Here is a 72,089-nt window from a genome sequence, read left to right as displayed (position 1 = left end):
GGTTGAGGCCATATTAGGGATTGATTTTCTCGGCCGGTACCAAGCCACCTTGGACCTGCAACGTGGATTTGCCACCATAAAAATTGGTGACGAAGAAGTGAGGATGGAATTCGATGACGCTATAAAAGTAGACGCGCATATAGTCGAGTCTCTTAGACTGTCAGTGGACACAGGACATTTGGGCCAAGGCAATGCGAGGATCAAACTAGAAGCACAGCAGAGCAAAGAATCAGATGCGATAGATTTGGAGTCTGTAATGAACGAGAAAGTGGATCACATTAAAGATGATGGGATCCGTAACAACGTGAAAGGGATTTTGCATAGGAACGGCCGTGTGTTTTTGGGACACACGGGCACTATAAGAGGTTTTACCTACAAGTTTGGGGTTAAACCCCATAAACCATTTTTCGTACGACCGTGTGTCGTGCCGCTTGCATACAGAGAGAAAGTGTCACGTGAGATAGAGTCAATGTTACAACAAGGAGTTACAGAACCGGCTGTTAGTTTGTATAACAGCCCGATTTTATGCATCCCCAAGAAGAATGGCTCAGTAAGGCTAGTCCTTGATTCACGCCAAATAAATACTATCATCGACACTGAAACGGATAGGCCTGAGACACTAGATGAGCTGTTGCAGAAGTTTCATGGCGTATCCGTTCTCAGCTCTCTTGACATGAAGTCGAGTTACTGGCAAGTGGAATTGGACGAATCCTGTAGAAAATATACGGCATTCTTATGGTGTGGGCGATGTTATGTTTACCGGAAACTCCCATTCGGACTCAATGTGTCTTCCGCCGCATTTATCTGGGCGTTAGGTACAGTGTTTCCCAAGTCGTTGCGGCGTAGGATTACACTTCACGTGGACGACATACTCATAGCGGAGAAGACGTTGTACGACCGTAATGACGTCCTGAATCCTTTTGGACGATGTGGGGTGACAATAAATTTACAGAAATCTGAATTAGGACGACGAGAGATCAAATTTCTTGGGCACATAGTAACCACTGACGGGATTCACCCAGGCCCGGAAAAACTCCGGGCAATCAAAGAGTATCCAGTCCCTAAGAGTAAGAGACAGTTGCGGGCGTATCTTGGGATCATTAATTTCTATAAAAGATTCATCAAAATTAAAGGAATCTCGACACCTTGTTTGTGTGCCCTGACGGGAAAAAACACTGTATCGAAGTGGAGTGATGCTGCGCAACGGGAATTTGAAAGTTTAAAAGATGCGTTGATGTCATCTCCTCTGCTTGTACATCTGAATTTGTCCAAACCCTTTTGTATGGCCACGGATAGCTCCCGGGCGGGCTTAGGTGTTTTTCTATTCCAGGAGTGGGAAGAGAACGATGGTGTGGTGCCAAAGCCCGTTGCCTTCGCGAGCCGTGTGCTCAATAAGGCGGAGCCAAACTACGCCGTGACTGAACTAGAGGCGTTAGCGATGGTCAGGGGGTTTCACAAATTCAGGTATTACTTGTTTGGCCGTGTCACAAAGGTATATACAGACCATAAGGCTCTACAAATCTGATGACAGCAAAACTTACTCGCCAGCGATTGATTAGGTGGGCTCTATTTCTGCAGGAATTTAAATTTGAGGTCCACTACGTGCCTGGCACACAGAACATAGTGGCAGATGCATTATCTCGAGGTCCGATTGGACTCACAGTACAGAGGGACACTGATCCTAACGAAAATGTACACTACCTGTTTTACATGAAAGGTGTGCCGTTTGAAAGGTACGTAGGCGATGCTTTGTCTAGAATAGGTAGGGAACAAGACAAAGACGAGAATTGGCGGGTGATCAAGGCGAAGTTGAGTGACCTGGCCGAAGATCGGCTTCGACGTTTTTACCTGGTAAGAGGCGGCGTCGTGTTCTATCGAAAGAATCCGAACCAGCATCAGTGGTTAGCGTGCATACCGGATGAGCTGGTCAACAAGTTAATTTGGTATTGCCAGTTGAGTTATGGGCATTTTGGAGCGCGCAAGTGCAGTGGGAAGTTGGGAGAGTCGGTATACTTTATTAGTATTGAGCGGTGGGTAACGAGGGTGCTCCGTACTTGTAAAGTATGTCAGCGGGCCAAATCCTCTACTGTATCCTGTCGTGCCCCACTATTCCCCGTAGTTCCCGTGCGCCTCCGAGAATTCGCAGCGACAGACCTGTTCGGGCCGTTGCCTCGCACTATGAACGGATTTCAATATGTGTTCGTTGCTGTGGAGCTGGTTTCGAAGTATGTAAGATTCGTTCCATTGAAAAAGGCCACAGCGAGAACCGTAACGGCGGCGTACATAAACGGTTTTGTGCGAGACGCTGGAGTGGTCGAGGAAGTCATCGCAGATAACGGGCCGCAGCATAGGTCGAAGTTGTGGCAGGACACCATGAGAAGATACGGGATTAAGACCGTCTTTATATCAAAGTACCACCCAGCGTCGAATCCTGGGGCGAGGGTTATAAAAGGATTAGGCAAGCTTTGTAGCATTTACTGTAGCCGATGGCACAGGACATGGGATATGTTTCTAGGCGATTTCCTAGATGTTATCAACGAGATTCCTCATGGGAGCACGGGGATGTATCCACTGCTGGTCTTGAAGAATAGAGCACCTCCGGATAGAAAAGAAAGCTGGGAAATTTTCCACCCACTGGTATGGAGAGGCATCGAGCGATTGTCAACGCTGCGCTCAGAATGATTCAAAGGGAAGCGCTGAGCCGCCAAAGGAGGCAGAAAGGGAAAGTACGCCGTCTGACGTTGAAACCTGGTGACAAGGTTCTTGTAAAAGGACATCGATTGTCCAAGAAACACAAGTTTCTAGCTAGCAAATTCTTTAATGTTTATGTTGGACCATACCGCGTTAAGAGGAAGGTTCATGAGAACAGCTATGAGATAGAGACTCTGAGATCTAGGAAGAGACGCAGATTACACCATATATCTAATTTAAAACTTTTCCGTGAATAAATATCCTGGTGGAAGTAGCCCCTTGTTTTTCATGGATGACGTATTGAATATGTTTATGTTAAGAATTTTCATGTAGACTGTTTTTGTAGCTGTTGACGGTAGGGATTGATCCTTTAGATGTGCGGGGACGAGACAAGTTCATACGCGAAGGTTTCTGGTTAATATGTACAGGAATGAAGTTTAAGTTTCGTGTAGGATTTACGTCTAATAATTTTATGTGTTTCAGGAGATAAGGATGTGGCGCCAGAAAGAGCGCTGATTTGTGGGCCTTGGGGGCCTGCGGTTTAATTCTTGAAGTTTCCAGAGTGAGAGAGAGTGAGTATCAGAGGTAGTACCCGCAAGGACTAGGAGAAGCCATGAATGCAAATGGATGCGTGACTCAGTCGATGAAAAGCAGTGAGGAGGCTGCAGAGATTTGTGCGTCATTCCAAGATGAACAGGGAGTACTTAAGACGATGTTACCTGTAATGTTTTAGTAATATAGATGCTTTGGTGTGTCCTGAAATTTGAAACCATGTGGTGCACATGTTGATGTAAGTGAATTTCTTTTGTTAGCAGGTTCTCATGTCATTTTGTAGGTGGTACCAATTTAGTACAAGTAAAGAGAGATTAAAGAATGACAACCAGGCAATGTTTGGTAAGGTGGAAGGAAGTCGTGTTTGCAGATCGAATGGCAAGAAGCAGTGAAAGAATTATCTAGATGCAGTTCAAAAAAAAAAAAAAAAAAAAAAGAAGGGGGGGGGGGGGCAAGAAGAAGTATTTAATGACTGACAGTTGTGTTGCCAGTAGCAATGGATGTAATGTTGTACTATTTTGGTGTGTTGTGTTCTGAGGGGTTAGAACAGATTTCTCATGTTTTGTAATTTGATTTCATTGGTAGAGGGTTACTCTTCTTGTAGATTTTGGTGGACTGGAAGTAGTTAATGGAATTTAACCAAGCAGCCTAATTTCTTTCATGATTGTAAACAAAGTTGTGGAAACGGTATCAATGTAGTGATTTGCGGTTGCGGTGTAGGATGAGGGACAACCACAAACCCATTCCATTCCTATGAAACTTCAATACCTTCATCGGTTGATGAGTCAGTCTTCAACCCTGAACAGGCGAACGTGGGCTCAGAAAATAGGCCTAAATGGCACCTCAATTTAATTGTAAAAGTTGTGAGGTAAATTGGTGTACGTCAAATTGTTGTAAATAGGTTTAGATTTAATATCTGTTTAAGCTCTAACTGGTACCTCAATTTTATTGTAAACTTATGAGGTGGCCCACAGTACTGCAATTTTAGTTCGTAACAGTTAGATTTTTTTTATCTAGATATTATTGTTTTTGTCACCTCCAATTCTATAAAATCAGGGTCGATATAATTTTTGTAATAGGAATACTTTTAATTTTACTGTAAATAAAACCCTGTGGATAAGTTGTGATGAACAATGAGAAAGTTGTACTTTGTAAAATCTTATTTACAAAAATGTGTTTGTCTGTGTGCAAGTCGCTCCGAGTGGTGAAGTGGACGGAGAGTGGCTGGGGCTGCATGGAGAGGGAGAGACATAACGGCCACCTACCTGGAGCTGGCGTGTGTCTCGCTCCCTCCTGGCCCTGTCTCTGTCGCACTCTCCCACCACCTGGCGCGACGGAGACGGCGAAGCGATCAGCTGAGGGCAGCTACGAGCCCTCCTCGCGTGAAAGGCAAAGTTGCAGGTGGGAGCCTTTGCTGATGTCACTCACCCCAGCTGAGCCTACGGCCAGTCTCAGGGGCCACGCCGTGCTAGCCGACAGCTCGTCATCAGACATGCCTCACAGCAGGCATCATAGTGGTAGCCGCTGCTGACGTCACTCGCCCCAGATGAGCGGGCTGGCCACCTCCGTAGCCACGGCGCGCCATTCAACAGCTGTGTCATCTGACACACCCTCACGGCAAGCATCGGCGGACACCGCTCGCCTTAAGTTGGGTAACCCCTGAGGTGAAGCAGCGGACTACGGCGCTTACAAACAATTATTTACTCTGTGGATCGTTAAGTAGGCATAAAGTAATGAAGGACTGAGACAGGCGCCATTGTGAATGGTTCGACAAATGAAGAAATAAACTCTCAGTCAATACTATTGTGATGACCAAGTGAAAAAGTAGAGCATGATGAACTCGCATAGTTTATCGGTGGTCTATAGCTCAGGTCATAGTAATATTGAAAGTTTACTGACAAAGGTTAACTGACGAGTATTGTTCAGAGATAATCTGGTTGGTGATAGGCACAGGTGGCGGAGCTGATGAACAGATGTAAGAGGAGTGGCCCCATGCTGTTATGTCGTGTTTCGCGAGGTACATGATCACATAAACAGACGGCATACGGAGTCACCGGCACTTGGATGTGAAGTTAGGTTGTCCTCCAACTATCTTTGGAAGAATGCCCTCCCCCATCGCCCCTAGCCTGTGGTACATTGTCGATTGGCGTGTGACGATATGAAAGTAGGCAAAGTGCATTTTGTGTTTGTTTATTTTCAGGTCCATCGATTTTTGTAACAATTTTTCCTCTGTTCTAATGTTTGCCACTATTTTGTACGTTTGTTTTAGTGCTATGTGGCACAGTGTTGTGTTTGGATAATTTATCTTTATGATAGTTCACTTGAAGTTTTATGTTGACGATTTTTATCATGTTCATTTGGAATCTGTCAACAGGTTAGGTTAGTGGTTCTTTAATTTTATTATGTAGCTGAAGTATGTGTCTTTTGTTGTTGTTTCTGTACTATGCACAGTGTTTTTACCATTGCAGATAACTTTAGTGTTATTTTCTTTGTGTATCTAGGTTATGAACTTAGTTGTGACGTGCACAATGTGGGCGTTGTCCCATATAGTTTAGAGGCTTTTGTCTTTGTTTGTGTAATAAGGTAAGATTTAATTTTAGTATCAAATAACTTGGGTTCTTATAATTGTCATCGTTTCTTGATGTTGCTTTATGTGAATTAGAATAGTTCTATTGTAATCTGTTGATGTGTGCTTGCACACGTCCATGTTGGTCAGGATTTAATGAACGTAACTTTATTGAAAGGTGTTCTTCTTTTTCGTGATGTTTGTGATATTACCTGGAAAAAAACTTTTGTCTCCATTATAGAAGTACAATTTTCACGAATAACATGATATTTCAAATGAATTTTTTAGTTTTGCACTTACATCATAGCTAGATAAGTAAAATTAGTTGTCTTTAAGGTGTGTTTGAGAAATCCTTTGATAATTGATTGCTAAGACACGGACGTCTTCATGTGGTATAGTATTGTGTCGTTCCATAACAATATTTTGTCTTGTTTTGCCCTTAGTGTAAAACGGGCGCCCACTGAATTTTATGCTTAATTTATTTGTTAATTTTGCACCTTTCACTCAGATTTTTAAGTGTATGTCAGCATCATTTGATTTTACAAATGACATTTCTTTGTCTCATCTTAACGTAAATTCTCTCATTAATTATTTTAGCATTATTGGATTTGTTTGTTGATTTTGCACTTTTCACTTAGAATTTTACATGTGCTTGGCAGCACCATCTGATTTTACAAATGACATTTCTGTGGTTCATTTTAACTTAAATTTTCATCACGAAATTAATGATTTTGAATGGTCATCACTTGTGTGCCTAGGAGGTTAATTTAGACATTTCCTATGTTATTCACTTGCTATGTCGTTTAAATGCCATCGCCTTATGCCAAGTGGCCGCATATTTGATCCGCTCATAGCGGGATTATTCATTCATGTCAGAGAGCAGCAAGTTGCAATTTTTTAAATCCTTTTCCATTGCACAAACTACTGTTTGCAATGGCTTCCATTTTTCTGTTACGTAAGCATAAAACACAACATTGGTAAAAGAAATGAACCAGAATTGTCCTCCCATGAGAAGAACATTCCGTATCATTTCTTTCCATCCGCGCATGGGGTGATGAAACGGTACAGTAGTTTCCGCTCCATGAGCAGCAGGCTTCGCTGCTCGCTCTCACCGGGAAATAGAAACAGAGTCGGCTCTACAGCCAATTTTATTACACGACGCGGCCGGCCGCTGGTGCAACAGAACCCATGTGGACGGGTGGAAAGAAATGTGTCAGGCTTCATAATACGTATTTATATGTGTCGTGTATTATGCATTTCTTGTACGTGAAGGTGAATCTCCACATGAACATTGCTAATCCCCCTCACACCTTTCCGTAAAGCGTGGCCAAATCTTTGTTGGGAAGTAGTTCTGTAGTACAGCAGTGCCAACCTTACTCCTGGGTAGGGTATCAGAGAGACAGCACAGGCAGGTAAAAGTCAAAGACTTTCCAGTGTCACAAAATTTGGGGTGGAGAGGTTGGTCACGGCCAAGTGGTTCGACCGCCCCCTCCACCGGGGCCCAGGAAGACCTCTGGGTGCCCGCCATACGCGAGGCGAGTGTTACAGAAGACGGGTAAGTGAGCAGACGTGCCTCCAGTGCGTCTGTGTCAATGTTCACGCATGGATGAGAGGTATTTGAATATTTGTACTAATTCTTTTGTTTCCAGCTTCGGATTGTCTAAGGAAATGAATGATCTCGTTAATTTAGGAAATTTGACCGCCTGTGTTAATGTATCTGGTATCCAGTTTGCCCGTTATCCTCCACACATAGTGGATGTCGTATGCAAAATATTGGGAGACTTTGGTGGTATACATTTTGCCAACGCAATTCCGTCTTGCCCGTAGAAATGTTCGTACAGATTAGTATATACTATACCCCATCTATAAGTTGTAAAATTGTAATATCAGTAAACTGGAACAATTGCTGCAATCGCTGTAAAATCGAGTGATAATATTTAAAATAAATACGTAATCAATTGTCATCAATCTTTAACATACCTTAAAAATCACAAAGAAGTCAAGTTAAAGGCATTCATTTAAAATAAAAGATATAGACTGCAGGGACCTACACATCAGCGTGTGAGCCCTCCAGCCCCTTGCCTGGTATCGTACAGAGAGGGCACGCTGTCTAGGTAGCGCTCTCAAGCTCGCCCCCCCCCCCCCCCCCCCCAGTTATCCGTCACGCAATTTTTATTCCGGGCTTGACTACATCATCTTTCATCTGGCGTCCCTAAGCAAGAAGGTATGACGGTAAGCTTTCACTATGTCGGATTATAATACCGATTTCGTTGCCTCACTATTACTATCGGTGCGGCTCTCGATACACTGTTTCAGTTCAGTACGAAGCTCTTCTTACTGTTTCTGATTTTTCGAATTTATGTTTTCAATCTGTGTGTCGAATCTCTTTAATGCAGCTAGTGTGACACGTTTTCTGACACTGAGCTGTTTCATTATTTCTTGCGCCTTACCAGACGTCTTAGATGCTAACTTATTCACTTTTTGATTAACGTTAGACACTGCATGCTACACCTGGTCAAAGTTACACCGCATCTTTTTCTGGTCAACCATTAACGATAGTAAGCTCGGGCGAGTCTCTCGCCTCTCTCCGGATTTCAGTAAACTGTTCGTTGACTTCTGTTCGTAGTTTTTGTTGATCTTCACAGACTTATTCGAACGCAGCATAGGTTACAAATTGGAGACCATTCAAGGCAGTATTTGTCTCTGTTTCTAACTTCGCCGTTTCGGTTTTCAGATTTGTCGTTTCGGTTTTTAAATCTGTTAACCCTGCGTTTGTTTCTGTTTTTTGAGTTAGCTGTTTCGGTATTTAAGTGAGCTAACTTTGCATTTGTCGTTTCACTCGTTTGCTTTACGATAACAGTGAGTTGCTTCAACATTGGAAACACGCTCTCTGACTCTTCGCCATCTTCACCTGTCACAATTTGAGGTAAATTTGTCCGTTCACGTCTTTCACGTGGCGTCTCACCGACTTCCGTACATAGTGCGCATGCACTTACACACATTCTTTCCTTAGAAACTGTCCTGTATGATTTAGAATCACAATATTCGGTTCAAAGTACTGAAGTTGTTCGTCCTCTGATTCCACTTCTGACCCACTAGCTCCGCCATTTTTTGTTTTTGTGAATTCTCAGGCTGTACTACAAATCGCGAAATTACCACCATTCGCTCTGCATCATCACTGAGTTTCGTTCCTTGACTCACACTTGATACTTTTTGTTGTACATCAATCTCTATCTTGTTAAGATCTTCAGTTTGCCCTATCTGCGATAATCTTCGTTCTCCCGCCATCTCCAACCGTCAAAATAACCTCTGTCTCTCTGGAACTGCGCGATCGTCAACACCTAGTTATGTGATCTTTGACGTTTCCAAAATATCATAGAAAGTTTCCTAGACTATGTATACATCACTATCAACGCCGTTAACTGTTTGTAGAATTTTAGCCCAACTCAACAACGCCGTGAATAACTTCGGGCACCAGCACAATCATGCACAAGCTACTTTTACACCAAAATATACCTTATATCATTTATTAATGCAACTTTTATACACTTTGGAGCACACATTTACTGTATTCTGACCACTATACCTTTACACACATTGGGTAACTTCGACACAAAACAATGCAACAAAAGAAAAACATTTTTTTTAATTTCCCTTTCTGGTTTGACTAATTGCCATCCAGGCAGACCAATTGCTATCCTGGCAGGGTCACCATTTGTAAGGTTATGGTTAGGTGGTTTCTTATTCTATGACTGAATAATACTTTTTAAGCTACAATGACATTGCTTAATATTGCAATTTTGTCACATAAATACACACATTTACACAGTTTACAATGTGACAATGTTAAGACGGTCGTCAAAATGACACATCTCTACCTCTGAAAGTGCACTAATCCTAAACACAACAATATTCAATTTTAACTAGAACTTTCTTTACAAAACTATTCTTACAATTACATTATGATGTTGGCCAGTACTATGATAAATCATCAGATTCTGGTTCAAAGTGCCAGCCGATGTGGCCAAGCGGTTCTAGGCGCTTCAGTCTGGAACCACGTGACCACTACAGTCGCAGCTTCGAATCCTGCCTCGGGCATAGATGTGTGTGGGGTCCTTAGGTTAGTTAGGTTTAAGTAGTTCTAAGTTATAGGGGACTGATGACCTCAGATGTTAAATCCCATATTGCTCAGAGACATTTGAACCAGTTCAAAGATCGGTACTATTTCTAGGACGAGAATCAAGTCTAAGGAGGTTGGTTAGTTTTGTGCCAAGTGAACAAAAGGTTACCCAGGTCGCTCGAGTTTACAGTGGACACAAGCTGGTGAACCAACAAGTTTACGCCTCAGCACACGGCATTTACCTTAGCTGAGATGAGCTGTCATCCGTCTGGCTGCTCTCGCCCTCTGAAATTCCTATAAAAGTAATTATACCTTTGCTGAATTTTCCAGCAGAAACTCTCCCTCTGTTTCTCGATATGCGAGAAAACTAGTCTCAGACTATGGAGCAGCGTGCATATTATAATGGCTTCTCACTTCTTGCAAGAATAATTAACTAACTGGCTGGTTCCTTTCTCCACAGTTGGAACTCAACAACGCTACAGCTAATTTCTAGCCGGAGTTCAGCTGCTGTGAATGCAGTGTTCACACAAATTTCTCCTATGCATCGTACAGAGCGTTATGCGCTCCATTCTGCACTTGACGCCAATTCAGAGAAAAGTCCCAGAAAGTTTCGCTCTCGTCTTTCTCACAGCCGAGGTCTCTCCCCACCTGGGTTCTTTCGTTCTCCACGTCATGGCTTTTTTCGACCAATTGGAGCATTCCTCTTATTTTTTGGATACTCTCTACCAATCACAAGGATCCTACCATTAAACTGAGTCGAAATCTCGGCACTTTAGGTGTGGCCGAGCGGTTCTAGGCCCTTCAGTCTGGAAACGCGCGACCACTACGGTCGCAGGTTCGAATCCTGCCTCGGGCATGCATGTGTGTGGTGTCCTTAATTAGTTAGGTTTAAGTAGTTCTAAGTTCTAGGGGACTGATGACCTCAGATGTTAAGTCCCATAGTGCATTTCACTCCTTCCAGTGCGATTCCGCCAGTCGGATGTTTTGTGCCCTTTCCAGAAGCCAAAAAAGTTACTTGTGTCTGTCACGTGTGTGCCACTTGTGGTTGACGTGATCGAATGCGTCACTGGTTTTGTTCGTGTCCCTTTGGCATTCTGAAACACAGTTTTCTAAAGCTCCTTTCTGTCCTACTTCTGGTTGCCCGGCTTTCTCCCTGCTCCCGCGTAAGAGCTTTCTGTAGTGCCTCCCGGGATGTGACATCTGCCTCTGCCTGCACTGGCTTCCACACAGAACGTTTACTCTTGCTGCTTGTTTTATCTTCTGCTCATTGGCACACATTATATAGGAGTGGTGTGTTAATACCGCCGATAATGGCAGCGTACCAGGCGCCCGTTCTATAAACTGCACGTCAACAGACTCCAGGGCATAATACGGAATAAAATTCAAACATTCAGAAACGAACAATGGGGACAGAAACTCGCTGGGCTGGATACCACACGTCCTGGCGTGTGGCAGCTGGCCAGACACTTCACCAGGGAGAAACATTACATTCCCACGTTACAAGGACCAGACGGCCCAGCCTACTCCGCGACGGAGAAGGCAGAGCTTATGGCCACAACACTTGCAGCGTCTTTCATGCCGAATCTGGTTCCTTCAGACCCAGCATTCACACTTGAAACGGACCAGGAGGTTACACGACTTGTAGCCCAGCCCTCGCGCAACGAAATAAGACGTACTAGCACAAATTTAGTCACATAGGCTATCAAGCACACCAACGCTAGAAAATCCCCTGGGCCTGATGGCATTCAAAACCGTGTCCTCCAGGAGTTCACGGATAAAGCCGTAGAATACCTCACACACTTAACGAATGCCATCCTCACACACCAACACTTCCCTGACTTTTGGAAGGCGGCCAAGGTCCTGATGTTCAGGAAGCCAGGGAAAGACCACTCCCTCCCACAAAATTACCGACCTATCAGTCTGCTGCGCTCGCTCAGCAAGATTGTTGAGAAGGTAATACTAAAACGTATCACTAGGCATTGCATCGCCAACGACACCCTAAGACCGGAGCAATTCGGCTTTAGGAATCACCACTCGACAACACAACAACTCCTCCGCGTAGTCGAACATATATAACACACGGCTACAACACGAACAAAGCCACAGGGGCCGTGTTCCTAGACATCGAAAAGGCTTTCGATCGTCTCTGGCACAACGTACTCATACGCAAACTAAGCGATGCTGGTTTCCCGGACGGACTCGTACGTCTCATACACTCATATCTCACGAACAGATGTTTCAACACTAACGTGCAAGATAAACAATCAACACAACACGGTATCCAAGCTGGAGTACCCCAAGGAAGCATCCTAGGGCCCATCTTGTTTAACCTGTACATTAATGACTTCCCAGCGACACGAAACATGACGTTAGCCGTCTACGCGGATGACACAGCCATCCTCGCGCAAGACTGGAAACCGTCGAACATCAACTCACGAATACAGACAGCACTCAGAACTGCTGAGCCTTGGCTGGAGCGATGGCGTATTAAAGTAAACGTCGACAAGTACGAAGCAGTTCTGTTCACACGCAGACCGAAACTACTGCGCAAACACCAACACTGTAGACCGATAACACTACATACACGCCCAATACGTTTCCGAGAGAAAGTCAGATACCTTGGTGTCTGACTGGACCGGAAACTTACATGGGGGGACCACATCGAATACGTTGCCAACCGAGCGCACGCGAGGCTCAAACAGCTCTACCCAATGCTCAACAGGGAAATCACACTGAATAGGAGGGTGTCGAGGTCCTTATACATGACACTGATTAGACCTCTGATGACGTTCGCAGCTCCCGTCTGGGGATACGCAGCTCCCACACGACTGCGCCGCCTGCAGATCATACAGAACAAGGTGCTACGAATCATCAGCAATGCTCCACGCTACACACGCACCGTGGATCTTCACCATGAATACCGCCTTGATACCCTCAAGGAAGTATTCAAGAAACACGCCACACGACTATACAGGAACTCGAGACACTCGAACAATCCTTTCATCCTCACTCTGGGAAACTACGATCACAACCACAGGTGGAAACACAAGCGGCCAAAGACACTGCTAGCTAGGGCATAACCACTTATGGTAAACTAACATACGCAAACAGCGACAAACGGCGTTAAGCCCCAGCATATCAGCAACACCGACTGGTAACTACCAGCTGCTATTAGAGCCGACCAACAGGCCACAGCAGGGACACCGACGAGCTCGCCCACAGACGCACGAACAATCTGCCAACACTCCCGCACACTGTGCCTCCGGCATATGACCTAGCGGACACAAGACCGATAACAAACCTAACTGTTGCAGGTTGCAGGACGCTGAACGAGGACTCTGTACCAGCACCCAGCGCCAGCCGCCGAGCAGCACAAACGCACAACGTCAAGGTATCGACATGCATGATACCCACTACTAACAAAACCTATCCTTGCACAACCTATCGCAGGCAGCAAGACAACCGCTACTGCTCTTTCCGCCCGACCTAACTTTCGCAGAGGTTTTTTTCCCTTGGCTCTTGCTTTGGCACTTTTTTTCCTCTGCCCTTCAAACCGCTACCCTTCGTCACATTTCGACCAATCTATCTCCAGATGAGCGCGTATTAATGGTTAATCCTAACCAGACGTACGCAAACATCGCAGTACCCACATCCTGCGACACCTCACTTTAGTGAATACTAACCCCTATGCAGAGATGTCAGTAGACCTTTTGTGTTGGCCATCATGCCGGTGTGGGCGTGGAGGGGCTCCACTTCTAAAAAAAAAAATACCGCCGATTGAGTGTCATCCCTTTTGCATTACATATTTATAGGCAAATCTGCTCATTAGTGCCAAAGTAAGTTAGGTGTCATGTTCATCTTCCCATTACGATGTACAAACTCCTATGTAAGGTGCGAAATTGACCTTCATTTATTAAATACTGTCATTCAAACCTTGTGGAAGGCGAGACAAACGTCAGCAATGATGTTGTCCTTTCCCTTACTATAAACAATCTCAGACGAGTAATTCTGCAACGACAAAGCACAGGGTGATAATGTGGGATGAACTAACTTTCAGGTCAATAAAAATGTCACGGCTTGGTGATAAGTATAGATTTTCGTGTGTTTGCTGTATACATAATAATTAAACTTTTTAAAGCCCAAACAGTTGAAAGAGTTTCTATTTAGCTGTTGAACATGTTAGTTCAATTTCTCTTAAGGTTCGGCTTGCATATCCAGTTGTCCTTGACTGTTCCATGTGGTTATGGATGGAGAACAGGAATAGGCAAGATCCTAAGCCACTGCATGAAGCTTCACTTGTCATACAAAAATCTAGACTAAAATCTGGAAAGGTTTAAAATGTTTTAATTCACTAATGCATGTTTTATGTTTAGAAATTCTTGCTGGCACTGCTCTTTGCAGATAGACACATGATTTTTCTTAAGCAAAGCTGGAAGGTGTTTATTGTTTAATAGTTGTGGCAGGAAACGTTGGAAGAAAGAGTAGAGTCCTAGAAACGACTTAAATTGCGTTTTAGGACGTAAACTTGGAAAACTTTTAATAGCATCTAACTTATGAGGACCAGGCCGTATATCTTGTGCATTAATAATGTGCCCTTGACACCTTATCTCACTACACACGAATTTAGATCTCTTACGGTTTGCTATTACACCAAATAATGCAGATATGTACACGAGTTTTTCAAAAATTTTTAGATTTACTGTCCACGTCTTTATGGCGATCAAAACGTCATCTATGTAATGTGTCACTCTTTCTTCTAATTCGCCTCCTAGCGCTATGCCAAAGCAGTTATGAATACACGAGAACTGACGTTCAGTCCGAAAGGTAGAACGCAAAATAGATATGTTTGCCCTCTGAATGTAAAAGCACTATGTTTCGTGGAATGAGGTATGCTAGCCTTTTGCCAAAACGAGTTTGTCATGTCAATGAAGGAAAAGTACTTAGCATTTAAAAATTTTTGCAATTTTTCCTCCAAGTTCTCAGGCTTTGTGCGCACTGGTAACAGAACTTCATTTATACCTCAGGCATCTAACACCAATCCAGTTAACGCAATTTCAAACCGGAAACTCTGCCGTTACACCACAGCTAGCCAACCGCCACAGGGACCGTCTTCCTGTACATCGAAAAAGCGTTCGACCGTTTCTGGTACAACGGGCTTACACGCAAACTAAGCGATGCTGGTTTCTCCGATTGACTCGTGCGTCTCATACACTCATATCTCACGAACAAAAAAAATGGCTCTGAGCACTATGGGACTTAAGTTCTGAGGTCATCAGTCCCCTAGAACTTAGAACTACTTAAACCTAACTAACCTAAGGACATCAAACACATCCGTGTCGGAGGCAGGGTTAGAAACTGCGACCGTAGCAGCAGCGCGGTTCCAGACTGTAGCGCCTAGAACCGCTCTGCCGCTCCGGCCGGCTATCTCACGAACAGAAAGGAAATGAAAATCTGTGGTAAGTTCCTATGCGACCAAACTGAGGTCATCGGACACTAGGCTTCCACGCTACTTAATCTAACGTAGACTAACTGAACCGGAGGTGAGCCCCTCGACACCCACACCGGCATGATGGCCAGTACAAACGGACTTCTTCCATCTCTGCATATTAGATAGTTTTCAGTAATGGATGTCTCGCAGGATGTGGGTACTGCGATGTTTGCTTACGTCTGGTTGGGATAAACCATTAATACAATTTCATCTGGAGACAAATCGGTCGAAAAATTGAACGAAGCTTAGCGGTTTCAAGGGCAGAGGGAGAAGAGCGTCAAGGCATGAGCCAACGGAAAAAATCCTCTGCGATAGCAGAGTGGGGTAGTAAGAGCAGTAGCGGATTTTTTGTTGCCTGCGACAGGTCGTGCAAGGGTACCTTATGTCAGTAGTGGATATCATGCATCGAAATCATTTCGGAGCCGTACGTCGTTATAGTGAAAGAAGTCCAGTGCAGCAGCCCAATGTGCCACATTGAGGCCTCTGCTGTCGTCGGTGACTTGGCGCTACATCGTCAGACTGATGTCAAACAGCGGCACCTCGCTGTGGGACAGTGTCTCGTGTTTACTGCGTGGCGCAGTTGTTCCACAGCTGCTCCTCGGGCATCTCTACTTGATTGGCGAACTGCGCTGCTCATCCGTCAGAGATCTGCAGGACGTTCGTTCGCGCTTAACCGATGTATGCTGCCTTCTTATCTTCTTCTGGATTCATGCTAGTCACCCCCGTGGCTTTCAGCGTCGGTGACATTACCGTTGAGGAGAGTGATGTCTTCTTGTCGCCCTTCTCCTGTGGCGCTGCTGGGGCAGGTACCCTAACGCTCTTCTGCGTGGGTGCAGGAGCGTTAGCCGGAGTTTGCACCCCTTCTGCTGATTGTAGGCCTTGGGCAAGGACTGCACGCATTTGCCTTAAGCTTTGTCCTTCTCTGCAGCCATGGTAGATGAGAAGGCGGCGTTCTCTACCATCAAGACGGCTTTGAGGATGGCTGTGGCTTCCTCTATTGCGGCGCGGTTGTCAACGCCGTTGTTCTTCTTAGGGGAACGAATTACATCCCGTTCGTCCGCCACTTGGCGGTCATCCCTGCTGTTGGCGGGTCCTCATCTGTCCCTCATCTGCGACTGGCTGGTCTGCGTGCGTCGTCGTCGCCGTCGTCTTCTTTCCCGCTGCGTCGGTACGGCCGCGGCCACCTCTCCCCTTAGGCACGGCTGTGGTTTGAAAAGGTCGGGCAGCCGCACCAGGCGGCGATGTGCGGTCCACCACACCGGACGCACATCGGCAGCACTTTTCTGCCGCGATCGCAGGCGCGGCTGTCGTGCTCACCGTTGCACTTGCACCGCACCGCATTGCGGCAATACTTGGCGACGTAGCGCTCGCCCTAGTACTTGAAGCACTGGCGATGGGGATCTATGACGTACGGGAGACCTTCTTCCGTAACAAGAGAGCCCAGCACTTTCCGCAACGCGAAGATGTCACCCCCGCCGTCGGCCATTTGCACGGTCACGGCATAGAGCGGCGGTCTCTTCTTGTTTGTCAGGTTATGCAACTTTGCGGCCGGGTTACCGAAACCGGCTCACAGCAGCCCTTTCGCCGACCGCTGCCTCGTCGCAGCACCTAGGCAGCGCCGGCCGGTGTTATCGAGCGGTTCTAGGCGCTTCAGGCTACAGTCGCAGATTCGAATCCTACCTCGGGCATGGATGTGCGTGATGTCCTTAGATTTGTTGGGTTTATGTAATTCTAAGTTCTAGGGGACTGGGACTAACGACTTCAGATATTGAGTCCCATAGTGCTCAGAGCCTTCTGAACCATTTTGAAGCTAGACAGCACCCTTGGGAGTGCCTTGGTCCTCTTCATTCATCTAGAGGAAGACGTCTCCTCACCCGCCGGAGGCGCGTCGACATTGTGCATGCCCACAGCGCTCTTGATCGCCCTGTGGTCGGCCATGTTCGCTGCCAGAAGGTAGCAGCGAGTCTGAATCGACAGACCCGTAGCCACCACGTTATTGATGCAGCTCGTCATTAAGTCGAACAGCGCTGTCCTCCAGCCTCTGCATATGACGTAGAAAGGGGGACCGGCTGCGACTCGTGTTGTCGTTTATTCTTTGCCTGGTCAGCACACTCAGTGACTCGCACAACCGTTGGCCCCCTCAGAGCAGCACTTTTCTTCTACGCAGTCTTCTTTTCCATGCTCTGGCGCGCAGAACACTAAAATCTGCTTGCGCCGCTGCCACAGCACGGAACTTCTACCAGAGTTCTCTTCGGCCAAGTATGCTTAGCGCGCAGCGGCAGCGATGCACACGCCTCCCTGGCTGAGGCCGACGTCTTGAACATTATAACATACTTGCTGATTAGTAGGCGAAAGTCCTGTTTTGGTTCTGCATTGCTTGTGTCGGCACTTGCCACAGACATTGTTGTTGTTGTTGTTGTATTGTGGTAGTGGACCAGTGTTTTGATTACAATTATTATTTCGGCTCCTCTTGTTTGAAACACCGCCTGCTGTGCTACGTAACCGAACGCAGCTGGCCCGCTAGCATTACGTTGGCTAACCTACGTGCCCTGTATACCACTCATTGTGGTTGCTATTTTACCGCCCGTACGGTTGATCTTCATACTGCAAATCAGCTGAATCCAAAACTGTAAAAATATATTCCGCATCGTTGTCGGGTATGCGCAGTAGTTTCTCTTTGATATAGAACGGCAGTCTAGCCTTTAGTGCGCGGGTTGTTGCACTGTAGCGACAGGTTCGTCTGGAAACTGCGTCATGTTTAAGTATTTCTTAAAATATCTTCGTGAATTACCAAATTTGGTATTGAAAGGCTCTGTTTCCATTATCTGTTTTCCGAGACGCTCTTGACCTGTTTCACACCAAAATGTGGCCAAGAAACTTTTTCGAATGGTTCGTAAGTTACGCACCTGTCGGCTTCACTGTATGTCCAGACAGCTGTGTCTTCCTGGATACAACGTACATGTGAAATTCTTTTCCGGTCACTCAATGATCAGGGGAACGTGTTTCTGAAAGTTCTGAGAAAAATCAAAGGGTACACACTAAGTTTTCCCGGGATAACCAGTTCAAATTGACGACGTTTGATTAGATTCTCTTCCTCTATAGCACTAATACCTGTTTTCTTCACCGTAATTACTCTAGTGTTCACCTGCTGAATGCAAGGGAACATATTGTCGATTGATATCGCGATTGCGATTTGGTGATGTATATGCTGGTGCGTTTTGTTGATAATGTGATGCGTGTGGTTTGTACTACGTTTCAGACCCGATAGATTTTCATTTTCGTATTGAACATTTTGACTTTGACCGTTAGTACAGTCCGGTTGCACAGTCATTAAACTGTTTTTCGTGTGCTGCGCTATTTTGTGCTGCATCATCTGTTTATTATTTTTAACAAATTCAGTCACGGTGTCATGCGCATGACTGTCGATAATTTTTCATATATGCATTGATAGAAGTATTTGTTCGTGTCGTCCATCCAATTGTGCAATTCTTCGTGTATGTCTGCGAAATGTCTGAGGCTTGTGTAAAACATCCTGGCAGATGAAAACTGTGTGCCGGACCGCGACTCGAACTCGGGACCTTTGCCTTTCGCGGGAAAGTGCTCTACGTGAGTCATGCTTGGGTAGCTCAGATGGTTTTCAGTGAGTTGTCCACTCATTTCTTATGCCGGCACGGTAGCTCAGCGTGTTCGGTCACACTACTCTGCAGAGTGAAAATCTCATTCTGAAGCTTGTCTGTTAATTTTTTGGTCAACGCGTTTACCTTGCCTTCAATTTGTGAAAGCCACGGAGTTATTGGTTCATATATTGACGGGTAAGATTTCACTTGAGTCGCACAACTTCGCACATGGCGCTGAACTGTTTCACTTCACTCTGAATGTTTAATACCTCCTCGGTGGTTTTTCCTGTTGTGAACTTAGTTCGAAAAATTTTTATCAATTTCAGTCAGTTTTCCACTCATTCTTGCATTTATTTCGTCGATCCGTTCTCATAAAGTATCTTTTAGTACTGTCATTTCTTTTTGTATGTTTGCTCGTAGTGCATCGATACGCGCATCAGTGTCTTTTTTTATTTCGGTCATATGATACTGCCGGCCTGCGTGACCGAGCGGTTCTAGGCGCTTCAGTCCGGAACCGCGCGACCGCTATGGTCGCAGGTTCGAATCCTGCCTCGGGCATGGATGTGTGTGATGTCCTTAGGTTAGTTAGGTTTAAGTAGTTCTAGGGGACTGATGACCTCAGAAGTTAAGTCCCATAGTGCTCAGGGCCATTTGAACCATTTTTTCATATGATATTGTATATTTTTGGTCATGTGGTTTTGCACTATGTTATGCGTGTGTCATTTATTTTCGGTCATTTGTTGGATTATAATATTAAGTATATTAGCAACATTTGCCGATTGAAACTGTTTTGCCCTCGCCTCGCCTTCCGACATGACGTCACGGTCAAGAACTGTTTCACAGCTGGCTTTTAATAATTGACTGGGCATTTCAACTATTAACTGATCATTAACGTCTGTGTAAACGTTACAATTATAGTCAATATTCTATTCAGTGTCCATGTCAGATATTATTTGTATTTGCTGTCTATCGTGCTCCATTTTCACGAAATGTTTGCGCGTTATTACCATCCTACACTTAATGTACTGTGGAAGGAAAAATTGTTTAATCTTGTGAGAAATTAAATTCGTCAAATTCATTATAGCAACAACGATGGTTTTGGTGCTTTTACAGAGCAAGAATAGGAGCTGATCGGAAAATATTTAGTTGTAATGACTGCTCGCCATATCGCGTTCTACAAGAAATAATTTGGCCACTGTGTAAATTGTAGTGGACTCTTCGGCAAAATAAATTGTAATTTTTCGATTTGGAGAAAAAGTGCAGCCTTCAATCTAACAAAGAGGATTTACAGCTGCTCATAGAATCTCAACGTCTGCTTGTTCTCTGTCTCCTGGAACTAAAATTGCGTCCTCACGACTGCTCTGAGTTCTCGTATTTCTTCCTGGTGCATTTTGACCTTCCCCTGAGTATAGTATTCCATGTCATGAGTGGGTCATGCTGCTCATTCGGGATGACGTTCATAGTCAACCTATCTCCCTGAAGACCCACCTTCAAGCTGTTGCAGTTCACCTTTTCCTTCCTCAATTGTCTTTTTTCCTTTGTTGTTCTTCCAACCCTCTGCCATTCGATGTCACCACGGAAGACTTCCTCTAGCATATTGGGCAGCTACCTCACCCGTTTCTGCTGCTCAGTGACTTTAATGGACACCATCCCCTTTGGGATTCTCCCAGATTTTCTCTCTGAGAGGTGCTCTCTTGGCTGACATTCTAAATCAACTTTACCTCCTCCACCTTAATAGATGAGCACCCACATTCATTTCAGCCTCCACACGCACGTATTCCCTTTTGCATGTATCCTTCTGTGCTGCATAGCTTGCCCACTGTCTCGACTGCTCCTCATGGTGCAGTACCTTTTTCTTGTGGGCAAGCACTTTCTGCTATGCTATGCCCAACCACGTCTGGGCAGAGGGTACGTTTCCCAGATGCCAGCGTGAATCCACTCTCATGCCCATACCTAATCCCAGTAAGGACAAACACATTCCTTATAGCTACTGATTTCTCTCACCAGCTGCGTTTGCAAGGTCATGGAATGTATTATTCATGCCCAGCTGGTATGGTGGCTCGAGTCTAGCAAGTTGCTAACCACTGCACAGTGTGGATTTCAAGCACACCTTTCCACAGTTGACCATTTCGTCGCTTTGTCCGCCCAAATCATGAATGGTTTTCTGCGAAAGTCCCAGACAGTGACCGAGCCTATGACACCTGCTGGAAGACTGGTAATCTCCATACTCTCTATATATGGGGCTTGTGTCGCCGCCAACCCCTTTTATTTCAGGATTTTTTAAAAGACCGAGTTTTCAAGTTACGTGTGGGTTCTGCCTTGTTGGACACCTTTATCCAGAAGTACGGTCTATCATGAGTTGAGCACAGGCGCAAGCTCGCAGTTCCTTGGTCGCTTGACGGTGCGCTTGGTGCAGGCCAGCCCATCGCCGGTGCGCCATAACATCTCGATGACATATACACACAATCAGTCTTGGCAAATGGTCGTATCGCCGCTGGTCGGAATTGCCATACGTACAGGATGCTTGAGCAAAGGCTTATTTCAAGAACAGATTATGGTTAAAAACGGTAACGGGAACAGAATGCCAAACCGAAAATCCCCGAGTAAAAGGAGGAGGGACGCTACGAGGGCAAGTAAATTTAGAGAATTCTTGAGGTCGCTCTCGGGCACCCATAAAATTGAAATGATTGACATCGGGATAGAAACGGAGCTTCCCACGATGACTGCAGCTCCTTCTTCCCAAAGTCTGGGAATTAGGCCAACAAAAGACCTGAAGCGGCAAGGGCATCCTGTGGTAGTGGCCCCACCAGTGTCCATGAAGAAAAATGAACTGTGTGGAGTGGAACATCCAGTCCAAGAAAATATAGTAACAAGCACAAGTGTGCTTCCATCTACACAAGACATCACTCTGGTCAGAATGCCGCCTGCTGACCCTGTTAGAGTGTATCCAAATATAGAACAAGCCATGTAATTGGCAAGGTTGGAGCAGCCGGATACCCTGACCACTGCTTTGCGACATGTGGTTTGGGTGGGGCGTAAATATGGTAGAAAGGTCCCCTTCTCGGTGATGGGGGCTGTAGACAGGATACAGCTCAAGTCGATGAATCTCCCCACAGACTTCAGAGCCCTGCGGGATCTCCTTAAGGAAATTTTTGAAAGACGAGGCGAAAAATACGACCTCGATGACATTTACACACAATCAGTCTTGGCAAATGGTCGTATCGCCTTCGACTGGAGGAAGAACGGGCCAGATTATCAAATACACACATATTTCCCATAATTCCTAAAATAGCCATTGGGCAACTAAACACTCACAACAGCAAACTGGTGATACAGGAGCTACGTATGGTGGTGGAGGAGATGAGACTAGCCGTGCTCTGCCTGCAAGAGCCGTACTCCGAAACTGGGAGAATAGCTTTCACAGCCGCAACACGACAAATTGTCAGCAGTGGGGATGACCCGAAAGCGGCAATAATAATCACGAACAAATCATTGCCGGTAACAACCCTGTCGCAGTACACTAACAGTCATTGCAACATCATGGATATGCCATCTCCAGCAGGAGTAACAGCTCTTGTAACTATGTCCTCTCAGTACAGAGATAACATCGAGCTACACTTGGACCATCTTACAAGAACAACCGCGGCGTTGCGGGGACAAAAAGTAATTGTAACTGCAGATATAAATGCGAAGTCCTCCCTATGGTACAGTGGCACAAGGGATGCAAATGGAGGCAAAGCGGAAGAATCGATCATGGCGTTGCAACTTGTGGTGGCCAACAAGCCTTGTAAAATATCGTCGTAACGTTAACTACACCAAACGCCGTTAACATCATAAAAACAGGAATGTCGAAGATAACGCTACCACAAGTGATCAAAATCTCATCACCTTCGCTTTAGGCGACTGAGAGTGCCACTAGGCCATGGGGAGGGAGGTTCAGTTTAACTACAATAAAACAGATTGGGAGAGCTTAGCGAAGGAGTGCAACATTCCTGCGTTACCAGAAGGTGACCTATACCAGGTAATAGACGTGGACAATTATGTTGAAGAGCTGTTGAGTGCGATAACCAGAGCATTGAAGGCAGCCTTACCGACGAGGAGGAAGGCCATGGCGGCCTCTCCGCCACCATGTTCAGCTGAATTAGGGGATATGCGCCAATCTGTCAGAAGGCTGAGGAGGCACTACCATCGGGTGTTGTCTGGTGGGAAAGGCAAAGATGGGTGCAGTAATATCGGGAGGCAAAGGAAAGTTTCCATAACGAACTTCGTGCAGTAAGGGTATGGATTTGGGAAAGCTATGTACTAAACAATTAGCTATAGGGCCATGGGGAGCACCCTACAAGTTAGTTAGAGAAAAGATCCGGTCTCCAACGGCGATATCAGCAGTCAGGTATAGGGACAGGATGACGGAAACCTGCCAATAAATTGCTAATGTCCTCCTCCGGTCCCTACTGCCTGATGACAGTGCGGATGGAAAAACCGAAAGCCAGCGCTAGTTGAGGAATGATGATCTTGACAGATATATTAATGATACGGCAGTTTACCCCTTTTCTGAAGAGGAGTTGGGTGCCCACATTAAATCGCTAAAGAGAGGAAAAGACCCCAGGCCAGACAACATTTTAGTGGAGATGGTGCAATTTTTAGCCCCACAGCTGGTAACACCACTCAGCCAATTATTCAATGAAGTCCTTGGACAGCAAAAATTACCGAAGATCTGGATAATTGCAAACGTTGTAATCATGAAGAAAGGACCCGACAAAGACCCAGTTGAAATTAAATCGTACAGACCGATCTGTTTGTTGGACTTGTTTGGAAAATTACTAGAGTAACTCTTGGCTGACAGACTGACTGCACACCGTGTGCTGCGTGGGCAGTTTGGCTTTAGGCCGGGAGGTCAGCATCTGATGCGATCGCCCTGCCGCCTGAGGTCTGTGACTCAGCCCCATACAAGTACGTTGTTGGCATCATGGTGGACATCAGTGGCGACTTTGACAACCTGTGGTAGCCTTCGGTCTTCTCCTGTCTAAAGGAGAAATGGTGTCCAGGGCCGCTATACGGCTGCCTGGGGCACTATTGCGAGGATTGGGTGGTCTGGCTGTCACCCCTTGCGGGAAAATTGGAAAAACAATAACAAATGGATGCCCCCAGGGTTCCATGTTAGGACCCCTATTCTGGGACGCCCATATGGGACCACTACTGGATAATCTAGAGCAGAGCGAAGAGGTGCTAGAGTTGATAGCCTACGCAGATGACCTCCTCCTGTTGGTTGGCGGCCGTAGCCTCGAAGATATAGAACCAAAGATAGAAAGGGCAATGAGAAAATTACAACTACGATGCTGGACTATGAAAATGATAATTTCACCGAATAAGTCTACATATCTTTTGCTAAAAGGACAACTCGTAAGGAACACCACAGTGAGCATTGAGGGCTCGCCAGTTCTTCGGCGATGCGAGGCAATCTACTTGGAAGTCATCATTGATGAAAGGTGGAACTTTGGAAAGCACATCGAAACTGTAACCCAAAGAGCCCTACAAGTACTCAACAACCTTATCTCTATTGGTCATAAAATATTTCTTCTTCCCCCCCCCCCCCCCTTCATCTGATAAGATTATATCATAATAGCATATTAACGTCAATAGTGAGTTACGGCGCAAAGGCTCACGGGGGCTGTACCCACCAGGTCAGTGAGAAGAGTGCAGAGGAATATGATATTAATGTCAGTGGGGGCCTTCAGGACATCTCCAGGTGGAGGCCCTGTTAGTGATAATGGGGCTCTGCCCTCAGGACGTCAAGATTACAGAGCAGGCAGCATGGTTCTGGGCAAAGAAAGGGAACACTGAGAAAACGAAGGACATTCTGGGTGTTCGAGATGGAGACAAGGGTGCGATTAGGAGAAGAGGTGAGGAGCTGTGGCAGGAATCGTGGGAACCTGATGATACTGGCCGTAGAACATTTCAACTTCTGCCTAACGCGAAAGAAAGGCTAGGAACGAAGTACCTTGAAACAACTCAGGGACTGTTCCACTTTCTCACTGGTCATGGGCCCTATCCAACATATTTATGTCGATTTGGGAGAGGGCTGCGCCTGCGTGTGACAGTGGCGCACCGGAGGGTACTCCCGACCCTGTGGTTTACGAGTTCCCCCTTTTCAGTGATGTAGCAGCCGCATTACGACTTCAACTATCAATCAATGATACATACTTCCTACTGAGACGTGAGGAGACATTTCGAACTCTGAATAACCTAGCAAACGAGGTATCACGGAAAGTTCTATCGGAATATCTGAGGGACAATCGTGAATAGGAGCAAATAATCGAATGTGTCTCAGTACCCTGATCCAGTAACGCCTGTGCGCGGATAGGTCGCCTGACAATGTAGTTGCAATCCGCTACGTGCAGGACTAGGAGGGTGGGGTACAAAATGGTTCAAATGGCTCTGAGCACTATGCGACTTAACTTCTGAGGTCATGAGTCGCCTAGAACTTAGAACTAATTAAACCTAACTAATCTAAGGACATCACACACATCCATGCCCGAGGCAGGATTTGAACCTGCGACCGGAGCGGTCGCTCGGCTCCAGACTGTAGCGCCTAGAAGCGCACGGCCACTCCGGCCGGCGGTGGGGTACAACAAACCAAACTGAGACTTGCACTGGACTTGACGTAGGATAGGCCCTTAGTTAGTAGGACTTAGAAATAGGAAATAAAAATTGGGAACCTGTAGCGGTTCAAGTCATCCTTGGCCTGCCTGATGTCAGGGACACGACCATTGGGGATAGCTCGGTGGGCAAGGCCGTGCAGTAGGTTTATACATCACTGACACAGCTGTGACGCTGCAGGCAGTAGAGATTTAGACATAAGTAGCCATTAGAACCAAGTAGAGTACTTATAGAATAGAAACTGCCCATTGTAACACCTTACTGTAGCTCACCTATAATTACTGTAATTAGTTGCTAACAATAATGATATTGTAACATTTTAGGACCCACTAATCATGTAAGGTGGTGGGTTGCATACGTATAATATAAAGATGAAGAATAAAGATTTACAAAAAAAAAAAAATACGGTCTGCCTCAGGGTTCCATCCTGAGCGTCGTCCTCTTTGCTATCTCCATTAACCCTATACAGTCCTCTCCTTTTCGCTGACGATTTTGCCATCTATTGCAGTTCTCCACGGACTTTTGTCTCATTGAGCGGCATCTTCAGCGACGTCTCGATCGTCTTTACTCATGGAGTGTCGACAATGGCTTTCGTTTTTCCACTGACAAAATGGTTTACATGATATTTGGCGTCGCAACTGCTTTCTTCCACCATGTTTACATCTTGGGCCTGTTGCTCTTCCATTCACTGAAAGTCGAAATTGCTGGGGCTCATGCTCGATAGGAAACATTCTTCGTCCTCCCATGTGTCTCAGCTGGCAGCCTACTGTATGTGGTCCCTATATGTCCATGTGTCCTCAGCAGTACTTCCTGAGGAGCAGAACGAACCACCCTCCTCCACTTGTGCTGGTGCCTTGTCCGTTCCAAACTAGACTATGGGTGTTTCGTTTATGCATCTGTACGTCCATCTCTCTTACGACATCTGAATACTATCCAACATCGTGGCTTCCGTTTCGGCACTGGCGCTTTTTACACTAGCCCAGTTGAGAGTCTGTATGCAGAAGCTGCCGAACTACGACTGTCCTACTGCCGTGACTTTCTTCTCAACAGATATGCATGCCGTTTGTCTGCCATGCATGGCCACCCATCCTATTCCTCCTTCTTCGATGACTCCTTTGGTCGACAGGATGGGGCGCATCCCTCTTCTCTGTTACCTCGCCGGCCGAGGGGGCCGAGCGGTTCTGGGCGCTTCAGTCCGGAACCGCGCAACTGCTACGGTCGCGGGGTTCGAATCCGGCCTCGGGCATGGATGTGTGTGATGCCCTTAGGTTAGTTAGGTTTAAGTAGTTCTAAGTTGTAGGGGACTGATGGCCTCAGATGTTAAGTCCCATAGCGCCCAGAGCCATTTTTTTCCGTTACCTCCTGGAGTTGAGTTTCGTCTCTTGTTCCGGGAGTTTAACTTCACGCTACCTACCACTTTCCTGATGCGTATGAACCCTTCATCATCTTGGCTTATTGCGGCGTCCCGTGTTCACCTTGGCCTTCATTCACTTCCTAAGAGCACCACTCCAAACTCGCTCTACCACCTTGTTTTTCACGACGTTCGCATGGAAATTCGCGGTAGGACCTTCGTGTACAATGATGGCTCTCACAAGTAACGTGGTGTCGGATGTGCCTTCGTCATCGACAATGACGTTTATCGGCATCGACAGTATTTACAGCAGAGCTCATTGCCCTTTACCGGATCACGCAGTACATCCAGCGACACTGTGTTTTCAATTGCGTCATCTGCTCTGACTCTCTCAGTGCCCTCCAAAGCCTCTGTGTGCTGTAGACCGTCCATGCCTTAGTGCAAAAAGTCCAGGAAAGCTGTCACTTGCTCCCTCTCCATGAAGACACTGCGATGTTTGTGTGGGTTCCTGGTCACGTTGGTCTGACAGGAAACGAGGTCACTGACGCTGCTGCCAAGGCTGCAGTCCTAGCATCTCATCCTGCTAGTTCTTACTTTTCATCCGATTATCTCTGTGTTGCCATTTGTCAGCAGGTGTTGTTGCTTTGGTTTCACCACTGATTCTCCTTTCATGGGAACAAACTCAGGGTTATTAAGCCTGTCCCAGCGGCTTGGACGACCTCCTCTCGACCCTCTCGCTGTGAGGAGATCATTTTAGCCAGCGAGCTGTCTTTTTAGTCATCGCCATTTGTTAAGTGGTGGTCCCCCACCACTGTGTGCTCATTGCGCTCAACCGTTTACGGTCCGCCATTTCCTGACGGAATGCCATTTTTTAACAGCTTAATTTTCATTTTATGTTTGCCGTATGAGTTGTCAGCCGTTTTAGCGAACGACGCGCGGGATGTCGACCGCGTTTTACTTTTTATCCGTTGTAGCAATAAGGCGAAGGACATTTAATTTTTAGTTCAGGACCACCGTTTCTCTATGGCGTCTTTTTTAGACATTTCTCCATGTCCCTGTTTTTAGCTGTCTTCTCTTCCGTCGATTGAGATTAACGTATAGTCGCTTTTAACTCCCCTTTTTGTTTTCATGTTCTGCAGTTCTGACATTAGTTCCTTTTGCGCCCTAAAACAAAACAAAACAAACAAATGGATAGCCAAATGGTAGGGCTAAGACTCGCTATAAGCGGGAGATCCGAATTCGAGTCACGAGCCGGCACAAATTTTCATTCTCTTCATTCCATTCCACAGACGATAATTGTCCTTATTAGCAATTGCGAATTCATTTAATGTATCAGGACAGTATGTTCTTAATTCAGAGAATTTTCTTTAGCAATTACGCTACTTTTACAAACCATGGAAAGTTGAATGTTAGAAATACGCATTATTTGGTCGGTAATAAATCGCGTGGGTTTAGATAAGCCGAACAACAGAGGCAGTGTCGTGTGGACGTTTTGTCCGGGATTATCGGAGACTACGTGCTCATTGAAGAATCCTTAACAGGTAAAATATACGCGTAATTTCTTACCGAAATGCATCATAGGCGATGAAACATGGGTTCATTACTTCGAGGCGATGACAAGACGGCAATTTGTGAAGTGTCGCAATATCACCTCTCCTCCGAAAATAAATTTCAAAGCCGCATCCTCGGCGGGTAGAGTCATGGCGACGGTCTTTTGGGACTCTGAAAGGGATATTCTTTTTCATGTCCTCCTCCATCGTGGTGCAACGATCAACTCGGAAGTGTGTTGTTCTATCCTCACGAAATTGAAGAACTGACTTCAGCGCGTTCGCCCCACAAAAATGCAAACGAAATTTCCTTTTCCACGATAACGCAGGTGCTCACAGAAGTCTGCAGACGCAAGAGAAACCCACAAAATTTCTGTCGACTGTTCTTCCTCATCCACCCCTATCATCCCAAATCACAGATATTCCGACTTCCGTTTCAAAAACTTTAAGACAGTTACAGCAGCGTTTTAACATTTTATACTTGCTACTTAAGCCACATGTACACACAACGTTTTACGTTTGTCATAATGCGTGTGCATGATAAAATTTCATAATAACGCTTTCTGGGCAAAATGTTGTTACTGCTACTAAGTGAATACACGTTTGTCTTTCATATCAAGCCATTTAGCAAGCAGTGTAACAAGTGTAGCCAACGGTGATAAAGAAAATTTCCTGTCACATTCTCAAGCACAATGTAAAAATCTAATGTAATTCCAGCCAGGCTGCTGATACACTACATTACTGTAATATATTTTCCAAGGTAATAACAGCTACTTAATATTTTTATTTCGATATCAAGGGTAGTGTTGATGACTTTTGTGCTTAGTCAACAATAGTATAACACTTTATGAAGGTCTATTAACTCTACTATTGTGTAGGTACTTTAGTTAAATGGTATTACCTATGTTTGCATCCTCCTGCTTGGTAGTAGGTTTGCGAGTGTTCTTTGCAGTTATGTATTGAGAATATAGTTATTGAACACGTAACCAAGAAATGAACACTCCTAAGAAACATAAGTTACCATGAAGATGTAATAGAGTTTGTTTCTTCAGTCACAGTCACCAATCGGTGATTAGAAACATTTCAGCGTGCAAAATCGTTCCTGGAACAATGAAGGCCACGTCCTTACCTTCAGGATCAACATCCTCTGGGGTCAGTGTCCTGAGGGAGCTGTCCTCCTTATATTCAAGGTCATAGGTCAATGTCCATCTTGGTCAAAAGTGCTGACGCAGCTGTCCTCGTCTTCACAGTCATGGATCAGTGTTCTCCTTTGGCAGTTGTACTCATTATCTTCAACATCAAGGGTCAATGTCCTCCCTAAGACAAGGAGTCCATTGTTCTGCACATTTTTTTAGTGACTTGTCATAATTTATGTTTCAGTTACTGTAATTAATGATACAAGACATTCATAACTCAATTATAATGATTTATTATCCTAAAGTAATGATTTTTCCCACGTCATTTCCCTGGTCATACTAACTGTATGAGTGATTTGTCATGCATCAACATTTTATGCTGTCTCTTTTATATTGTAGTTTCGCAAAATACCCTCTTTTGTCATCATAAATGCAATTCTTTAAATGTTTAACAACTACCACATTGCAATATTTAAACAATGCACATGTTTAAACAATTAATAGCCTACTCTCCTATTGGAAATTAATATTTAAAATCTATTTAATGTGTATACTAACCTGGTGCTTGGTGTGCTGAGAAAAATGCCTACACACACACACACACACACACACACACACACACACACAGTATGATATTAGCTATGAGTAGTCTAACATATTACTGTCTACTCATAAAATAACAATAGGAATTTTGAATTTTTCTACAGCCATGTCATACACACACTGCAGGCCACTAACACATAACACATCCCTAAATTTTACAGCTGCTACCATTAGGATAGGATTGGAGGAGGTATGCATTTTATCTAAAACAAAATTATTTCTATGACCTGGACCATAAGTGTTCATGACGATAGCACACTTCCCCTTGGGCCACCGCGATGGACTGCAGCCCTATTCTCCATCGTTAAGTTGCGCTGAAGATCAGTTTGGTGAGTACGGTGAGTTACCACGACTGAGCCTCTGTGGAATTCTGTAATCCTTTCGGTAGCGAGCCGGTATGGCTCCCAAGGTAGCAAGGTGGGCCCATATCGTGTTGCTGTTCTACTCGCGCCGGCCAATCAAAGACAAGTGAGCACAGCTGCGGGCATGTTTATCCAATGACTGCAAACCTGACATGGTGTATCACAGCACACACAACGCTCACACCCTAAGCAGCCAGCCGACACAGCTAGCAGACAAGCCTTTCCCATTATTGCTTTCGGAAAGTGTTTTTGCTGTGAATAGCCTTAGTGGAAGTGGTCAAAGAAAATGAGAAAGTATATTCACATCCCAATGACACTGAAATAATTCCGTATATTGTCACTGAGTGTCTGTTTTCTATGTGTGCTATATTTGAAACAAAACCAGGATACAGTAAGACACTTCATTATGGATCGGTTTCGCTAAGTATATGTGGTCTTCCTCAGAATAACTACCTGTGTTGAAAATTTTGACACTGATAATTATTGTTCAACTAAATAAGCCATGTCAGGAGTTGCTACACAAATATACCTTCAGGTGTAAATGGATGGCTTTAGCTGTCTGATGTACTCTCAATTACGAGCCACCTTCCTGGTCAGTCAGTACATCGCCACAAAGTTGCTCTCAGACATTTCAAAAGAGTTCGTCTTGCCCAGTAGATTACTTTGGCAAATCGCATGGCGCCGCATTATCTCGAGCTGCCTTGCCCGCCTTCGTTGCTCTTACCCTCTTTGTAACAGTACTGTGCTCACCATGTCCACTTCCTTGATTCTCAACTGAGATGCTTGCATAATAACGTTTATGAACTCAGTTTACACTTGGATGTGTCCTGGTGATTCTTCAACACTAAATCCAAAATTAAAAATCAGTCACTATTCTAAAACAAGAAACTGTGTCCGCAATCAAAGCTCACCAAACCAAACAGACGGCCTTACTGACACCACGCCAGCTACCGGTACAGTAGGCGAAAATTCGGCAGGTGGACAAATCCATAGCAAGTCTCAGTAGCGTAAGAATAGTAACTTCGGCTACCGTACCAAAAATGACGCCATTACCGAGGCCAACCTAAGGAACCGAAGGGTACGGACGATACAGGATAGGGCTACTGCACAGTGCAGCAGCTGGCAGCTGCTGCTTGCTGCTGCCACATGACTCAAGTGTATTTGATGTAGACCATAATGTCCCAGCTGCCAAAATTTTGGCCTGCACCGCTGTCAGAAGAGGTCAATATTCCGGCTAACCCCCAGACGGATGAGGCCGACTGCAGAGAGAGGCGACAATAACAGATTTGTTATTTCCCCTAAGGCTAACTTTTAATTTAGTGTTGGAACGGGTCTGTCACACTTTTTGTGAACTTCAGCTTATATTCGTATTCTGGTCCAAAAGATAAGGACATCTATTAACAATGTTCCTCATGTCTTAGCGATCGGAAATACAGCATATCATTCATTATAGTCGTCAGGAGCATTTTCGCAGGCGTTATAGCAGATATTTACTACACTCCTGGAAATGGAAAAAAGAACACATTGACACCGGTGTGTCAGACCCACCATACTTGCTCCGGACACTGCGAGAGAGCTGTACAAGCAATGATCACACGCACGGCACAGCGGACACACCAGGAACCGCGGTGTTGGCCGTCGAATGGCGCTAGCTGCGCAGCATTTGTGCACCGCCGCCGTCAGTGTCAGCCAGTTTGCCGTGGCATACGGAGCTCCATCGCAGTCTTTAACACTGGTAGCATACCGCGACAGCGTGGACGTGAACCGTATGTGCAGTTGACGGACTTTGAGCGAGGGCGTATAGTGGGCATGCGGGAGGCCGGGTGGACGTACCGCCGAATTGCTCAACACGTGGGGCGTGAGGTCTCCACAGTACATCGATGTTGTCGCCAGTGGTCGGCGGAAGGTGCACGTGCCCGTCGACCAGGGACCGGACCGCAGCGACGCACGGATGCACGCCAAGACCGTAGGATCCTACGCAGTGCCGTAGGGGACCGCACCGCCACTTCCCAGCAAATTAGGACACTGTTGCTCCTGGGGTATCGGCGAGGACCATTCGCAACCGTCTCCATGAAGCTGGGCCACGGTCCCGCACACCGTTAGGCCGTCTTCCGCTCACGCCCCAACATCGTGCAGCCCGCCTCCAGTGGTGTCGCGACAGGCGTGAATGGAGCGACGAATGGAGACGTGTCGTCTTCAACGATTAGAGTCGCTTCTGCCTTGGTGCCAATGATGGTCGTATGCGTGTTTGGCGCCGTGCAGGTGAGCGCCACAATCAGGACTGCATACGACCGAGGCACACAGGGCCAACACCCGGCATCATGGTGTGGGGAGCGATCTCCTACACTGGCCGTACACCACTGGTGATCGTCGAGGGGACACTGAATAGTGCACGGTACATCCAAACCGTCATCGAACCCATCGTTCTACCATTCCTAGACCGGCAAGGGAACTTGCTGTTCCAACAGGACAATGCACGTCCGCATGTATCCCGTGCCACCCAACGTGCTCTAGAAGGTGTAAGTCAACTACCCTGGCCAGCAAGATCTCCGGATCTGTCCCCCATTAAGCATGTTTGGGACTGGATGAAGCGTCGTCTCACGCGATCGGCACGTCCAGCACGAACGCTGGTCCAACTGAGGCGCCAGGTGGAAATGGCATGGCAAGCCGTTCCACAGGACTACATCCAGCGTCTCTACGATCGTCTCCATGGGAGAATAGCAGCCTGCATTGCTGCGAAAGGTGGATATACACTGTACTAGTGCCGACATTGTGCATGCTCTGTTGCCTGTGTCTATGTGCCTGTGGTTCTGTCAGTGTGATCATGTGATGTATCTGACCCCAGGAATGTGTCAATAAAGTTTCCCCTTCCTGGGACAATGAATTCACGGTGTTCTTATTTCAATTTCCAGGAGTGTATTTGTAGCTTGAGTCAGCACAGAGCCACACTGGTCGTCACGTTTTAATGTGTTGGAGAGTGTCGTTTTGTTTCTGCTATGAATAAATTGATTTTACATAGTTGTTCTATGTTTGTGTGATCGTAATGTATTAACCGGGGTGTGCTTAAGTCTACACCAATTTTCTACTGCTACTCAGAGTCTCTAGTGTACAACAAAGTACTCATTACATTATTATGTGGTATGTATGACACAGTTTCCTCAATTATGTTCCCCATCAAGCATCTCCCAAACAGTGTCACTGGCTACATCGAAAATCATAATATATTTTTGTGGCAACTCTAAATTACAGCCAATAATTTTTTACAGTGGTAGCTGTTAGCAGCAAGTAATGGTGCAGTAAAGTATTTCTCCCCCTATGTATGTGTATATCATTATATCCAGTCTCCCTCTGTACTGGAAGTCGATCTCTACAAGCACTGTTGTCCTCTACTTATAGACAGCAACCTCACCTGCAACCATCTTTTACGTATTAAGACAGCCAACATCCATCTGTTTTGTATGCACACTGCTTCTCTACACATCAAAGCACCAATACATGGAGGACCTTAGCGGCGTGTATGTACTGAGGGACACTTATATTGAATTCTTACGTGCGAAAGTGGTACATACTGCATAACTCAAAATCTATTTGCACGTTTTATATATAATTACGATCCCATAGAGTAATCACTGGCTGACAGACAAAATGCTCTGATACTTCCTTAGAGAAGCCCAGTCCTAACTTATGCACGCTTGCACTTCCTATTCTGTTTAGCACAGGTGACACTGTATACACATCCCATAAAGCTCTTCCCTCCAAATTATTCTAATATGGACTCTACCGAATATCACATTCCACCATATGATATGTTACTTGTAGGTATGTAACGGTAGTCACTGTCTCTGGAATTAGTGTACATATGAAGTATAGGATTTCTTCTCCCACATATGTTCAAAATGTTAAGATCTCTGGGATAAGGATACTAGTGGGAACAATAACAGTTTAGCATGCTTCTGTTTTCTTAATACCCTTGGAAAGACAAGGTTTATTATGTCCAGTTTACCACATATTCTCCAAAACAATTACGCTTTAATAGTTCTCCCAATAACGTTATTTAAAATACCGATTTGATAATGGAAGTTCGCAAAGACTCTAGTTTTGATCTATGTTAATGGCGAAAGTATAGGGATACATGGATTAATAGTGCTACAGAGCAATTACCGAAATACACCTTGCTGCTACACCGCTAATTATGAACTGCTTAGTGTACCTGACCTGCTGTTTTTTTCAGTAACAGTTTATGCTCTTATGCTCCTCCGTTATGGTAATTGTTTCCACTATACAGTATACTCCAGTTTTAGTTCACTTCACCATTTCCAGACTTCTTTTGCTTAGGATAACACCTTAACTGCACTTAAAAGACCAATTTCTTTGATAGGGCACAGTTTAAGTCTTTTTGACACACTCTTTCTATTTCGGAAGTGCTAGTTAGTGAAATTGTTCAATCATAATTCGATAATACCTATATTCCATCGTAGTCTGTAAAATAATGTCCTAAAGCAACACGTGATGCAAACACTCATTCTGTTTGAAACGCTTCTGGTGACTGTAATCGGTAATTGTCGATCTGTAGCATATGTGTATATCACGGCAAAAAAACCGCATTTATTTTGTCTAAACACTACCATTCTACACCTCAAAAATACTTACTTATAGAGGACATTTAACAGCGTATATTTATTAAAATGTCAACCTCGGCATCTTCCTAATGTGAGGTGTAACTCCCCCATAAAAAAATTGTTTTGTAAAACACTTCTTCTGTGGATAAAATTCCCATCATCATGGCACCTGTTATTCCTACTTTTGGTCTTAATGCAGTCATTACACTCTAGATCGGTCTACACGCCAACCTGTAACTATTTTACCGCTGCAAACGAATTATAATAAAATAATAGAGGATCACTTCGTTTATTTATGAGCAGTAGTTACATTTACCTGCGTCCAGTTCCTTTATCAAAGTGATTCACAGCCTCTAGATTTATTTACAAAGGCATTCTGGTTACACTGCAGAACCCAGCACAAAATACCGTTAGTTAGTATCAAAAACGCGTAGCAGCATCACCATAGAGCTATGCACTGAGGTGACAAAAGTCATGGGACAGCGATTTGCACGTATACAAATGGCGGTAGCGTAGAGTAAACAAGTCAAAAAAAAGAAGTGCAATGGCAGAGCTGTCATTTGTGTTCAGGTGACTTATGTGAAAAAGTGTCCGACGTGAATATAGCCACACGATGGGGATTAACAGACTTTGAATGCGGAATGGTAGTTGCAGCTAGATGCATGGGACGTTCATTTTCGTAAATACACTACTGGCCATTAAAACTGCTACACCAAGAAGAAATGCAGATGATAGACGGGTATTCATTGGACAAATATATTATACTAGAACTGACATGTGATTACATTTTCACGCAATTTGGGTGCACAGATCCTGAGAAATCAATACCCAGAACAACCACCTCTGCCCATAACAGAGGCCTTGGTACGACTGGGCATTGGGTCAAACAGAGCTTGGTTGGCGTGTACAGGTACAGCTGCCCATGCAGCTTCAACACGATACCACAGTTCTTCAAGAGTAGTGACTGGCGTATTGTGACGAGCCAGTTGCTAGGCCACCATTGACCAGACGTTTTCAATTGGTGAGAGATCTGGAGAATGTGCTGGCCACGGCAGCAGTCGAACATTTTCTGTATCCAGAAAGGCCCGTACAGGACCTACAACATGCGGTTGTGCATTATCCTGCTGAAATGTAGGGTTTCGCAGGGATCGAACAAACGGTAGAGCCACCGGTCGTAACACATCTCAAATGTAACGTCCACTGTTCAAAGTGCCGTCAATGCGAACAAGAGGTGACTGAGACGTGTAACCAATGGCACCCCATACCATCACGCCGGGTGATACGCCAGTATGACGATGACGAATACCCGCTTCCAATGTGCGTTCACCGCGATGTCACCAAACACGGATGCGACCATAATGATGCTGTAAACAGAACCTGGATTCATCCGAAAAAATGACGTTTTGCTATTCGTGCACCTAGGTTCGTCGGTGAGTACACCATCACAGGCGCTCCTGTCTGTGATGCAGCGTCATAGGTAACCGCAGCCATGGTCTCCGAGCTGATAGGCCATGCTGCTGCAAACGTCGGCGAACTGTTCGTGCAGATGGTCGTTGTCTTGCAAACGTCCCCATCTGCTGACTCAGGGATCGACACGTGGCTACACGATCCGTTACAGCCATGCGGATAAGATGCCTGTCATACCGACTGCCAGTGATACAAGGCCGTTGGGATCCAGCACGGCGTTCCGTATTACCCTCCTGAAACCACCGATTCCATATTCTGCTAACAGTCATTGGATCTCGACCAACGTGATCAGCAGTGTCGCGATACGATAAACCGCAATGGCGATAGGCTACAATCCGACTTTTATCAAAGTCACAACAACGTTTCACGAGGCAACTGCTGTTTGTGTATGAGAAATCGGTTGGAAACGTTCCTCATGTCAGCACGTTGTAGGTGTCGCCACCGGCGCCAACCTTGTGTGAATGCCTATCACAGCATCTCCTTCCTGTCGGTTAAATTTCGCGTCTGTAGGAAGTCATCTTCGTGGTGTGGCAATTTTAATGGCCAGTAGTGTAGTTAGGTAATTAAATATTCCGAGATCCACTGCACCAAGAGTGTGCCAAGTATACTGAATTTCAGACGTTACCTCTCACCACGGACAATGCAGTGGCCGACGGCCTTACTTAACGACCGAGTGTAGTGGCGTTTCCATTGAGTTCTCAGTGCTAAGAGAAAAGCTACAGTGCGTGAAATAACAGCAGAAATCAGTGTGATACGTACGACAAACGTATCCATTAAGACAGTGCAGCGAAATTTGGCGTTAATAGGCTATAGCATGAGACGAGCATTGCTTGTGCCTTTGTTGATAGCACGACATCGCCTATAGCGGCACCCCCCCCTCCTCCCTCCCCGGGTTGGTAACCATATCGGTTGGACCCTAGACTCCTAAAAATAGTGGGCTGGTCAGACAAGTCCCGATTTCAGTCCGTGACCGCTGATGGTAGTGTGGAGCAAAACCCTTAAATCCATAGACCCGTAGACTAGGTACTGTGCAAGCTGGTATTGGCTCATTGATGGTGTAGGCTGTGCTTACGTGGGATCGACTGGGTCCTCTCAGCCAACTAAACCGATCACTGACAGGAAATTATGGTCGGCTACTTGGAGACCATTTGCAGCCATTTATGAACTTCATGTTCACTAACAACGTTGGAACTTTTATGGATGACAATTCGCCATGTCACCTGGCCACTCCAGTTCGTTACTGGTTTGATGAATATTCTGGACAAGTCAAACGAATGATTTGGTCACCCAGATCGCCCTACATGGACATAATAGAGAGGTCAGTTCATGTACAAGATTCCGTATCGTCAACGCTTCGCAATTATGGACCGCTAAAGAGGTGGGATGGCTCAGTATGTCTATAAGGAACTTCCAATGGCTTGTTGAGTCTGTTCCATACGTAGCTGCTGCACCAAGCTGGACAACAAGAGGTCCGACATGATAGTGAGAGGTATACCAAGACTTTTGTCACCTCAGTATAAATTAAGGAAAATGTAACGTGTAGATGTACAGGAATATTTGTTCTTTTGTCGCATACACTACCAAGTTTCTTGGATTCTTTAAATCCCTCCATCAGGTTAGTGGGGATATTGAAATTCTCGGCAAGATCACTTGTTCTCCTCCTTCTTTTGTTTTTTCCTTCTTCCAAAAGTCAACCCACGAAAAAGTTCCCATTGACACGCAACGGTAACTGTCAAAACCCAACCTTTATATACCTTAAAACGAACATAGATTGCATTGCAGATTAAGTTATGACTATGGGTATCTTAAATACAGTCTATGTTCACTGATTCTTATAAAAAAATTACCTCCAAGACCACCCAATAACGATGAAATACATTTGTACTTTCTTGTATGTTGGTAAGACAGAATACTGACCAGTTACAGTTGTCATGGCTTCGTATATACTAAAGATACATGTAGAAGATGGAAATAATGTTCAGAATACGGATCAATGGGAGCTATCAAAGCTCTATATATACACTAAAGATCCAGGATACATGTAACAGATGCAATTAATGTCCAAAAGACTGACGTTACCTTATCTGTATGATCTGTCTGGAGTGGTGGTGGGGCGGCATCAAGTTGAGAAAACCTGTAGTCAGAAGGAGGAGGGGGGGGGAGGGTGAGATTAGATGCAGTGGTGCAGAGGGACACTATTTCTGATTTTCCTGGATGTAGAGCCAGTCGTAGAACAAAAATGGAACAGAATTGATTTTACGATGGCAATGGAACGTAACTAATACAGTTGATGTGATGTTTTTCTTCGATTCGTGAAAACAAAGGACCTACGGTGTTTTTATCGTAATACGTAATTTGGCCATAGATGATGCAGCTGTGTAAATGAAGACTATAATAGTGCTGTCAGACTGTAACGAGAGACTTGGATTTGACGCTAGATGTACAGAGTGATTCATACAGAAAGAAAAGTATTTCAAATGTTTATAACGGACCAACTACGGACGATAGAAACACACAGAACATGTCACTGGATAGAGGAAGGTTCAAAGCTTTATGTTCGCACAAGCACTATACCATACCCACCCAACATGAGCACCATGCGTTGGTAGAGAAACATCAATACGGTAGTCCATTTCATATGCTCGACATTTCCATCAGACGTACATGGCCGACCAGAGCTGTTCCTTTTGCATATGCAACCAACTTCCAAGAATTTTGTAGTCCAGGAAAATAAAATGTAAATGCCGTGTGGCTTGGGCCTCCCGTCGGGTAGACCGTTCGCCTGGTCCCAATCTTTCGATTTGACGGCACTTCGGCGACTTGGGTGTCGATGGGGATGAAATGATGACGATAAGGACAACACAACACCCACTCCATGAGAGGAGAAAGTCTCCTACCCAGCCGGGAATCTAACCCGGGACGTTAGGAATGACATTCCGTTGCGCTGACCACTCAGCTACCAGGGTCTGAAGTCGAGTCGTAAATCCGATTCTACAGAAGCGGATTCTCGCTGAATCGATCGCAGAATGGACATTCCATTGAACAATTGATTGACAACGCGCAAATTCCAACACACAATATGATTTCTTTTGTGGTGTAGTCGCCATATTGCTACAAACAAATACCAGCGCAGCTGTGTCAAAATTTTGAACCGTCCCCTATCCAGTGACACGTGCGATGTGTTTCTATCTGTTATTGTTCGTCTGCAATAAACATCTGAAATCTGTAGATTCTTTTTGGATCATCCAGTATAACACAAAGGGGGGGGGGGGGGGGGGCTGGAGGGATCCAGTGCTATAATTTTCGGCAACAGTAGTTACCGTAAAACACCTAAGACTAGACTGCCTAAAATGAAGCAGTAGATACCAGGATAAGAGAAATGTAATTCATGCACGTAGGATGTAGTTTTCACAACATTACTACGGATAAAACCACGTTACCTGACTTGCTGCTGCTACTAGGGTCGTATTAGGTAGGTACGCTTCAGTTTCTCTCTTGATTTATAAGTCCGTGGCGCTGATGCTACGTATTTTTACAGACTAACAAGTAGTATTTTGTTCTATGTTTTGCAGTGCATCCACAATATAATATGCGTCTAGGAGCTTGGAAGAAGTTTGAGAAAGGGAGCTGGGTGCAGGTAAATATAACTTCTGCACGTAAATAGCCGAAAAATTCAGTTATCCTGTAGTATGTTGTGGTCTTGAGTCCAGAGACTGTTTTGATGCAGCTCTAGATGCTACTCTATCCTGTGCAAGCTTCTTCATTTCCAAATCCCTACTACAACCTACATCCTTCTGAATCTGCTTAGTGAATTCATCTCTTGGTCTCCCTCTACGATTGTTACCCTACACGCTGCCCTGCAGTACTAAATTGGCGATCCCTTGATGCCTCAGAAAATGTCCTACCAATCGATCCCTTCTTCTAGTCAAGTTGTGCCACAAATTCCTCTTCTCCCCATTTCCGTTCAGCACCTCCTCATTAGTTACGTGATCTACCCATCTAATCTTCAGCATTATTCTGTAGCACCCCATTTCGAAAGCTTCTATTTGTTTCTTATCTAAACTATTTATCATCCATGTTTCCTTCCATACATGGCTACACTCCATAAAAATACTTTCAGAAACGACTTCCTGACGCTTAAATCTATATTCTATGTTAACAAAGTTCTCTTCTTCAGAAACACTTTCCTTGCCATTGCCAGTCTACATGTTGTATCCTCTCTACTTCGACCATCATCAGTTGTTTTGCTCCCCAAATAGCAGAACTATTCAACTACTTTAAGTGACTCATCTCCTAATCTAATTCCCTCAGCATCACCTGATTTTATTCGCCTACATTCCATTATCCTCGTTTTACTTTTGTTGATGTTCATCTTATATCGTCCTTTCAAGACACTATCCATTCCGTTAAAGTGCTCTTCCAGGTCCCGTGCTGGGCAAACCTCAAAGTTTTTGTTTCTTCTCCATGTATTTTAATTCCTACTCCAATTTTTCTTTTGTTTTCTTTACTGATTGGTCAATACATAGAGTGAAAAACACTGTGGATAGTCTACAACCCTGTCTCACTCTATTCCTAACCAATGCTTCCCTTTCATGACCCTCGACTCTTATAACTGCCATGTGGTTTCTGTACAAATTGTAAATAGCCTTTCGCTCCCTGTATTTCATCCCTGCCACCTTCAGAATTAGAAGGAGATTAATTATTCCAGTCAACATTGTGAAATGCTTTTTCTAAGTCTGCAAATGCTAAAGGCGTAGGTTTGCCTTTCCTTAATCTACCTTCTAATATTGGGTCAGTATTGCCTCACGTGTTCCAACATTTCTACGGAATCCAAACTGAACTTCCCCGAGGTCTGCTTCTACCAGTTTTTCCATTCGTCTGTAAGGAATTCTTGTTAGTATTTCGCACCCGTGACTTATTAAACTGATAGTTCGGTAATTTTTACACCTGTCAACACCAGATGTCTTTGGAACTGAAATTATTATATTCCTCTTGATGCCCCAGGGAACTTCGTCTATCTTATTGTTGTGTACATAGTTCCGCATAGTCAGAGAGTACACAACTTTCCCAATACAGCGCGCCCCGCTAAGCCAAGAGCGCAGGCGCAGCGCTCGTCCGTCTCCGCACTACGAGATGTCGCTGTCTCGAAGGCGGACCAAATTCTGCTTCCGCCGATCCGCGTATTAATATGTCTCGCAGCCAATGAGATTGCTGCTAAAGTAGAACCTTTTCTCCTCGCGGATCACACTCGCGCAGTGATACTTGATCGCTCGAAGTATTATAACGAGTGTACAGACTTCCGATTAGTCAGTCTGCATCAGTCTGCATTAGTCTGCATTAGTCTGTAGTCAAGTTTCAGTCTGCGCCTAATAAGATTATCATATTCCTGTACATAGCCATGAAGAGAAATGAATAGACACTTTGTCAAGTATCAGAGATATGTGAGAATAAGATTAACGTACCAAGACCAAAGGAACTTCAGATTGTCAATTGTAAATAGCCTCCAAAACCAAGTTATTTTTATGCTTGTTATTATTTTAATAAATGTGTGTGAAAATTAATCAAGTTCTGTTTAAAGTTGGTCACAGTCAATCTTCTACTTTAAGCGTGCAAGTGGCATTTCTATCGTCTGACCTAACGGCAGAAGATAAACACATCTTCCTCACAAGATGGTAGAGTTTTGTCATGGCTGGCTCTCCCAAGGCTGTCAGTAGTTCTAATGGAATGTTGTCTACTCCCAGGGCCTTGTTTCGACTTAGCTCTTTCAGTGCTCTGTCAAACTCTTCACGCAGTATCATACCTCCGATTTCATCTTCATCTACATCCTCTTCCATTTCCATAATATTGCTCTCAAGTTGTCCTATTGGTGATAAAGTCACTGGCTGTGGCAAAACAGCTATGAGTAGGCGTCTGGACGGACCTGGAGTGTAACTGACTGCATTATGCTGATGGAAATCTCATCCGTGAAAGAAGCTTTATCCAAAAAACATTTTCTGGGACAGTAAGATGTCACGTTAAAACGACGCTGAGACTGATACTTCAATAAATATACGCCCTGCAAAATGGTCTCTGTAAGAAGGTTTTTTTGGAGGTACTGAATGGTAGTGTGTGGCAGTCTTTGTTATACGCGGATTTCAATTTAATTTCTTTCTACAATAACAACAACAAAACAGCTCCACAAAGCAGATAGCTCAAGTTAAGTATTTGACGCTCGCGAAAAGTTTAAACATTTCAGGGTATTGACAGAAGGTCGGACAGACGGGGAATGAATGACAAAAATATATTTTTTGTGTGATATACTTACAAATGAGCAATTTTCAGATTTTTTCTTTACGTGTACTATGAAATTTTGCTTCTTGCCTATTTTCATGAGTATAGGTCAAAGGGATGTACACTATAGGTTTGTATGAGTGAGTTTGCGAGTGTCAAATTATGTGACATAAGGGGTACTATCTACTGATTACATTTATACATAAATATAAACGTTTTACACCACCAAGGGACTACATACTTTAATATGTGACGAATTTCAGCTTGATACGTTAACCCACTCCAGAGAAAAAGGAGTTCTAACAGTCAGACAGACAGAGGGACAAGTAAGGGACCGTATAAGGTTTCCATTTTTATCGAGTGAAGTACGAAATATTAAAAAGACAAAATTGCGCACAGTGGTTCCTTTATCAAGCCAAAGCAACGGATGGACGGGGTATGTGGCCACATCCACCAGCCAAGGCAGCAACAACATGTCGGAAGTCCAATTCCAGAAATGGACCGTCTCCGCACGGGCAGGATAAAGTTGCAAATCCCCAGCAGGCAACGGCTGAGCCCACGCAGACATGATGTGCCACCAACACGGCTCCAAGGCACAAGATGGTATCCAACGCGAGGTTCCATCGAAACAGCCAAACAACATTGATCCCGCATGAGCTGCGCATGAGCTTATATCCTCACTGGAGTCGTCCCAGGCTTCACCACTTGGGACACTAGGAAAGCTGTAGCTAAGCAACGCTAGACAAAGAGCTTACTCAAACAAGGAATCGATACCGCAACGCATCCAGCTCACTACTTTCACCTGACCTCTTTATCATAAGAGGTTTCTGTGGATAGCATGTTCCCGTTCTGTTTCCAGGAATGCCATAGTCAGCTCAGTAAAATTCTCCTAGTTGTGAACTCTAGAGGAGAATGTTGGACCCGAAGGATGAGGCACTACGGAAAAAATAACATGAAGGGACGCACACTAGAAATCGCCATAGACATGAGGATGTTTTTTGTGCAGGGTTTGTAAATACACTGCTGGTCATTAAAATTGCTACACCACGAAGATGACGTGCTACAGACGCGAAATTTAACCGACAGGAAGAAGATGCTGTAATATGCAAATCATTAGCTTTTCTGAGCATTCACACAAGGTTGGCGCCGGTGGCGACACCTACAACGTGCTGACATGAGGAACGTTTCCAACCGATTTCTCATACACAAACAGCAGTTCACCGGCGTTGCCTCGTGGGACGTTGTTGTGATGCCTCGTGTAAGGAGGAGAAATACGTACCATCAAGTTTCCGTCTTTGATAGAGTTCGGATTGTAGCCCATCGCGTTTGCGGTTTATCGTATCGCGACATTGCTGCTCGCGTTGGTCGGGATCCAATGACTGTTAGCAGAATATGGAATCGGTGGGTTCAGGAGGGTAATACGGAACACCGTGCTGGATCCCAACGGCCTTGTATCACTAGCAGTCGAGATGACAGGCATCTTATCCGCATGGCTCTAACGGATCGTGCAGTCACGTCTCGATCCCTGAGTTAACAGATGGGGACGTTTGCAAGACAACGACCATCTGCACGAACAGTTCACCGACGTTTGCAGCAGCATGGATTATCAGCTCGGAGACTATGGCTGCAGTTACCTATGACGCTGCATGACAGACAGGAGCGCCTGCGATGGTGTACTCAACGATGAACCTGGGTGCACGAATGGCAAAACGTCTTTTTTCCGGATAAATCCAGTTTCTGTTTGCAGCATCATGATGGTCGCATCCGTGTTTGGCGACATCGCGGTGAACGCACATTGGAAGCGGGTATTCGTCATCGCCATATTGGTGTATCACCCAGCGTGATGGTATGGGGTGCCACTGGTTACACGTCTCGGTCATCTCTTGTTCGCATTGACGGCACTTTCAACAGTAAACGTTACATTTCAGATTTGTTACGACCTGTGGGTCTACCTTTCATTCGATCCCTGCGAAACCCTACATTTCAGCAGGATAATGCACAACCGCATGTTGCAGGTCCTGTACGGGCCTTTCTGGATACAGAAAATGTTCGATTGCCGCCCTGGCCAGCATATTCTCCAGATCTCTCACCAACTGAAAACGACGGGTCAATGGTGACCGAGCAACTGGCGCGTCACAATACGCCAGTAACTACTCTTGATGAACTGTGGTATCACGTTGAAGCTGCATGGGCAGCTGTACCTGTACACGCCATCCAAGCTCTGTTTGATTCAGTGCCCAGGCGTATCAAGGCCGTTATTACGGCCAGAGGTGGTTGTTCTGGGTACTGATTTCTCGGAAATATGCACCAAAATTTCGTGAAAATGTAATCACATGTCAGTTCTAGTATAATATATTTGTCCAATGAATACCTGTTTATCATCTACATTTCTTCTTGGTGTAGCAATTTTAATGGTCAGTAGTGTATTACGAGATCTACATAGTTAAGCGATGCATGCATGATAAATTAAAGCTATTTCGGGAATACAGTTAATTCTTCAGTTACAGAGCCTTATGGTGGGTAAAATTCTGTACATTTTTTAAACTGCCTTGACACATAAAGTCTCTTTACCATGAAACACGTGATATTGGCAAATTTCTTTTCATCTCTAAAACGGAAATTAGTGGCAGCTGCTGACAGCTTTTATATTAGAGTATAAAAGTCATAATAAAAAGCACAGAGAGTTGTGATTGGCTGCACAGATGGGACGCACAGTGGTGTTGTGTGCAGTAGCAGTGAGGAGGGGACTGACAACGAGGCTTTGAACTGAGCAACCGTGTTTTCTATGGGTGGTGACATAAAAATTTCTTTTGTGGTAGAAAGTGCTTTTTAACAACTACGTGTGGCGGTGTGGCATTAATGTGAATGGAGAGAAGTCGTCTCTAAAATTTGTGAAGCGGGAATGCAAGAATCTCCACGCTAGTAATACTGCAAAGCTTTGGCTCTGAATGGCGTCGTATTGATCGATGAAGTAATTAATGTTGCAAAGACGTGAAGTGAGTGTAATATTGGTTTGTCCACCGCTCACGTAAACGAAGCACGCAATAACGAATACCACAATACAACAAGGCAAGGCTCTCTAACTAATATTCTTAAAGAGTGCAGTTTTCTGATACGTAATGTTTGGTGAATTGTATGTAAGTAATTCTTAACAATAGTGTTAATTTCAGTCTAAACCATTTCACACTTCTACATTCCAAGACAATTTATGAACTATTCGAAACGTTTTTCCCCTTTTTTTCTAAATCTAGTGTTCCATAATATAAAAGACTGGAAAACAACTAAATTAAGACTACTGAACTAATTTTGATCATTCTCACTGTGAGAACGGACGTATTTATTGAATATATACGTCGCTTTGTGGTTCAGTTCTTTTTGATGTAAATATTTTGCTGTACTAAATTCAAAGTTTTACTGAAAGCTAAATTCTTACTAAATAAAATTCGTTTTCATTAAGTATTTGTACAATCAAAGATGGCTACTTCACAGCATGTAAATCAATCATATTGAAAAGAGTAATTAACTCAATTGGAATTATAATCCAGCAGTCATCCAGAATTCGAGTCAAAATTAAAGCAAAGTAAATAAGCTCCGTCAGAGTTTTTGCGGCCATAAGGAAAACCAGAAAATACTCAGTAGTGTTTATTGCAGGAGGACAATAGAAGGTGAGTTACAAACTATATTTTCCTGAGCTGGAATCTTCAACTGAGGACTGCAGTATATTATGGTGATATCAAATTATATCGAAGGCAGGAAGGGTTAAATTTGAAATAGTGCTTTGTGTGTCATAGTCAATGTACTTGAGGATCAAATCCCTATATACACTAGCCGATTTGGAATAAGTAGTCTATAGCCTTTATTAAGTTTGAAACAGTCCAAGTAGGGTATACACAGGTCAACTGGAACGCCGGCAGTGTTATCGTTGATTGCTAGATATTAACAGTATCGAAGAGACGCTGAATGAAAGCGAAATTCTTACTTGCAGTAGGGTCTGGCGTATCAGTTTCGAGGACACACTGCTGACGAAGCCAAAGTCGCGCGCCGCCACAGTAGGCTAACGGTAGGAGAGGCAAAACACAGGTTGCAGCGACCAGGGGAGCAGAAAGTGGTTTCTCGTCACCGAAAACCAGTGGCTCTGAACCGACCTGTTTAATGAAACGATATTAAGTGAAACAATGTACAAAATATAAGACAATCAACAGCCATTGTAGTACTGTTGGGATAAGAATTTGATGTGATTTTTACCCAGTTTATCGCTAATTAAAAAGCGCCGATTGAAATGATAGTAAAAGATCGTAAGTTTTCGGTCTCACGTTTCAAGGTGGAGCACTCTCCCCTGATATCAGATTTACAATTTAGTATCTTATTGGATGCTGATTTTGTCCACTGCAAATGTATCTCAGTAACGCGAGCAGTGATCTGAAAACAAAAAGGATAAAAATGTGATCATCCAGATGCTCCTCGACCCATAGTGGAGATCGTTGCATATAATCGTGTAATATTCGAAAGACGACATGGCAATGTAACGATTTTTCTGTGTTAGCTAGCTAGACCCATAAAGCGTTGAAATGGTTTACTTATTACATGTGATGACTTGGAAACCATATATTTATCAAATTAAGAATTACTATGGTAAATCCTAACCACGCAAAATTAGACTGAAAAATAAACTGATCCTAGTAATATCTGAGAATGGTTTCTTAATTACTTTGTGTTTCAAAATATAAATTCTTGTTCAAGAAGTTCACAAGAAGGTGAAACAAGAAAAAAGAAATAAATAAATATTTGACTTTTAAACGTGTATTAGTTGCTAAATCATCAAGACAGGTAACTGATGTCAGTTTTTATTTTGTACTAAAGCAATATACAGTGAAAAATCGCTGTAGATGACTCCCGTAGATGCACGTCAGACTTTAGGCAAGGAAATACACCTCTGGCCATAGCCCAAAGCACATATATGCGCATGCACAACATCGATTTTTTGCCTTGCGAAAGGGACAACAGTACCCCAGAAATAAATTGTATGGTCCCAGCGCCACAGTCCGACCAAGGTTTTCAGAAATATTCCTTGATCGATAGGCAAATGCTGGAATTCGAAATCCCCTAACAAGCACTCACAGTTTGAATTACCTCTACTCCATACCTAACCAGTTGGTTTACGAACGACGTTCTACAACAACCTACCTTGCTGTCACGAACTGAAGCTGAAGGATGTAAAAAATTTGAAGAAAGGATCTCAGCTTTGATGTCAACAAAATTATCACCTTTATTATACGCCTTATCCTTTCATCTTAGCCGCGCGGGATTAGCCGAGCGGTCTAGGGCGCTGCAGTCCTGGACTGTACGGCTGGTCCCGGCGGAGGTTCGAGTCCTTCCTCCGGCATCGGTGTGTGTGTGTTTGTCCTTAGGATAATTTAGGTTAACTAGTGTGTAAGCTTAGGGACTGATGACCTTAGCAGCTAAGTCCCATAAGATTTCACATACATTTGAACACTCTTACCTGGGACCACACCTATGCACTAAGAGCTCGATTGGTATTAGGCTGGTCAGGTCCAATGTGATGGAGGTGAAATGGCTGACACTGCCTTCAGCCTGCAACTGAAAATTTAAGAAAAAGTATTGGACATAACCTGCAAGGACATAGTATTAATTTTGAGAATGTTATCAAATTTAAGATAATACAGACATTTAGATACACACTCACACATAATAGTTTCAGATCTTTGTCTAGCACACATTGTCCCAGAAATTAAATTTACTGGTTTCGGTCTGCCGATTCTAATGAAGGTTTACGAAGGTAGTGAGGAAGGTGCTATAACTCGAAATTCCCTCAAAAATATTCCAATTTGGGGATATTTCCGCGCAAGTCTCAGTCCTCTGGGATATGACGGACAACAACAGATGTCTCTAGTGCATTGAACCTCAAATACGAAAAGTGTAACAAACACTAAAGAAACGGATGTTCCAGAGGAAATACTAAAACCTTTGCTTATAACGAAATTACATGGAAGACGTTCCAGCAGGAAAATTGCCAGCTGATGACCTCAGACATACCACTGTGGAATGTCCCAAGAATTTACCGTCTGAAATACGACAATGGCTGACGCACATATGGAACGGAATTTCATCTGTGGTCAACGTAATGCCGCAGATATGCGGGGATTGCGTCTCAGCGGATGGTCGTAATTAAAACGGCGGATAAAGTCTACCCGGGACGCCGTAGGGGAGGGACCGTGTATCTGTGTTTATTGGCGGCGCCGGCCAAGTTTCGACCAGCTGTGGCGTAATGACTGCCGTAAAGGCGGCTTAATGCGACCGAAGGCGGGCGCCCCAGGTCACTAAAAGCGCCGCTGCGGGGTTCCACCAGTGGTGCTTTTATGGCGCTGAATTTTAAACCGAGGCCGCCCGCCGACAGTTCGCGGTCGCGTAACTTCTCTCCGCGTGCAGGTCACTGTACGTACGCTTTGCCTTGCGAACCTCAACAGTTCGCACTCTAGCGTAAATTCTGTCATAAACGTAGATTCTTTCATTAAATACCGGCCACGTGATCAACGCATTTATCGGTAAACGCAGTGACCATTTTCCGTGGACTATCAAAAGGCAATAACAACATCCAAATTAATGGACATAATATTTCAAATAGCCTGTCAGCTTATAATACCCAAAGAGAAGTCCCTCACATACACACACCGTTGGACATGAAAATTGCAATACTAAGAGTAATAACAAATAATGAATTGCACTTACTGTGGTATCAGGTACAACAGGAGACATACATTATTATATTAAGAGGTAATGTGACACACACACTGTGCACAGAGTTGATACCTCTGACAGCAACAACAGCACTAACTCAGCTGAGCATCGAGTAGAACTGAGCTTGAATGACAAATTCGGCTTCGTCCTTCATGGGTGCTTCAGTAATATCTCAGAGTTCATAATTGTTAATGGATAATTATTGATGCCGTTCCCGTTTCTCGACAACCGATGACCAGATATTCTCAGGAAGTAAGAGATCTAGACTCTAGTTCCACGGTTGTAGTGCCAGACACAGTCTTTGCTCTAGAAATTACTAGTCTTGAACAAAGGTAAGGAGAAGTACGTAATACCGAAAATGCAGAATGCATGGCACCTGCTACCGATATATAACTTTTTCTGAATTGTATGTAAATATTTGTAATTTAAATGCTTTCTTTTAATAAGTAAGTACATTGCTTCACTGTATGTTTACATTTAGGTATAAGTGTTTTACAGTGAAACTTATAAGCTCTAGGAAAAAGCCAAAGGAATTGTTATTTGCATCGACTAGCAACGATCATAGCAGTGCTTGTGCGTTGTAAAATCTTTGGGTAGGGGGTTGTTGCGCAGAGCGTGCGGAGAGCGGGAGACGGGTTCCAGCGCTTGTAGCGTGTGGAAGTGTGGTGCTAACGCTCTCGCAGTAGAGAGTACCATTTTCGGCGGCATCATGTACGTGTCCCGGCCAGATGTCTAGAGCATTAGTACGGACAGTGGACGGGCGCAAGAGGCTGTATTAATTACGATTCCCCGTTCCTATAATTAGCCGTAGCTCCACAATATGCTACCGTCTTCAACAACAGCAGCAGTTCCAGCAACACAGTTTCGTTGTCGGCTCCGAGTTTCGTCGCATGCACAGCACTGAAGTAAGACTGTTCATTGGTAGAAAGCATTATGGCTAACCCAGCAGCACAACTGAATGTGATTTGATTGATAAGATTTATTTAATTAATAATCAGTTAAACTCAGGGCGATTGTGTCCTCAGTGCCCCCAGACATTGTTACCACGCAGGATTCTAGTTCCTTTTCATTTCCTGAAATGCTAACTGAGTGTCATGAGAAACAAATTGAATAGTTACAGCCAGTTTATTAATGAATAATTTCTCTTTTAAGAATTTTAACCTCAGTCTACTTTCAGTTAACTGTTGTACAGCAGAGGCTTCCGTATATGACTAAAGTAAAGCAATTTCATTTTTCAACTTTGAGAATCAATCACTGGAAAAAATCCAAATCTAAAGAAAGGCACAAATTAAGAGTGTAGAAGTTTTATTTATTTTACGTATAGCTTGGAGCACATGGCTGTTTGGTTTGGTACGTATTCTAGAATTTAATTCTGTTCAAGTCAGTAAAAAAGGCTCAGTTGTTCAGACAATAATATGAAATCCAATTTGCAAAATAAGTAACGGCAAAATAAAAAGTACTTGTCTTTTTTCTAAATTTCTTTGCTGACATTATGTTGAGGTCACTGAAAGTCATTGTTCACGTTACGAAGTTCAGTACTAACATACAGTTTAATTACACATTTTGAAATCATTATTCGATTGCCTTTTTCAAAATTTAATACCAAACATAATGTAACAGTGACTTCTCAGTGTTCTTTACCATTGCATACTCACAGTTAGTGTCAAAAAACGTGACAACCTTCAGTTGCCACGTCAGTGTTTACTAATACATGCTTTTCTTTCCCATCATCTTGTACAGGATTTTGAATGTAAATTGCCCTAGTGGGCTGGCGACCGTTAAATATTTCCTTTTCGTTCATTAGTGTAACTTTTGGATTCATGATCAGTGGTATCCCTTTTCTGTCCAGTGTTGTCCGTGATTGACTGCACAAAATATCTTTCATTTTCCAAATTGTAGCCCTGTGCGGTTTAATTGCTTTTTATTTTTAGTAGACTTTCCATCAGAAGGGTAGGTTGTACATTTTCCTCCTACTTATCGGTATCACTTCTTCGGGAAAGATAGCCTTATCCAATTAGAAAACTCCATTAGGCATACACACGATCCACGGTCATATTTTATATTGCAAGCAGGACAGGCCGATTAGTAAGAGGGCGGTTACAAGTAGCGTGGAAGCACTATAGAGCATTACATTACCAGCCATTGGTCGAGTGCCGCCACTGTAGCGAATTGTGGATCGTGCACCGCGGATGGCTGCGCTCGGAGGCAAGTGAGGCCATACAGCGGTAACTGTGCAGCAAGTAGGGAGGTGTCACCACGCCACAGCGAGTCTCTTGTTATGGCAAAGTGAATGTGCACCGGGTTTTAGTGAAACAAATGGGCGCTGGAGGCATACAAATAAGTCTGGATTTTAAAGCAGGGATCGCTCGCCATCGCCGAAAGTCAGCAGTACCACCACGATGCCAGACGGACGCTGGACATAGCAGCGAGGAGACTGGGCTCCACCATCAGCAGCAACGCTTTCGAAACCGGGCTGTGCCTGCCGTCTGCATTAAATCTTTCACGGAACTTGGTTTCACAACCCTGCTAATCTTCCGCCTGTGCCTGCTGTGACCGCTGCCGAGTTCCTAGTTGGAGTTGCTGCCCTAGCACCTGCCGCCAGCCGACTTCTGTGCGAGGGTACTAGGTTGGACCTTACTCCACCTCCACAATAGCATGTGTAGCCAAGGGGGCATCTCCCTAGTGGGACACCATCACAGCACAACACGATGTGCCGCTAATAATTAGTCACGGCTTACACACGATGCCAGGTCCCATCTCAGCAGCACAAGTGGCGAGCTGCCACCCATTCGTCAGCCTCATGTGGGAGCAATGAGGAGAGGGATGCTTTGGACAATGAAAGCTATTTGTAACTTACTTTTGAATACATTATGGGAGTGACAGTGATCAATGTGTTACAAATATTTACTATCAAAAACAGTCTTGATCACAATTTATTTATTATGGTGACCGGTTTCGACAACTACTGTGGTCCTTCAGACCAATGAGTAAGAACCTTCTGCTGGAGAATCACTACTAATAACTGCATATATAACGTCATCACAAACCTCCTGAAGTAGGCAGATATGCCTGCTTTGCAACATCTCTTCCAAGTCTTGAACCAAAACAAGAGCATGTAATTATAGCTGCTGACACTAAAAAATACAATAGTTCTTTTAGAGTGATATTGAAGCGGATGCTTCGTTCTTCAAACGTGTCACTGCTTCCGCTTGCTCTGATCCATCGTACGAACAGCTATCACCCTCTCATAGATGTACTTGCATCGATATCCCCCAACACCGTAATTCGTACCTCTCAAATATATGCACTTGGAATGTCCGCCCATGACGTAGCTTTCATGACGTACTCACTAGAATGGTCCAAAAATAAACCGCAGCTGACTACATACGGAGACTCCAAACGGGTTAATTTATATGAACTTCCAATTGAGGTGCAAGAAATAGTTTGGGGGCCGGGACATCTACCCCCATCTCGGGCATAAAAGGATAACTTGGGTTTACTAAAATCCTTAAGAAGCTACAGAACAGTTACGTTCCCTCAAGCCCGAAAAAGTAAGAAGGAAACGTGCGCCTTGATTAACTGAAGAACTAAAACAGCGTTTCAATCTCAGAGACGATGTACATCGGACATACTAACTACACCCTACGCCTGATAATAATGTTGCTTGCATGCAGAAGAGGTGTACAGTCAGTCCGATCTGTGAAAGACATAGAACTCTGGCATGCTCGTATAATAACCGACGACAAAAATACATCATCTGTACTATGAAAAAACTTGCGTGGGTTTGGTGTAGGCAAAGTAAAAGCTGCACCTAATCCCATTCTGACAGCCGAAGAACTGAACCGGTTCTTCATATTACCTACTACCACAACTGAACCACAAACGAAATTGAGACTCATTGATTACTTCATGGGGGTAAACGACTTTATCGACGGAAAATCATATGTAAAGCATGTTACTTGCAGTACCGTCAAAAAATCCATCATATACACTCCTGGAAATGGAAAAAAGAACACATTGACACCGGTGTGTCAGACCCACCATACTTGCTCCGGACACTGCGAGAGGGCTGCACAAGCAATGATCACACGCACGGCACAGGGGACGCACCAGGAACCGCGGTGTTGGCCGTCGAATGGCGCTAGCTGCGCAGCATTTGTGCACCGCCGCCGTCAGTGTCAGCCAGTTTGCCGTGGCATACGGAGCTCCATCGCAGTCTTTAACACTGGTAGCATGCCGCGACAGCGTGGACGTGAACCGTATGTGCAGTTGACGGACTTTGAGCGAGGGCGTATAGTGGGCATGCGGGAGGCCGGGTGGACGTACCGCCGAATTGCTCAACACGTGGGGCGTGAGGTCTCCACAGTACATCGATGTTGTTGTCAGTGGTCGGCGGAAGGTGCACGTGCCCGTCGACCTGGGACCGGACCGCAGCGACGCACGGATGCACGCCAAGACTGTAGGATCCTACGCAGTGCCGTAGGGGACTGCACCGCCACTTCCCAGCAAATTAGGGACACTGTTGCTCCTGGGGTATCGGCGAGGACCATTCGCAACCGTCTCCATGAAGCTGGGCTACGGTCCCGCACACCGTTAGGCCGTCTTCCGCTCACGCCCCAACATCGTGCAGCCCGCCTCCAGTGGTGTCGCGACAGGCGTGAATGGAGGGACGAATGGAGACGTGTCGTCTTCAGCGATGAGAGTCGCTTCTGCCTTGGTGCCAATGATGGTCGTATGCGTGTTTGGCGCCGTGCAGGTGAGCGCCACAATCAGGACTGCATACGACCGAGGCACACAGGGCCAACACCCGGCATCATGGTGTGGGGAGCGATCTCCTACACTGGCCGTACACCACTGGTGATCGTCGAGGGGACACTGAATAGTGCACGGTACATCCAAACCGTCATCGAACCCATCGTTCTACCAGTCCTAGACCGGCAAGGGAACTTGCTGTTCCAACAGGACAATGCACGTCCGCATGTATCCCGTGCCACCCAACGTGCTCTAGAAGGTGTAAGTCAACTACCCTGGCCAGCAAGATCTCCGGATCTGTCCCCCATTGAGCATGTTTGGGACTGGATGAAGCGTCGTCTCACGTGGTCTGCACGTCCAGCACGAACGCTGGTCCAACTGAGGCGCCAGGTGGAAATGGCATGGCAAGCCGTTCCACAGGACTACATCCAGCATCTCTACGATCGTCTCCATGGGAGAATAGCAGCCTGCATTGCTGCGAAAGGTGGATATACACTGTACTAGTGCCGACATTGTGCATGCTCTGTTGCCTGTGTCTATGTGCCTGTGGTTCTGTCAGTGTGATCATGTGATGTATCTGACCCCAGGAATGTGTCAATAAAGTTTCCCCTTCTTGGGACAATGAATTCACGGTGTTCTTATTTCAATTTCCAGGAGTGTATATGGGATCAGCATCCACTGGACATGACTGACCTGCTACTGCCCACTATAACAGATACCTTCAACCACTCTTTAAGCACAAATGCTTTACCTGAGGACTGGAAACAAGGACCAGTTAAACCACCTCGCACTGCAGTGTGCAAGAAGGAATCAGAATTGTCTCCATGCCCTACAAAAACATAAAAATTTGTTCCTTCTTGACCTGTAAACGAAACTAGTACAGGTATCTGGATAGATTAAGGAGCTTACGGAGGAAGACTTCCAGCACTGCTTCCATCTGTTGAAAATTCGAATGGCGCAGGGACAGAGGAGGGGAGTATATTGAGGGTGACAGTAAGTAAATAAGTTCGTTTTTGACGTAAAATGTTATATATCAGTAGTCCCGTTATTTTGTAGCCACACCTCGTATAATGCAGCACTACGGGGTGATTCTCATTTGACTTCTAAATAAAGTTAATTTTTTCCATAAAATACCCCTCTGCAGCCTTCTCTTCAGAGAGGCGAGGGTGCATTAATCAAACGGGCACATTTCACACCTCTTCGTCACGTCACACAATAAGCGACCAAAATTGCGCCTGATGTAGCGCCTCTGATGGGCGAAGGCACAACAGCACGTACTCTGGTAGGTGTTCCGTCACAAGCATCCGATGATAAATTGTTTCCGGGCCTTCGTCAGGAAGTCAAATACGAACGATGGATTCTCAGGCGGGCCCAAAAAATTCTAAGGAATGCTTCCCAGCCCGAGGCACGCACGTAGTTAGCAACATCCATCATCGTTATCGATGAGGCGTCGACTGTGCTATCGACACTCAGCTATCCATCAAACGCTTCCTCTCCCCCCTCCATACAGCAACGGGTTCCTTCGTGACACGCGCTTGCAAGCGAAACGACGTTCTGCAGAGGTTTTGTCACGAAATGTTCGCAGTTCACACTTGGTCGAATTATGGGGCCGTCACACGTAGCTAAAAAAAAAAAAAACAAATGCGACTCTTTGAAGCTATACAATATTGATAGTGGATGTTAGTGAGACATAAGATCCTTCATATTTTCGTGTCACTTGTATAACCTACCAGTCATAAGATATAATTTACACAAAACACTGTTTTTGAAATATGTATAATAAGCTCACCAGGCAAAATATTAACCCCCTCAAACAGAACACTGATCATTTTGTTGTAGAAGTGCCATGTGACCCAGCCGGCCGTTGTGGCCGAGCGATTCTAGGCGCTTCAGTCTGGAACCGCGCGACCGCTTTGGTTGCAGGTTCGAATCCTGCCTCGGGCATGGATGTGTGTGATGTCCTTAGGTTAGTTAGGTTTAAGTAGTTCTAAGTTCTAGGGGACTGATGACCTCAGATGTTTAGTCCCATAGTGCTCGGAGCCATTTGAACCATTTTTTTATTGATGGAAATTAATTGGGGGTGTGTCAACCCTTCACCTTCCTGACGGCTTGATCTCTGCAGGGAACACTCTCAGTGAGATGCCTGAATGCCTGTGGAGGGCTGGCAGACCATTCTTCCTCAAGAGCCGCAACGAGAGTAGGTAGCGACGTTGGACGCCGGGGTCTGAAACGAAGCCGACGCTCTAACTCTTGCGAAATGTTTTCCTTTGGATTCAGGTCGGGACTCGGCCCAGACCAGTCCATTTCAGAAGTGTTATTGTCCACAAACAGTTGCGTCACGGATTCTGCCTTATGACAGAGTCATACTGATACCAACATCCATCGTCTCCTAACTGTTTCTCTGTCGTACGCAGTACATAATGCTGTAAAATGTGTCCATATGTTTCCGCATTTAGCGTTTTCCTTAGTGCAATAAGGACATCCCACGCTAACAACGAAGAGAGCCTCATACCGCAACGCCACATCCTGTGCACTTCACTGTTGGCCCTAATATGAGGGCAGGTAACGTTTTCCGGCCATTCGTCAAATCCCAACACTTTGATTCAATTTCCACAAGGTACAGCGTGATTCATCACTCCACATCACTCCTTCCTATTCACTCTTTGTTCAGTGCTGTGGCTCTTTGCACCATCTCAAGCGTTGCGAAGGGCACTGATAACCTCGCCGTTGAACGTATATAAACAAAACACACACACACACACACACACACATATATATATATATATATATATATATATATATATATATATATATATATATCGTACCCCATCCCTTTTAATTCCCCAATCACAGTACTTGTAGGAGCTCGAACCCTGGTAGCACTTCGGAACTCAAGAGTGATTCCTTCCGCTGATTTCATGCTATTGTATACAACCTCACCACAATGCTCGACTGTCCCTGTTCGTCAGCACATGTGGTCTGCCTAGTCTTGGTTTAGTTGTGGTTTTCCTTTACGTTTCCGCTTCACAGTCACATCACCCACGGTCGACTCTGGCAGCTTCAGAAGAGTTGAAACGTCCCTAATATATTTCTTATCCAGGTGGCATCCAATGAGTAGCCCACGTTCGAAGCCCCTGAGTACTCCTGACCGATCCATTCTCCTGCCATCGCTTCTCTGCTGATAACACAACACTCTCCGCCTATTATCACACCCGTGGATCCGCCTCTAGTGACATCTAGTGATATTACACTATACAGGGGTTTGCCGATACTTTTGACCGTATAGTGTATTTATCGTGAAGTATAGCTTTCTGACTTTAAAAGGAGTGCCGAGGAAGAATCGTATGGGTCATTTCATTGTCTTCTCGGCTTACATTGGCGTCATGTTCCGCACGAAGATCTTAAAAATGCAGAAAGCACTCAGTTAGTCGAAAATGGTAGGCTGAAACAGTTATCTATGCTGCATCCACTTGGCTCTCGAGTTTCATCAGATGTTTCCTTCGTAAAACTCATACGCTGCTTAGACGTGTATGTGTCATAGCTTGGCGATATGTAATGACACATAAATTTTGGCAAATAGTACTATTTCGATTATTATTCAGAATGTCTGTTGTAAAGTCCAAGGTCTGTGTGCATAGTTCTTTAACAATATCAGTATGGAATCTACATTCAGTCCCAATTGTGCCACGTAGCTATGCTAATTAGTAATTTGTGCTACAAGGGCCGTAAAACTTCCCACAGGTTGTAAGGCAATTCGTCGCCAAAAAGAATAACTGTTTGTTAAACTACAGGAGCCTGTCCAGTAGTTAATTAATCATTATACGCGGAAATTCCTTCTACGGCGCAGAATGGCATTTCCATGTACACGGAATTTAGGATGCAGCACAATTAAATCACTGACACAATAGTAGATTTCGAGAGAATTTCACCTAAGCGTTCATGACTATGTACGCAACTTTCGCATTCTCAAAACTTAAAACAAAATGCAACAGTGGGTTCTTGAGGTGCACTTGCACATACTGCTAACACGACATTACCCTAAAAAACTTCTTAGTAGCAAAATGTCATCTCTTTAGTACCATGTATTGATTTTGCCACTGAATCTCTGACTTTCTGTCACTGACCCTCTGACGGTCTCATGTAACAGCCGTCCCAGTATTTATATGCCCGCATCGGTCGTCAGTGGGGAGAGTCTGTTCGGCTACACCAGCTGGCTAATCACTAATCTCGTAATTCCCTGCAGTCTCTGGAAGGACTCCCCAGACGAAATTTTTCAGCTTTCCTACTTGGTAACGTAATAAAGAAATTTTATTTCCGTATCTCCCTGTTTGTTAAAGAATTTCAATGGGACTCATATTCCTCACTCTAAAAACATGCACATATGTTTTAATGTACTTTGTCACACTAAGAAATTCAGGTACTTGTTGTCTGTGAAATACAAAAGTGAATCAGCTTAGTGTCACCATTTTAACTGTCACCGGTGGAGTGGTACCCGAAATTACTATAGTCCAAGGAAAAGTTATACTGAATCTATACGGTTTGTGACAAAAATTTGGAAAACACAACTATCTACTACAATTTTATGTGTATTGAAAGCTGAATTGAGGCTGACGTTTTCCTGTGTTTCGAAGACAGGATCCAGAATCTGGATTCTCAGCCTTCATTCTGCATTAGATACAATGTTAACGTAACAATGTTACCTGAAATTAAAACAACAGCCAGGCTCAAATTACTAGATGTTAACATTAACGTTATGCTGTGTCGTATTCCTAAACAAAGCAGGTTGTTATACATGAACCTTAGTGTTGCACAACTGTCATGCTATAAGTCTGTGTCACTTCTTGCAGTGGGGCTCTCTCTTACTTAAACAACTGGGTGTCTGTCTGGCTTGGATAATATGTGGTTCCGGATCGCATCAGAAACCCATTTCTTGTTTCCACTGTTTCTCATTGTAGAGACCCGATTGATCATCTGTATTTAAAATTGCACTTATAACATTTCTATAGACATTAAAAGTGATGAAAGAACTACAGAAAACCTAAACATTATGATGTACGTCTGTGCTACCACAAACTATTGTTTCACCTTCTTTGAGAATTAAACAGATTTGTCCGCTGGTTCACATACAATGCATTACGAAAGTTAATTATATTTGTAACTATTTCTCAAACAGTCGAAAAAGGCTGTTATTGTTGGAAGCCATTCGTCAATGGCGTTATTCACGGAATTGGGACGATTCAAACAACAGGCTTGCAACCCGCAGCAAGCTACGAGGCGAACAATAAAACTTCTTCCAAAGAATCTGTTATCTCGCACTCCCTCCCTCCCACCCCCGGAAGCTACACATAATAAAAGTTTAGAGCTTTGTTTGCGGCTTCGACTCCCTCATGCTTCAGCTTGCAGCAATTCAAAGTTTTATGAAAGACCAGAATCGGTCTATCCACTTCTTTTATTGCTCTTTCAGAAAGCAGTTTCTCAACAACTTGCCATAACCAATCGTTATTTTCGCAGAAGTAAAGCGCAAGTGTTTCTTTTTCGCTTTTACCTGCCGACCAGTTTAGCTTGGAATTCAGAGGTAGCGTGTGATACATCAGTACCTGTTCGTTATCATATCTAGTAACTGACTGTTAGGCTTGCTTTTAAGTCAAGATTACACACGTTTGTTCCTCTCCGTTAGAGAAAAGAGTACTTTAGAAGCGCACATACCTTGATGTTAAGGATGATGAGGTAGTTGCGGCTTTTATATGTCCTTGGGGTGGATTCTGGATGTGTCCTTTTCTTCTTTTTACTCGCCTGTATTGACTGTCGTACAAAAAGATCAAGCACGATGGGTGTACCTAATTATTATACGAACCCACACAAGCTGCTGTTCAGAATGGGGATGCTACTCATATCTACGAATCAGAATGAATTAGTCCTGTTTCAGATGTAGTTGGAAGTACTTGAGGTCAGTAAGCACTTGACGCAAAACAGTTATAGCTAAGTATTAGATTATCGGATCAGTCAGCCACACGCACTGTATTCGACTCCAAAGATCACATTTATATCTAGCTTAAGTGTAATTCATATATAGGTTTGTTTCTTTTCGATTCTTAATTTCATGATTTTGCGTTTATTGTAAGCCTCTCACTGGAACGTCTCGATTTATTTTACAAGAATATAATTTTATTCCTTCTCTGTGGACCCACCGTACAATGTGATAGTTAATCCTTGTATGGGGATCATTTAGTCTTGCTAACTTAATCTATGCCTCTTGTTCTCTTTCCTCTGTCACAATATCCACACAACTCTTACACTACATACAGCTTAAATATTGTGTGTGTTCGTTCTGTATTACTTTGGTGTCATTCATTCTGTAATGTGTAATGTAAGAGCCTTGGATACTTAGCCTGTCGTTATGTTGTCTACATAATATATACCAACCTGCGACTTCGTAGTGTAAAATCAACAGTAATTATTGAGAGTCAGTTTCAACATGTCTTCTTCTCCTTCTTCTTCTCACGTCTTCAAACATGAAGATGATTACCAGAAGAACTGGAATTCAATATGGTGTTGGCTCACCCTTAGCCTTGATGACAGCTACCATTTTCGCAAGACGTTCAGTGAAGTTCTGGAAGGTTTCTTGGGGAATGGTAGACCATTCTTCACGAAGTGCTGCACTGAGGAGAGGTATCTATGTCGGTGGGTGAGGCCTGGCACGACGTCGGTGTCCCAAAACATTCCAAAGGTGTTCTATAGGATTCAGGTCAGTACCCTGTGCAGGCCAGTCCATACAGAGATGTTATTGTCGTGCAGCCACTCCGCCACATGTCTTGCATTATGAACAGGTGCTCGATCGTGTTGAAAGATGCAATCTCCATCCCCGAATTGCTCTTCGACAGTAGCAAGCAAGAAGGTGCTTAGAACATCAATATAGGATTGTGCTGTGATAGCGCCAAGCAAAACAACGAGGGGAGCAAGCCCCCTACACGAGAAACACGACCACACCATAACTCCATCGCCTCTGAATCTTACTGTTGGCACTACATACGCCAGCAGATGACGTTCACCGGGCATTTGCCATGCCCACACCCTGCCATCGGATGGCCACATTGTGTACCGTGATTCGTCACTCCACACATCTGTTTTCCACTGTTCAATCGTCTAATTTTTTTTTTTGTTTTTGTTTTTGTTTGTGGTTTTAGGGCGCAAAACTTCTATGGTCATTAGCGCCCAGCCCGTGACGTAGAAAACAGGAAAAAAACGAAATTTAAAATCAGCAGCAATGGAAACAAAGTCAGAAAATTTGAGAAACTAAAGGCAGAAGGAATGCTTAAAAGTCCACTATAGAAAGGGGTTGGTTGTCCCCCCAAAAAAAACTTCAAATGACTGACGTCATTTCACTGTCACTAATAAACTGTAGAACGCGGTCAGCTGAGCGCGTGTCATCTGCTAAAATCGACGATAGATCAGGCGATAGCTGTAGACGGGAGCGTAACGGATTAAAATAGGGGCATTCAATTAAAAGGTGTCTGACCGTCCACAGCTGAGAGCAGTGGGGACAGAGTGGGGGAGGATCACCGCTTAAAAGATGTCGATGACTAAAAAGACAGTGCCCTATCCGTAGTCGAGCTAAAATTACCTCCTCCCGACGACGCGTTCGGGAGGAAGAGGTCCAAGCGCAAGGAACGGCTTTCACTTCCCGCAATTTATTGTGGGGAAGTGTTGACCAATGCGCATGCCATAAATGAGTAACGTGGCGACATAAACCGCTCCGTAGATCGGTAAACGGAAGAGACTGAAGAGCTGGCCGAGGAAGAGAGACTGCAGCCTTGGCCGCTATATCGGCCGCCTCATTTCCACAGATACCAGCGTGTCCCGGGAGCCAGAGGAACGCCACTGAGACGCCCCCCAGGTGGAGCAAGCGCAGACAGTCCTGAATCCGGTGGACCAGAGGGTGCACAGGGTAAAGAGCTTGGAGACTTAGGAGAGAGCTGAGAGAATCTGAGCAGATTACGTACTGTATCCGCTGATGGCGGCGGATGTAGTGGACAGCCTGGAGAACAGCGTAAAGCTCCGCAGTATAAACCGAACACTGGTCGGGAAGCCGAAAGTGATTTGGGGTGTCGCCAACAATATAGGCACTCCCTACACCTAACGATGTTTTCGAGCCATCGGTGTAAATAAATGTGGCTTCCGTCATTTGTGCACATAGAGCAGCAAATGCCCGACGGTAAACAAGTGTAGGGGTACCATCCTTGGGAAATTGACATAGGTCTCTGAGCAAGTCGATCCGGGGACGGAGCCAAGGCGGTGCTGTACCCCAAGTTGTCAAGAAGGTTTTAGGAAAGCGGAAGGAAAGAGAATGGAGCAGTTGACGGAAGCGGACTCCCGGGGGTAGTAGGGAGGAGGAGCGGCCTGCATACCCGACATCAAAGGAGGCGTCGAAAAAAAGGTTATGGGCTGGATTAGCAGGCATGGAAGACAGATGGCTAGCATAACGACTCAGAAGGACTGCCCGCCGATTGGACAGCGGAGGTTCAGCAGTCTCAGCATAAAGGCTTTCCACAGGGCTGGTGTAAAAAGCTCCAGACACTAAACGTAATCCACGGTGGTGGATAGAGTCGAGACGCCGAAGAATAGACGGCCGAGCAGAGGAGTAGACTATGCTTCCATAATCCAATTTCGAGCGCACTAAGGCGCGATAGAGGCGGAGAAGGACCACCCGGTCCGCTCCCCAAGAGGTACCATTCAGGACACGGAGGGTGTTAAGGGAACGCAGACAGCGAGCCAAAAGATAGGAAACGTGGGAGGACCAGCACAGTTTTCTGTCAAACATAAGACCCAAGAATTTAGCGACGTCGGAAAACGGAAGGTTGACAGGACCTAGATGTAAGGAGGGCGGAAGAAACTCCTTACGTCGCCAAAAATTAACACAAACGGTCTTACTGGGTGAGAAACGGAAGCCGGTTTCGATGCTCCACGAGTGGAGGCGATCGAGACATCCTTGAAGACGTCTTTCAAGAAGGCTGGTCCGTTGAGAGCTGTAGTAGATCGCAAAATCGTCCACAAAGAGGGAGCCCGAGACATCAGGAAGGAGACAATCCATAATTGGATTAATGGCGATGGCAAACAGTACAACACTCAGCACGGAGCCCTGGGGTACCCCGTTTTCTTGGGAGAAAGTACGGGAGAGAGTAGTGTTCACCCGCACCCTAAATGTGCGCTCTGCCATAAATTCGCGAAGAAAAAGGGGCAGCCGGCCTCTAAAGCCCCAAGAGAACAGTGTGCGGAGGATGCCTGTCCTCCAACAGGTATCGTACGCTCTCTCCAGATCAAAAAATATTGCTACCGTTTGGCGTTTCCGGAGAAAATTGTTCATGATATAAGTGGAGAGAGCAACAAGATGGTCAACAGCAGAACGATGCTTTCGGAATCCGCATTGGGCTGGTGTTAAAAGACTGCGGGACTCCAGCCACCAAGCTAAACGGTAATTCACCATACGCTCCAAAACCTTACAGACACTACTCGTGAGAGAAATGGGGCGATAGCTAGAGGGGAGATGTTTGTCCTTTCCAGGTTTCGGAACGGGAACGACAATAGCTCCCCGCCATCGCCTGGGAAAGGTACTGTCGGCCCAAATTCGATTATAAAGGCGAAGGAGGTAACGCAGGCTATGGGTTGATAAATGCAGCAACATTTGGACATGGATACCATCCGGTCCTGGGGCGGAGGAGCGAGAAGAAGAGAGTGCATGTTGGAGTTCGCGCATGGAGAAAACAGTATTGTAGCTTTCGCGATTTTGAGAGGAGAAAGCAAGATGTCGCTCTTCCGCTGCACGTTTCTTCGGGAGAAACGCTGGCGGGTAATTTGAAGAGCTCGAAATCTCAGCAAAGTGCTGACCCAATGAGTTAGAAATTGCGACGGGGTCCACTAAGGTATCATGCGCGACAGTGAGCCCAGAGACCAGGGAGAAACTAGGCGCGCCTGAGAACCGTCGAAGCCGACTCCAAACTTCCGAGGAGGGAGTGAAGTTGTTAAATGAGCTAGTAAAGAATTTCCAGCTTGCCTTCTTGCTATCGCGGATGACGCGACGGCATCGCGCACGGAGCTGCTTATATCGGATACAGTTGGACAAAGTTGGATGGTGACGGAAAATGCGAAGAGCACGTCGCCGCTCACGTATTGCGTCACGGCATGCCTCGTTCCACCAAGGAACTGGAGGGCGCCGGGGCAATTCGGAGGTGCGTGGTATTGAACGTTCCGCAGCTGTGAGAATAACGTCGGTAAAATGTGTGACCTCATCGTCGACGCTGGGAAAGCGACGGTCATCGAATGTCGCTAGAGACGAAAAAAGTGTCCAATCGGCTTGGGCAAACTTCCAGCGTCGCGAGCGCATATATGGCAGTTGAGGCTGCAGTCGAAGAACACATGGAAAGTGGTCACTCGAGTGTGTATCATCAAGGGCGAACCATTCGAAGCGCCGAGCTAGCGGAACAGTACCGACCGCAAGGTCCAAATGGGATAAATTTGCCGTGGAGGCAGACAAAAATGTGGGGACCCCAGTGTTGAGGCAGACTAGATCCGCTTGGTGGAAGACGTCTAGCAATAGTGAGCCACGTGGAGAAGGATGTGGAGATCCCCAAAGCGGGTGGTGGGCATTGAAGTCCCCAACCAGCAAATAGGGGGGTGGAAGCTGATCAAGAAGATGAAGGAGATCAGCTCGTGCCATTGGTGTAGACGATGGAATGTATACCGTACAAAGAGAGAACGTGTATCCAGAAAGGGAAAGACGGACGGCGACAGCTTGGAAGGAAGTGTTTAAGGGGATTGGTTGAGGAGGTCATATCGGACGGACTGAAATTGAGGGAGAACAAAGCGGTCATGGGGACGCAGCTTTGTTTCCTGAAGACAGAAGATGACCGGCGAGTAGGATCGTAAGAGGATCGACAATTCCTCCCGATTGGCGCGAATGCCGCGGATATTCCAGTGGATAATGGACATAGGGTGAACAGAAAATGGAGGAACGTGACCAAGGGTGCTGTCAACTCAACGACTGCTCAGAGCTTGCGACCGACAGCATGGAATGGCATTCAGTCGAAGGCAGAAGATCCTGATCCATAGGTTGGTCAGGAGCAGCTCCTGCCACCAACGATCGGCCAGTTGACCGGCCACCAACAGTGCGCCTCGGCGACACAGAAGATGGCCGAGGGCGATTTCCGCCAGGTGGTGCTGTAGATGGGACACGCCTTGGCGGAGAAGGAGAGGAACTGTGTTCCTTCGTAGCCTTCTTGGAGGTATGTTTAGATGAAGGAGGAACCGATGGTTGTGAAGTTGCAGTACGTAAAAACTCTTCACGAGAATGCTCTTTTTTTGAAGACTTGGCGTCTGACTTTTGGGCTCGAGATTTAGCAGAACCCGACGAAGGGTGAGCCATAGAGTGGGCAGGCGAAAGAGGTGAGGTTGAACGGGCGATCTTTGCGCTGGCCGATCTGACGACCGTGGTACTAAATGTGAGGTCGCAAGTCTGCGTGGCCGCCTCCTTTGTTGGCCGAGGAGAAGCAAGGACAGCGCTGTATATTCCTTTCTGAGGCACGGTGGGCTGTCGACTGGCGAGTAACTTTCGAGCAGCAAAGGTCGACACCTTTTCCTTCACTCTTATTTCCTGGATCAGCTTTTCGTCCTTAAAAACAGGGCAATCTCGAGAGGAAGCAGCGTGGTCACCCATACAGTTGATGCAGCGAGGGGATGGAGGTGGACAAGCACCCTCATGGCATCCCTGCCACACGTAACACATTTGGCCGGATTGGAACAGGACTGGCTGGTGTGATTGAACCGCTGACATCGATAGCAACGCGTAGGGTTTGGGATATAAGGGCGAACGGAAATTATCTCATAGCCTGCTTTGATTTTCGATGGGAGTTGAACTTTGTCAAATGTCAAGAAGACAGTGCGGGTTGGAATGATGTTCGAGTCAACCCTTTTCATAACCCGATGAACAGCCGTGACGCCTTGGTCAGACAGATAGTGCTGAATTTCTTCGTCAGACAATCCATCGAGGGAGCGTGTATAAACGACTCCACGCGAGGAATTTAAGGTACGGTGCGGTTCCACCCGGACAGGGAAGGTGTGGAGCAGAGAAGTACGCAGCAATTTTTGAGCCTGGAGGGCACTGTGTGTTCCTAACAACAGGGTGCCATTCCGTAATCTGGAACAAGACTTTACAGGACCCGCTATTGCGTCGACACCTTTCTGAATAATGAAAGGGTTGACCGTGGAAAAGTCGTGACCTTCGTCAGACCGAGAAACAACAAGGAACTGTGGCAACGATGGAAGAACCGTCTGTGGCTGAGACTCAGTGAACTTACGTTTGTGAGCAGACATAGTGGAAGGTGAGGAAACCATTGCGGAAGAATCCCCCATGATTACCGGCGTCTCCGATGGCGCGCTCCTCCCTTGTGGGGGCCCTCACCGAGGGCACACCCGCCTTAGGTGATTGTTCACACCTCAGGTCACACCTCCCGACAAACGGACGGAGGGACCAATCGGCACTTTCGGAAGGTATCAGCTCGGGTAATCACCCCTCCCTGGGCCTGGCCGTTACCAGGGGGTACGTACGTGTCCTACCTGTCTACCCGGGGCGGGGAATTACGCGTTACCCCGTCACCGGCTACGCATGGAAGTGCGTGGGTCGGCCTTCAGACACGCACAGGGAGGAAAAAAGAGAAAGGGAAAGGAAAGAAAAGGGGGTCTCAAACGCCGCAGCGGAGAAAAGGGCAAGGAGAAGAGGGAAGGAAAAGAGAAGGACAGAGGAAGGACGAGGACTTGCAAGTGGAAAAGCAAGGAATTTGGAACAGTTTCGAGCGTCCGTCTCTGGACGTAGGCACAAACCATACTCCCAGAGGGGGAGAAAGGGAAGGAAAGAGCCAGAGGCGAGGGGGGGGGGCGAAGATGGGGGACGGGGAGGGATGCGGAAAGGGAAGGGAAGGTATGCAGCCCGGAAAGGAAGGAGGGCCACATTAGCTCGGGGTCCCGTGCTCGCTACGCACGTGTCCACAAAAGAGTTGTGGACCCCCTGGGGGGTCAATCGTCTAATGTTTACGCTCCTTACACCAAGCGAGGCGTCGCTTGGCATTTACCGGCGTGATGTGTGGCTTATGAGCAGACGATCGCCCATGAAATCCTAGTTGTCTCTACTCCCGCCTAACTGTCATAGTATTAGCAATGGATCCTGATGCAGTTTGGAATTCCTTTATGACGGTCGGGATAGATGTCTGCCTATTACGCATTAGGACTCTCTTCAATTGTCGGCTGTCTCTGTCAGTCAACAGACGATGTCGGCCTGTACGCTTTTGAGCTGTACGTGTCCCTTCACGTTTCCATTTCACTATCACATCGGAAACTGTGGACCTATGGATGTGTAGGAGTGTGAAAATCTCGCGTACAGACTATGACACTAGTGACACTCAATCACTTGACCCCATTCGGAGTACGTGGGTACCACAGTGCACCCCATTCTGCTCTCTCACGATGTCTAACGACTACTGAGGTCGCTTATAGGGAGTACCGGGCAGTAAGTGGCAGCACAATGAACCTAATACGAAAAACGTATGTTTTTGGGGGTGTCCGGATACTTTTGATCACATAGTGTGCATTTTCTCGTCATCACACATTATGCTAATAGCCTGGATTAAAGCCTCTCTGCCGTGCCTCATGATGTGTGGTACTACGACCAGTCCAATGAGGACGTTAGGTTCAGAGGCCCCCTTGGTGCTATTCTAGATGTGTGTACTATTGTCAATGACGAATTTCACCTTCTCCCTTCTCTCATCATCATATAACGCAAACATTACCTTAAGGTATACACCTAGCCACTAGAGTCACCTTCAGTCAGCAGATGTACTTCAGACGAATTCCCATAAACGATATGGAAAGAAATCATAATAGTGCGCGGAGGAGGAAACGCTTCCCGATTTTGCAGCTGAACATCTCGGGTCGCCAAACCAGTAATGCCATGCAACCCTTTCTTTCCTCCTTCCTTCTACTATAATTTTTGTCCATTATGAACTATTTATCTGTAATTTCTCCAATTTCAGTTTCTTTCTCATACATTTCTCCCAAAACCAACGACATATTTCAAACATAACAGGTGTAATGAGCACCCGGTATGACATTTCCTTTCTGATGACATGGGAAAAGATTCTGTGTATTTGTAATGTTTTTAATTTCTTGCTCATTAGTGTCTCTTGACAATGTTTGTTAGCTGTTACTTGAGGACTGCTTAAAAACACGAGAACAGGTTTGTATCAAACAGACGATTGTTAAAATGAAATGCTGCTTACTTCTTTTTCAATCATATATGTGAATTTTTTGTACCAAGAAATGACGGAATAGTCCACTAACATGAGAATCAATTCATGGTTACTGGGGGCTTGAATTAATTCTCGGTGTTGATGACAAGTACTTGTATTATCGTAGTTAGCGGGCAACGACAGGAGACCGATTTAACATTAGAAACATTGGACTTTCCGATTTGTGTGTGATTTTCGAGTGGAGTGAAAATAACATACATATTTAGTACCTCGATCGTGTCATATAACGTATCTACCAAACAGCATTTGCGATAAGTGCTGCTCTCCTGCTCTCAAGTCACGAAATTTGCTGTGGAAATGTATCATTAGCTGACGGAAGCCAATGGAGAGCATTCTCTGCTGAAAACAACGTTCAGAGATTGTTATCAGTTGTTTCGGCGATTCAAAGACAACGATTTTGGGATGAGTGGAAAAATGCGTACTGGTCGACATGGTGCACATGAGCTCCTGAAACTGGGCCAAATGGTGAATACTAAATGAAGGCTGCAAAGCACAGTTATTTAATTTTAATCGAACACTTTCGGCCAACAAAAAGTTGCACATTTGTACCTTTCTGAGCTGTAATGCAGCGACCTCAGTACCAAATACCTGATCTTACATACAAAACATCGATTTAACCTAGTGAGGGAAACCAGCTGTATCATTTTAAAAGAATCATTCTGGCCTTCTCAGTTTTCGATTTAGGGAATCTCCGAGAACCTAAATCTAGATTGCTCTACAGTGTTCGAACCCAGCTGCTTGTGAATCCAGTACTTTAATCACTGAACCAATCCTCTGTCATCACTACATACATCACACTGTTCCTTTTCATCTTGTGAGAATGTACTCCTCATTATGCCCCTGAAGTCGTCTCGTATTTCCTTCTTCTTTCGTAACCGAAAACCTCGTCAGCAGTAGAGCAAGGGGGGGGGGGGTGTCACCCCACCCTCCATTGTTTCCAAATGTATTCAAAATAGCGGTGATGACGTCATCAAAGATGGCTGCATGTAGACTTGGCAACAGCGCATGACATCATCCAAGATGGCGGATTTTGACGGGAAAATAACCTAACCTCCAGTAAAAATGGCGGGAAGTTTGAATTTTGGCGGAAAAATAGGTCAATGGAGCTATGTCCAATAACCTAAGCCTCTAGAAGAAAAAAAATTGGGGCAAGTTTGAATTCCAACAGGATAATGCATGCAAACCGTACTTGTCCTTGTTACTATTCATTATCATTTATTACCATTTATTATTATCATTCATTATCATTTATTATCAATTTTCATCATTCAGTATCATTTATTATTATTATTTATTATTATTGGCCTACCTCCAGTAAAAAATTACCTCCAAATTCAAATTCCAAAACGATAATGGCTGCAAAACCATACTTTTCTTTATTATTATTAATTATCATTCATCATTTATTCTTATTTATTATTATTTACTATCATTTATTAGTTATTATTTATTATCATTTATTATTATTTATTATTATTGGCCTACCTCCACTAACATAGCAAAACCCCGCCATGTTCATATTCGCACGTCATAATCTCGGGGAAACCGTACTGTTATCTATTATTATTATTATTTACTATTATTTATTAGCATTTATTATAATTTATTATTATTCGAGATGATCGATTTTTGTGGCAAGAAAGCCAATTCCCTTACATCCATAACAAAAAATCTGTCTCAAATTCAAATTCAAACATGATAATCTGTTACACCTACGAAAAAAAAGAAATCAATTGGGCCATATGCACTAACCTAAGTCCATCTCATCCTACGAAGTTTGAATTTTTCACTATCACGTATTGTTTCACTCCCAAGCTATGAAAATCGCGTCAAATAGTAATAAAGTGCACTTTTACTAACGTAAGTCACCTCCTGTGAATTCGTGGGAAAAGAACTGAAGTCTTCATTTCAAACAGTACCGTCATCACTTGTTCTCCAACATCACATCTTCAAGATCGCAGCAGCATCCACCGTGCTCGCTACGAGGTCTGGAGTCCAACTGTGTATTAGTTCGTATCTCAGCCACCTGAGGACGTCGCCGTGACGTCATTTAAGATGGCGGGAAGAAAGCCAATTGAGTCACGTCCACCAAGTTTGAATTTTCGCGGTCACTTATGACGGGCAGGAACCGACATGTTTGCTTCGTCGAAACCACCCTCACGCCACATAAAGTGCCACTAGCACGTGTTATGGAGCACAAAGGACGCTCTAATCCCCATAAACTTTGGAATTCCAGACCGATAGAAAGGAACCGACACGCTCGAACTGGAATGTTTTTCTACCGAGTTGGAAACTTCCTTCATATTCAAAAAATGGTTCAATTCTTACCCTAACAGAACATGAGCACCAAAATAATACTGAATGCGCTCCTAACAACCTACCATTCCAGCTCTCAACATACGCAAATGTTCTCAACCCTCCTATATCCCAGCACAACCGATTAATCATTCTTATTCCTTCTTATCGAATTTACTAGCCCAATTTCCTAAGGCCCCGTTATCGAAATACCATCCTGCTTTTCTTTATGAGGCTTTCTGTGCTTACTTTTACAGAGATCGCTAAATTACCTCCACAGCCCCCTCATTCTACACACACACACACACACACACACACACACACACACACACACACACACGGTCATCCTCTCTACTCATCCCATAACATAAGCAGTAGTAACTTTACAATCCATTATATACAAACCCTAAACAATGTAAGCCACATCAACTTTGCAATACCCACTACATGCCCCAATTCTCTCCATTCCCAAGGAAGCACTGTGAACCTGCTATTTCTTTCTACACACGCCACACTCAGTGGTAATCAGCCCTTCTACATTAACGGACGGAAGTCCCTCTCAGAACGGTTCCACAAATTCGGCGATCGCTTCCCCTCAACACAAATGCGTGACTCTCTGTTCTTCTTCCTTGCCTGCTCCCTTTTTTTCTACAAACTTATCCAGACTCATAGGCTACAAGAACACACAGCATCCTGTAAACCACTGAATAACCAGAAACAGACAGACCAAAAAATTATATTCGCAGTCTCGAATACCAAAGTCGGTGATGTCATTATACTTACAGTTAAATCTTACGTCGAGGTCTGAGTTGATTGGCATTCCACAATGAGCTAAGTATCGGAAATTCACTCTCTGGACCGCTGTTACTCTGGAAATATCTCTATGGTC

This window comes from Schistocerca americana, chromosome 4 (assembly GCF_021461395.2).
Source record: "Schistocerca americana isolate TAMUIC-IGC-003095 chromosome 4, iqSchAmer2.1, whole genome shotgun sequence".
NCBI lineage: Eukaryota > Metazoa > Arthropoda > Insecta > Orthoptera > Acrididae > Schistocerca > Schistocerca americana.
This window is presented reverse-complemented; position numbering follows the sequence as displayed.